Source organism: Hemitrygon akajei, unplaced genomic scaffold, assembly GCF_048418815.1.
Source record: "Hemitrygon akajei unplaced genomic scaffold, sHemAka1.3 Scf000213, whole genome shotgun sequence".
Classification (NCBI taxonomy): Eukaryota; Metazoa; Chordata; class Chondrichthyes; order Myliobatiformes; family Dasyatidae; genus Hemitrygon; species Hemitrygon akajei.
This window is the reverse complement of record NW_027332098.1, coordinates 575-72,663: the sequence shown is the minus strand read 5'-3', so window position 1 is coordinate 72,663 and position 72,089 is coordinate 575. Positions and strand designations below refer to the sequence as shown.

Genomic DNA, 72,089 nt, shown 5'->3' with positions numbered 1-72,089 from the left:
TGAGCCTGAGAGTGTGTGATGGGAAAGTGTGTTTGGAGATTCACTCTGTGTCTGACCCCGAGACTGTGTGATGGGACGGTGTGGAGTGAGCTTCAATTTGTGACTGAGCCCGAGAGAGTGTGATCGGACGGTGTGTTTGGACATTCACTCTATGTCTGACCCCGGCAGTGTGTGATGGGACGGTGTGTTTGGAGATTCACTCTGTGTCTGTCCCCGGAAGTGTGTGATGGGATGCTGTGTTTGGAGATTTACTCTGTGTCTGACCCCGAGAGAGTGTGATGGGACTGTGTTGAGGGAGATTCACTCTGTGACTGACCCCTTGTGTGTGTCATGGGACGGGGTGGAGGCATATTCACTCTGTGTCTGACCCCGAGACTGTGTGATGGGACGGTGTGTTTGGAGATTCACTCTGTGTCTGACCCCGGGAGTGTGTGATGGGATGGTGTGGACTGATCTTCAATTTGTGACTGAGCCCGTGAGAGTGTGATGGGACGGTGTGTTTGGAGATTCACTCTGTGTCTTACCCCGGGAGTGTGTAATGGGACGGTGTGTTTGGAGATTCACTTTGTGTCTGACCCCGGGAGTGTGTGATGGTACGGTGTGTTTGGAGATTCACGCTGTGTCTGACACCGGGAGTGTGTGATGTGATGGTGTGGAGGGAGTTTCAATTTGTGACTGAGCCGAGAGAGTGTGATGGGACGGTGTGTTTGGAGATTCACTCTGTGTCTGACCCCGGGAGTGTGTAATGGGACGGTGTGTATGGAGATTCACTCTGTGTCTGACCCCGGGAGTGTGTGATGGGACGGTGTGTTTGGAGATTCACTCTGTGTCTGACCCCGGGAATGTGTGATTGGACGGTGTGTTTGGAGATTCACTCTGTGTCTGACTCCGGTAGTGTGTGATGGGACGGTGTGTTTGGAGATTCACTCTGTGTCTGTCTCCGGTAGTGTGTGATGGGACTTTGTGGAGGGAGATTCAGACTGTGTCTGACCCCGAGACTGTGTGATGGGACGGTGTGTTCGGAGATTCACTCTGTGTCTGACCCCGGGAGTGTGTGATGGGATGGTGTGGAGTGAGCTTGAATTTGTGACTGAGCCCGAGAGAGTGTGATGGGACGGTGTGTTTGGAGATTCACTCTGTGTCTGGCCCCGGGAGTGTGTGATGGGACGGTGTGTTGGGAGTTTCACTCTGTGTCTGACCCCGAGAGAGTGTGATGGGACTGTGTGGAGGGAGAATAACACTGTTTCTGACCCCGGGAGTGTCTGATGGGACGGTGTGGAGGGAGATTCACTTTGTGTCTGACCCCGGGAGTGTGTGATTGGACGGTGTGTTTGGAGATTCACTCTGTGTCTGATCCCGGGAGTGTGTGATGGGACGGTGTGGAGGGAGATTCACTCTGTGTCTGACCCCGGGAGTGTGTGATGGGATGGTGTGGAGGGAGATTCAATCCGTGACTGAGCCAGAGAGTGTGTGATGGGACGGTGTATTTGGAGATTCACTCTTTGTCTGACCCCGGGAGTGTGTGATGGGTCGGTGTGGAGGGAGATTCACTCTGTGTCTGACCCCGGGAGTGTGTGAAGGGATGGTATGGTGGGAGATTTAATCCGTGACTAAGCCTGAGAGTGTGTGATGGGAAAGTGTGTTTGGAGATTCACTCTGAGCCTGACCCCGAGAGAGTGTGATGGGACTGTGTGGAGGGAGATTCACTCTGTGTCTGACCCCGGGAGTGTGTGATGGGACGGTGTGGAGTGAGATTCACTCTGTGTCTGACCCCGGGAGTGTGTGATGGGATGTTGTGGCGTGAGCTTCAATTTGTGACTGAGCCCGAGAGAGTGTGATCGGACGGTGTGTTTGGACATTCACTCTATGTCTGACCCCGGCAGTGTGTGATGGGACGGTGTGTTCGGAGATTCAGACTGTGTCTGACCCCGGGAGTGTGTGATGGGATGGTGTGGAGTGAGCTTGGATTTGTGACTGAGCCCGAGAGAGTGTGATGGGACGGTGTGTTTGGAGTTTCACTCTGTGTCTGACCCCGAGAGAGTGTGATGGGACTGTGTGGAGGGAGAATAACACTGTTTCTGACCCCGGGAGTGTGTGATGGGATGGTGTGGAGTGAGCTTCAATTTGTGACTGAGCCCGAGAGAGTGTGATCGGACGGTGTGTTTGGACATTCACTCTATGTCTGACCCCGGCAGTGTGTGATGGGACGGTGTGTTCGGAGATTCAGACTGTGTCTGACCCCGGGAGTGTGTGATGGGATGGTGTGGAGTGAGCTTGAATTTGTGACTGAGCCCGAGAGAGTGTGATGGGACGGTGTGTTTGGAGTTTCACTCTGTGTCTGACCCCGAGAGAGTGTGATGGGACTGTGTTGAGGGAGATTCACTCTGTGTCTGACCCCTTGTGTGTGTCATGGGACGGGGTGGAGGCATATTCACTCTGTGTCTGACGCCGAGACTGTGTGATGGGACGGTGTGTTTGGAGATTCACTCTGTGTCTGACCCCGGGAGTGTGTGATGGGATGGTGTGGACTGATCTTCAATTTGTGACTGAGCCCGTGAGAGTGTGATGGGACGGTGTGTTTGGAGATTCACTCTGTGTCTGACCCCGGGAGTGTGTGATGGGACGGTGTGTTTGGAGATTCACTCTGTGTCTGACCCCGGGAGTGTGTGATGGGATAGTGTGGACTGATCTTCAATTTGTGACTGAGCCCGTGAGAGTGTGATGGGACGGTGTGTTTGGAGATTCACTCTGTGTCTGACCCCGGGAGTGTGTAATGGGACGGTGTGTTTGGAGATTCACTCTGTGTCTGACCCCGGGAGTGTGTGATGGGACGGTGTGTTTGGAGATTCACTCTGTGTCTGACCCCGGGAATGTGTGATTGGACGGTGTGTTTGGAGATTCACTCTGTGTCTGACTCCGGTAGTGTGTGATGGGACGGTGTGTTTGGAGATTCACTCTGTGTCTGTCTCCGGTAGTGTGTGATGGGACTTTGTGGAGGGAGATTCAGACTGTGTCTGACCCCGAGACTGTGTGATGGGACGGTGTGTTCGGAGATTCACTCTGTGTCTGACCCCGGGAGTGTGTGATGGGATGGTGTGGAGTGAGCTTGAATTTGTGACTGAGCCCGAGAGAGTGTGATGGGACGGTGTGTTTGGAGATTCACTCTGTGTCTGGCCCCGGGAGTGTGTGATGGGATGGTGTGGAGGGAGATTCACTCTGTGCATGACCCCGAGAGTGTGTGATTGGATTGTGTGAACTGATCTTCAATTTGTGTCTGACCCCGGGAGTGTGTGATGGGACGGTGTGTTTGGAGATTCACGCTGTGTCTGACACCGGGAGTGTGTGATGTGTTGGTGTGGAGGGAGTTTCAATTTGTGACTGAGCTTAGAGAGTGTGATGGGACGGTGTGTTTGGAGATTCACTCTGTGTCTGACCCCGGGAGTGTGTAATGGGACGGTGTGTTTGGAGATTCACTCTGTGTCTGACCCCTGGAGTGTGTGATGGGACGGTGTGTTTGGAGATTCACTCTGTGTCTGACCCCGGGAATATGTGATTGGACGGTGTGGAGGGAGATTTACACTGTGTCTGACCCCGGGAGTGTGTGATGGGACGGTGTGTTTGGAGATTCACTCTGTGTCTGACCCCGGTAGTGTGTGATGGGACTTTGTGGAGGGAGATTCAGACTGTGTCTGACCCCGAGACTGTGTGATGGGACGGTGTGTTCGGAGATTCAGACTGTGTCTGACCCCGGGAGTGTGTGATGGGATGGTGTGGAGTGAGCTTGAATTTGTGTCTGAGCCCGAGAGAGTGTGATGGGACGGTGTGTTTGGAGTTTCACTCTGCGTCTGACCCCGGGAGTGTGTGATGGGATGGTGTGGAGGGAGGTTCACTCTGTGCCTGACCCCGAGAGAGTGTGATGGGACTGTGTGGAGGGAGATTAACACTGTGTCTGACCCCGGGAGTGTAGGATGGGACGGTGTGGAGGGAGATTCACTCTGTGTCTGACCCCGGTAGTGTGTGATGGGATGGTGTTTAGGGAGATTCAATCCGTGACTGAGCCAGAGAGTGTGTGATGGGACGGTGTATTTGGAGATTCACTCTTTGTCTGACCCCGGGAGTGTGTGATGGGTCGGTGTGGAGGGAGATTCACTCTGTGTCTGACCCCGGGAGTGTGTGAAGGGATGGTATGGTGGGAGATTTAATCCGTGACTGAGCCTGAGAGTGTGTGATGGGAAAGTGTGTTTGGAGATTCACTCTGTGTCTGACCCCGAGACTGTGTGATGGGACGGTGTGGAGTGAGCATCAATTTGTGACTGAGCCCGAGAGAGTGTGATCGGACGGTGTGTTTGGACATTCACTTTATGTCTGACCCCGGCAGTGTGTGATGGGACGGTGTGTTTGGAGATTCACTCTGTGTCTGACCCCGGAAGTGTGTGATGGGATGCTGTGTTTGGAGATTCACTCTGTGTCTGACCCCGAGAGAGTGTGATGGGACTGTGTTGAGGGAGATTCACTCTGTGTCTGACCCCTTGTGTGTGTCATGGGACGGGGTGGAGGCATATTCACTCTGTGTCTGACCCCGAGACTGTGTGATGGGACGGTGTGTTTGGAGATTCACTCTGTGTCTGACCCCGGGAGTGTGTGATGGGATGGTGTGGACTGATCTTCAATTTGTGACTGAGCCCGTGAGAGTGTGATGGGACGGTGTGTTTGGAGATTCACTCTGTGTCTGACCCCGGGAGTGTGTAATGGGACGGTGTGTTTGGAGATTCACTTTGTGTCTGACCCCGGGAGTGTGTGATGGTACGGTGTGTTTGGAGATTCACGCTGTGTCTGACACCGGGAGTGTGTGATGTGATGGTGTGGAGGGAGTTTCAATTTGTGACTGAGCCGAGAGAGTGTGATGGTACGGTGTGTTTGGAGATTCACGCTGTGTCTGACCCCGGGAGTGTGTGATGGGATGGTGTGGAGTGAGTTTGAATTTGTGACTGAGCCCGAGAGAGTGTGATGGGACGGTGTGTTTGGAGTTTCACTCTGTGTCTGACCCCGAGAGAGTGTGATGGGACTGTGTGGAGGGAGAATAACACTGTTTCTGACCCCGGGAGTGTCTGATGGGACGGTGTGGAGGGAGATTCACTTTGTGTCTGACCCCGGGAGTGTGTGATTGGACGGTGTGTTTGGAGATTCACTCTGTGTCTGATCCCGGGAGTGTGTGATGGGACGGTGTGGAGGGAGATTCACTCTGTGTCTGACCCCGGGAGTGTGTGATGGGATGGTGTGGAGGGAGATTCAATCCGTGACTGAGCCAGAGAGTGTGTGATGGGACGGTGTATTTGGAGATTCACTCTTTGTCTGACCCCGGGAGTGTGTGATGGGTCGGTGTGGAGGGAGATTCACTCTGTGTCTGACCCCGGGAGTGTGTGAAGGGATGGTATGGTGGGAGATTTAATCCGTGACTAAGCCTGAGAGTGTGTGATGGGAAAGTGTGTTTGGAGATTCACTCTGAGCCTGACCCCGAGAGAGTGTGATGGGACTGTGTGGAGGGAGATTCACTCTGTGTCTGACCCCGGGAGTGTGTGATGGGACGGTGTGGAGTGAGATTCACTCTGTGTCTGACCCCGGGAGTGTGTGATGGGATGTTGTGGCGTGAGCTTCAATTTGTGACTGAGCCCGAGAGAGTGTGATCGGACGGTGTGTTTGGACATTCACTCTATGTCTGACCCCGGCAGTGTGTGATGGGACGGTGTGTTCGGAGATTCAGACTGTGTCTGACCCCGGGAGTGTGTGATGGGATGGTGTGGAGTGAGCTTGGATTTGTGACTGAGCCCGAGAGAGTGTGATGGGACGGTGTGTTTGGAGTTTCACTCTGTGTCTGACCCCGAGAGAGTGTGATGGGACTGTGTGGAGGGAGAATAACACTGTTTCTGACCCCGGGAGTGTGTGATGGGATGGTGTGGAGTGAGCTTCAATTTGTGACTGAGCCCGAGAGAGTGTGATCGGACGGTGTGTTTGGACATTCACTCTATGTCTGACCCCGGCAGTGTGTGATGGGACGGTGTGTTCGGAGATTCAGACTGTGTCTGACCCCGGGAGTGTGTGATGGGATGGTGTGGAGTGAGCTTGAATTTGTGACTGAGCCCGAGAGAGTGTGATGGGACGGTGTGTTTGGAGTTTCACTCTGTGTCTGACCCCGAGAGAGTGTGATGGGACTGTGTTGAGGGAGATTCACTCTGTGTCTGACCCCTTGTGTGTGTCATGGGACGGGGTGGAGGCATATTCACTCTGTGTCTGACGCCGAGACTGTGTGATGGGACGGTGTGTTTGGAGATTCACTCTGTGTCTGACCCCGGGAGTGTGTGATGGGATGGTGTGGACTGATCTTCAATTTGTGACTGAGCCCGTGAGAGTGTGATGGGACGGTGTGTTTGGAGATTCACTCTGTGTCTGACCCCGGGAGTGTGTGATGGGACGGTGTGTTTGGAGATTCACTCTGTGTCTGACCCCGGGAGTGTGTGATGGGATAGTGTGGACTGATCTTCAATTTGTGACTGAGCCCGTGAGAGTGTGATGGGACGGTGTGTTTGGAGATTCACTCTGTGTCTGACCCCGGGAGTGTGTAATGGGACGGTGTGTTTGGAGATTCACTTTGTGTCTGACCCCGGGAGTGTGTGATGGTACGGTGTGTTTGGAGATTCACGCTGTGTCTGACACCGGGTGTGTGTGATGTGATGGTGTGGAGGGAGTTTCAATTTGTGACTGAGCCGAGAGAGTGTGATGGGACGGTGTGTTTGGAGATTCACTCTGTGTCTGACCCCGGGAATGTGTAATGGGACGGTGTGTTTGGAGATTCACTCTGTGTCTGACCCCGGGAGTGTGTGATGGGACGGTGTCTTTGGAGATTCACTCTGTGTCTGACCCCGGGAATGTGTGATTGGACGGTGTGTTTGGAGATTCACTCTGTGTCTGACTCCGGTAGTGTGTGATGGGACGGTGTGTTTGGAGATTCACTCTGTGTCTGACTCCGGTAGTGTGTGATGGGACTTTGTGGAGGGAGATTCAGACTGTGTCTGACCCCGAGACTGTGTGATGGGACGGTGTGTTCGGAGATTCACTCTGTGTCTGACCCCGGGAGTGTGTGATGGGATGGTGTGGAGTGAGCTTGAATTTGTGACTGTGCCCGAGAGAGTGTGATGGGACGGTGTGTTTGGAGATTCACTCTGTGCCTGACCCCGGGAGTGTGTGATCGGATGGTGTGGAGGGAGATTCACTCTGTGCCTGACCCCGAGAGAGTGTGATGGGACTGTGTGGAGGGAGATTCACTCTGTGTCTGACCCCGGGAGTGTGTGATGGGATGGTGTGAACTGATCTTCAATTTGTGTCTGACCCCGGGAGTGTGTGATGGGACGGTGTGTTTGGAGATTCACGCTGTGTCTGACACCGGGAGTGTGTGATGTGTTGGTGTGGAGGGAGTTTCAATTTGTGACTGAGCCGAGAGAGTGTGATGGGACGGTGTGTTTGGAGATTCACTCTGTGTCTGACCCCGGGAGTGTGTAATGGGACGGTGTGTTTGGAGATTCACTCTGTGTCTGACCCCGGTAGTGTGTGATGGGACTTTGTGGAGGGAGATTCAGACTGTGTCTGACCCCGAGACTGTGTGATGGGACGGTGTGTTCGGAGATTCAGACTGTGTCTGAGCCCGAGAGAGTGTGATGGGACGGTGTGTTTGGAGTTTCACTCTGCGTCTGACCCCGGGAGTGTGTGATGGGATGGTGTGGAGGGAGGTTCACTCTGTGCCTGACCCCGAGAGAGTGTGATGGGACTGTGTGGAGGGAGATTAACACTGTGTCTGACCCCGGGAGTGTAGGATGGGACGGTGTGGAGGGAGATTCACTCTGTGTCTGACCCCGGGAGTGTGTGATGGGATGGTGTTTAGGGAGATTCAATCCGTGACTGAGCCAGAGAGTGTGTGATGGGACGGTGTATTTGGAGATTCACTCTTTGTCTGATCCCGGGAGTGTGTGATGGGTCGGTGTGGAGGGAGATTCACTCTGTGTCTGACCCCGGGAGTGTGTGAAGGGATGGTATGGTGGGAGATTTAATCCGTGACTGAGCCTGAGAGTGTGTGATGGGAAAGTGTGTTTGGAGATTCACTCTGTGTCTGACCCCGAGACTGTGTGATGGGACGGTGTGGAGTGAGCTTCAATTTGTGACTGAGCCCGAGAGAGTGTGATCGGACGGTGTGTTTGGACATTCACTTTATGTCTGACCCCGGCAGTGTGTGATGGGACGGTGTGTTTGGAGATTCACTCTGTGTCTGACCCCGGAAGTGTGTGATGGGATGCTGTGTTTGGAGATTCACTCTGTGTCTGACCCCGAGAGAGTGTGATGGGACTGTGTTGAGGGAGATTCACTCTGTGTCTGACCCCTTGTGTGTGTCATGGGACGGGGTGGAGGCATATTCACTCTGTGTCTGACCCCGAGACTGTGTGATGGGACGGTGTGTTTGGAGATTCACTCTGTGTCTGACCCCGGGAGTGTGTGATGGGATGGTGTGGACTGATCTTCAATTTGTGACTGAGCCCGTGAGAGTGTGATGGGACGGTGTGTTTGGAGATTCACTCTGTGTCTGACCCCGGGAGTGTGTAATGGGACGGTGTGTTTGGAGATTCACTTTGTGTCTGACCCCGGGAGTGTGTGATGGTACGGTGTGTTTGGAGATTCACGCTGTGTCTGACACCGGGAGTGTGTGATGTGATGGTGTGGAGGGAGTTTCAATTTGTGACTGAGCCGAGAGAGTGTGATGGTACGGTGTGTTTGGAGATTCACGCTGTGTCTGACCCCGGGAGTGTGTGATGGGATGGTGTGAACTGATCTTCAATTTGTGTCTGACCCCGGGAGTGTGTGATGGGACGGTGTGTTTGGAGATTCACGCTGTGTCTGACACCGGGAGTGTGTGATGTGTTGGTGTGGAGGGAGTTTCAATTTGTGACTGAGCCGAGAGAGTGTGATGGGACGGTGTGTTTGGAGATTCACTCTGTGTCTGACCCCGGGAGTGTGTAATGGGACGGTGTGTTTGGAGATTCACTCTGTGTCTGACCCCGGTAGTGTGTGATGGGACTTTGTGGAGGGAGATTCAGACTGTGTCTGACCCCGAGACTGTGTGATGGGACGGTGTGTTCGGAGATTCAGACTGTGTCTGAGCCCGAGAGAGTGTGATGGGACGGTGTGTTTGGAGTTTCACTCTGCGTCTGACCCCGGGAGTGTGTGATGGGATGGTGTGGAGGGAGGTTCACTCTGTGCCTGACCCCGAGAGAGTGTGATGGGACTGTGTGGAGGGAGATTCACTCTGTGTCTGACCCCGGGAGTGTGTGATGGGATGGTGTGAACTGATCTTCAATTTGTGTCTGACCCCGGGAGTGTGTGATGGGACGGTGTGTTTGGAGATTCACGCTGTGTCTGACACCGGGAGTGTGTGATGTGTTGGTGTGGAGGGAGTTTCAATTTGTGACTGAGCCGAGAGAGTGTGATGGGACGGTGTGTTTGGAGATTCACTCTGTGTCTGACCCCGGGAGTGTGTAATGGGACGGTGTGTTTGGAGATTCACTCTGTGTCTGACCCCGGTAGTGTGTGATGGGACTTTGTGGAGGGAGATTCAGACTGTGTCTGACCCCGAGACTGTGTGATGGGACGGTGTGTTCGGAGATTCAGACTGTGTCTGAGCCCGAGAGAGTGTGATGGGACGGTGTGTTTGGAGTTTCACTCTGCGTCTGACCCCGGGAGTGTGTGATGGGATGGTGTGGAGGGAGGTTCACTCTGTGCCTGACCCCGAGAGAGTGTGATGGGACTGTGTGGAGGGAGATTAACACTGTGTCTGACCCCGGGAGTGTAGGATGGGACGGTGTGGAGGGAGATTCACTCTGTGTCTGACCCCGGGAGTGTGTGATGGGATGGTGTTTAGGGAGATTCAATCCGTGACTGAGCCAGAGAGTGTGTGATGGGACGGTGTATTTGGAGATTCACTCTTTGTCTGATCCCGGGAGTGTGTGATGGGTCGGTGTGGAGGGAGATTCACTCTGTGTCTGACCCCGGGAGTGTGTGAAGGGATGGTATGGTGGGAGATTTAATCCGTGACTGAGCCTGAGAGTGTGTGATGGGAAAGTGTGTTTGGAGATTCACTCTGTGTCTGACCCCGAGACTGTGTGATGGGACGGTGTGGAGTGAGCTTCAATTTGTGACTGAGCCCGAGAGAGTGTGATCGGACGGTGTGTTTGGACATTCACTTTATGTCTGACCCCGGCAGTGTGTGATGGGACGGTGTGTTTGGAGATTCACTCTGTGTCTGACCCCGGAAGTGTGTGATGGGATGCTGTGTTTGGAGATTCACTCTGTGTCTGACCCCGAGAGAGTGTGATGGGACTGTGTTGAGGGAGATTCACTCTGTGTCTGACCCCTTGTGTGTGTCATGGGACGGGGTGGAGGCATATTCACTCTGTGTCTGACCCCGAGACTGTGTGATGGGACGGTGTGTTTGGAGATTCACTCTGTGTCTGACCCCGGGAGTGTGTGATGGGATGGTGTGGACTGATCTTCAATTTGTGACTGAGCCCGTGAGAGTGTGATGGGACGGTGTGTTTGGAGATTCACTCTGTGTCTGACCCCGGGAGTGTGTAATGGGACGGTGTGTTTGGAGATTCACTTTGTGTCTGACCCCGGGAGTGTGTGATGGTACGGTGTGTTTGGAGATTCACGCTGTGTCTGACACCGGGAGTGTGTGATGTGATGGTGTGGAGGGAGTTTCAATTTGTGACTGAGCCGAGAGAGTGTGATGGTACGGTGTGTTTGGAGATTCACGCTGTGTCTGACCCCGGGAGTGTGTGATGGGATGGTGTGGAGTGAGTTTGAATTTGTGACTGAGCCCGAGAGAGTGTGATGGGACGGTGTGTTTGGAGTTTCACTCTGTGTCTGACCCCGAGAGAGTGTGATGGGACTGTGTGGAGGGAGAATAACACTGTTTCTGACCCCGGGAGTGTCTGATGGGACGGTGTGGAGGGAGATTCACTTTGTGTCTGACCCCGGGAGTGTGTGATTGGACGGTGTGTTTGGAGATTCACTCTGTGTCTGATCCCGGGAGTGTGTGATGGGACGGTGTGGAGGGAGATTCACTCTGTGTCTGACCCCGGGAGTGTGTGATGGGATGGTGTGGAGGGAGATTCAATCCGTGACTGAGCCAGAGAGTGTGTGATGGGACGGTGTATTTGGAGATTCACTCTTTGTCTGACCCCGGGAGTGTGTGATGGGTCGGTGTGGAGGGAGATTCACTCTGTGTCTGACCCCGGGAGTGTGTGAAGGGATGGTATGGTGGGAGATTTAATCCGTGACTAAGCCTGAGAGTGTGTGATGGGAAAGTGTGTTTGGAGATTCACTCTGAGCCTGACCCCGAGAGAGTGTGATGGGACTGTGTGGAGGGAGATTCACTCTGTGTCTGACCCCGGGAGTGTGTGATGGGACGGTGTGGAGTGAGATTCACTCTGTGTCTGACCCCGGGAGTGTGTGATGGGATGTTGTGGCGTGAGCTTCAATTTGTGACTGAGCCCGAGAGAGTGTGATCGGACGGTGTGTTTGGACATTCACTCTATGTCTGACCCCGGCAGTGTGTGATGGGACGGTGTGTTCGGAGATTCAGACTGTGTCTGACCCCGGGAGTGTGTGATGGGATGGTGTGGAGTGAGCTTGGATTTGTGACTGAGCCCGAGAGAGTGTGATGGGACGGTGTGTTTGGAGTTTCACTCTGTGTCTGACCCCGAGAGAGTGTGATGGGACTGTGTGGAGGGAGAATAACACTGTTTCTGACCCCGGGAGTGTGTGATGGGATGGTGTGGAGTGAGCTTCAATTTGTGACTGAGCCCGAGAGAGTGTGATCGGACGGTGTGTTTGGACATTCACTCTATGTCTGACCCCGGCAGTGTGTGATGGGACGGTGTGTTCGGAGATTCAGACTGTGTCTGACCCCGGGAGTGTGTGATGGGATGGTGTGGAGTGAGCTTGAATTTGTGACTGAGCCCGAGAGAGTGTGATGGGACGGTGTGTTTGGAGTTTCACTCTGTGTCTGACCCCGAGAGAGTGTGATGGGACTGTGTTGAGGGAGATTCACTCTGTGTCTGACCCCTTGTGTGTGTCATGGGACGGGGTGGAGGCATATTCACTCTGTGTCTGACGCCGAGACTGTGTGATGGGACGGTGTGTTTGGAGATTCACTCTGTGTCTGACCCCGGGAGTGTGTGATGGGATGGTGTGGACTGATCTTCAATTTGTGACTGAGCCCGTGAGAGTGTGATGGGACGGTGTGTTTGGAGATTCACTCTGTGTCTGACCCCGGGAGTGTGTGATGGGACGGTGTGTTTGGAGATTCACTCTGTGTCTGACCCCGGGAGTGTGTGATGGGATAGTGTGGACTGATCTTCAATTTGTGACTGAGCCCGTGAGAGTGTGATGGGACGGTGTGTTTGGAGATTCACTCTGTGTCTGACCCCGGGAGTGTGTAATGGGACGGTGTGTTTGGAGATTCACTTTGTGTCTGACCCCGGGAGTGTGTGATGGTACGGTGTGTTTGGAGATTCACGCTGTGTCTGACACCGGGTGTGTGTGATGTGATGGTGTGGAGGGAGTTTCAATTTGTGACTGAGCCGAGAGAGTGTGATGGGACGGTGTGTTTGGAGATTCACTCTGTGTCTGACCCCGGGAATGTGTAATGGGACGGTGTGTTTGGAGATTCACTCTGTGTCTGACCCCGGGAGTGTGTGATGGGACGGTGTCTTTGGAGATTCACTCTGTGTCTGACCCCGGGAATGTGTGATTGGACGGTGTGTTTGGAGATTCACTCTGTGTCTGACTCCGGTAGTGTGTGATGGGACGGTGTGTTTGGAGATTCACTCTGTGTCTGACTCCGGTAGTGTGTGATGGGACTTTGTGGAGGGAGATTCAGACTGTGTCTGACCCCGAGACTGTGTGATGGGACGGTGTGTTCGGAGATTCACTCTGTGTCTGACCCCGGGAGTGTGTGATGGGATGGTGTGGAGTGAGCTTGAATTTGTGACTGTGCCCGAGAGAGTGTGATGGGACGGTGTGTTTGGAGATTCACTCTGTGCCTGACCCCGGGAGTGTGTGATCGGATGGTGTGGAGGGAGATTCACTCTGTGCCTGACCCCGAGAGAGTGTGATGGGACTGTGTGGAGGGAGATTCACTCTGTGTCTGACCCCGGGAGTGTGTGATGGGATGGTGTGAACTGATCTTCAATTTGTGTCTGACCCCGGGAGTGTGTGATGGGACGGTGTGTTTGGAGATTCACGCTGTGTCTGACACCGGGAGTGTGTGATGTGTTGGTGTGGAGGGAGTTTCAATTTGTGACTGAGCCGAGAGAGTGTGATGGGACGGTGTGTTTGGAGATTCACTCTGTGTCTGACCCCGGGAGTGTGTAATGGGACGGTGTGTTTGGAGATTCACTCTGTGTCTGACCCCTGGAGTGTGTGATGGGACGGTGTGTTTGGAGATTCTCTCTGTGTCTGACCCCGGGAATGTGTGATTGGACGGTGTGGAGGGAGATTTACACTGTGTCTGACCCCGGGAGTGTGTGATGGGACGGTGTGTTTGGAGATTCACTCTGTGTCTGACTCCGGTAGTGTGTGATGGGACTTTGTGGAGGGAGATTCAGACTGTGTCTGACCCCGAGACTGTGTGATGGGACGGTGTGTTCGGAGATTCAGACTGTGTCTGACCCCGGGAGTGTGTGATGGGATGGTGTGGAGTGAGCTTGAATTTGTGTCTGAGCCCGAGAGAGTGTGATGGGACGGTGTGTTTGGAGTTTCACTCTGTGTCTGACCCCGGGAGTGTGTGATTGGATGGTGTGGAGGGAGGTTCACTCTGTGCCTGACCCAGATAGTGTGATTGGACTGTGTGGAGGGAGATTCACACTGTGTCTGACCCCGGGAGTGTCTGATTGGACGGTGTGGAGGGAGATTCACTTTGTGTCTGACCCCGGGAGTGTGTGATTGGACGGTGTGTTTGGAGATTCACTCTGTGCCTGACCCCGAGAGAGTGTGATGGGACTGTGTGGAGGGAGATTCACTCTGTGTCTGACCCCGGGAGTGTGTGATGGGACGGTGTGGAGGGAGATTCACTCTGTGTCTGACCCCGGGAGTGTGTGATGGGATGGTGTGGAGGGAGATTCAATCCGTGACTGAGCCAGATAGTGTGTGATGGGACGGTGTATTTGGAGATTCACTCTTTGTCTGACCCCGGGAGTGTGTGATGGGTCGGTGTGGAGGGAGATTCACTCTGTGTCTGACCCCGGGAGTGTGTGAAGGGATGGTATGGTGGGAGATTTAATCCGTGACTGAGCCTGAGAGTGTGTGATGGGAAGGTGTGTTTGGAGATTCACTCTGTGTCTGACCCAGGGAGTGTGTGATGGGACGGTGTGGAGGGAGATTCAGACTGTGTCTGACCCCGAGACTGTGTGATGGGACGGTGTGTTTGGAGATTCACTCTGTGTCTGACCCCGGGAGTGTGTGATGGGACGGTGTGTTTGGAGATTCACTCTGTGTCTGACCCCGGTAGTGTGTGATGGGACTTTGTGGAGGGAGATTCAGACTGTGTCTGACCCCGAGACTGTGTGATGGGACGGTGTGTTCGGAGATTCACTCTGTGTCTGACCCCGGGAGTGTGTGATGGGATGGTGTGGAGTGAGCTTGAATTTGTGACTGAGACCGAGAGAGTGTGATGGGACGGTGTGTCTGGAGATTCACTCTGTGTCTGACCCCGGGAGTGGGTGATGGGATGGTGTGGAGGGAGATTCACTCTGTGCCTGACCCCGGAAGTGTGTGATGGGATGCTGTGTTTGGAGATTCACTCTGTGTCTGACCCCGAGAGAGTGTGATGGGACTGTGTTGAGGGAGATTCACTCTGTGTCTGACCACTTGTGTGTGTCATGGGACGGGGTGGAGGGAGATTCACTCTGTGTCTGACCCCGAGACTGTGTGATGGGACGGTGTGTTTGGAGATTCACTCTGTGTCTGACCCCGGGAGTGTGTAATGGGACGGTGTGTTTGGAGATTCACTTTGTGTCTGACCCCCGGAGTGTGTGATGGTACGGTGTGTTTGGAGATTAACGCTGTGTCTGACACCGGGAGTGTGTGATGTGATGGTGTGGAGGGAGATTTACACTGTGTCTGACCCCGGGAGTGTGTGATGGGACGGGTGGTTTGGAGATTCACTCTGTGTCTGACCCGGGAGTGTGTAATGGGACGGTGTGTTTGGAGATTCACTCTGTGTCTGACCCCGGGAGTGTGTGATGGGTCGGTGTGTTTGGAGATTCACTCTGTTCCTGACCCCGGGAATGTGTGATTGACGGTGGTGGAGGGGAGATTTACACTGTGTCTGACCCCGGGAGTGTGTGATGGGACGGTGTGTTTGGAGATTCACTCTGTGTCTGACCCCGGGAGTGTGTGATGGGATGGTGTGGAGGGAGATTCACTCTGTGCCTGACCCCGAGAGAGTGTGATGGGTCTGTGTGGAGGGAGATTAACACTGTGTCTGACCCCGGGAGTGTCTGATGGGACGGTGTGGAGGGAGATTCAATCCGTGACTGAGCCCGAGAAAATGTGGCAGGACGGTGTGGTCGTAGCTTCTCCATGTGTCTGACCCCCGATATACGGGATGGGATGGAGTTGGAGGGTGCTGCACTCAGGTGTGGATATGTCACACATCACCCTTGCTCTTTTGAATTTATTTCAAGAAGCTTTGAAACAGAGTTAGAACAATGTTGCTTCGCCCCCATCCTTTCACACCGCCCAACACACATCATGGCGCTATTGTAAAGAGAAGATCCCTCCGAACCGACTGATATCACAGACTTGGCGGGGTAGAGACAGAGTAAAGTTCCTTATGCGCTCTCCCATCAAATAGTCCTGTTGTCCGACATACAGAGAAGATCCCAACACACTCTTCCAAAACACATTTCCGGGATCAGACACGGAGTCAAGATTTCAAAACGTAGTCCCAGCGCATACTTATCTGGCTAGTCTCTCTCTCTCTCTCTCTCTCTCTCTCTCTCTCTCTCTCTCTCTCTCTCTCTCTCTCTCTCTCTCTCTCTCTCTCTCTCTCTCTCTCTCTCTCTCTCTCTCTCTCTCTCTCTCTCTCTCATCCAGACACAGACACAGCCGCGACAGTACATCTCCTCCCGCACCACCTTCCCTTTATCCACTACCCTCACCCCCATTACCCTCACCCACATTACCCTCACCCCCATTTCGTTTCACCTCCCCCCTTATTTACTGTGGAGGATCTAATTAATCCCCACTGTCCAGTGAGCGGAGCCTTTCACTGAAACGGTACAGACGGCGCGGTCACATTTCAGTCCGGTGAACTTTCACTGTGAGCAGGAGAGAATGGGAAGAGACAAGCTGGGGTAAAGAGGGTGGGGAGACAGAAAGAGAAGGCTTAGTGGGGAGGGCAGTGAGATAGAAAGGTAGAAGAAAGAGAGGGAGTCGAGGAAAAAGGAGAGAGCATGAGAGAGTAGCGAAATCGAAGCAGGTTAGAGGCACTCATGGGAGAGTAATCGGGGGATAGTGAGGGGAGAGTGAGGAACGCAGGGAGATAAAATGATAGACAGAAGGTGATGGAGAGTTTTTGAGAGAGCTTTTGAACTCGGTCTGCTGGGCCGACGCCACTGCTATTTTTATTTTTATTTTTTCCTGTCTGTATGCCGGCCCAGTCAGTGTAACCGCAAGCTTTCAATACTTCTCTGAATTACTGACAACCCCCAGCTTATGATCCAATGGGTGAAACGAGTCAAATGTCAGGCACTTCGCAGCGTGTGTTAGTTTCCTGTAAACTTCAATATCTAATTATATGCATTCTTTGATAAGTTCTACACGGTCTGAAAAGGGCAATCTGTTGCTAGTCTCGGTGGCTCGGTTACTTCGGTGGGTGTTTCTGGTTTGTTCCGGGACCGTGGTTTCTAGAGCACAGAGGGCCTGAATAAACAGGATGTTGCGGTAGGGGATGGGGTGTGGGTTGTAAACCACTCGGACAGTAAATGCAGCATATCCGCCCGAGAGAAGGAATAGAAGAAAAAAAGAGAGAGCTCGAGAGAGAAGCCAAATTGATTTCATCCAACAATCCACCCTTTCTATTTCTACCACTCTCTCTACATTCTCTTGCAGTTGTCGCTCTCACTTTCTTTCAGTGATACCCCTTTCTGACCACTGTCACTCACGATTCTCTCTCCGCAAACCCGAACCTTGTCCTCACTCCCCCTCCCTCTGTTTCTCCGCACTCTCACTACTCCCCCCACCCCGCCACTCCCACCGCTCCAGACAACCCTCCTCTCACACCCTCAATCTCCCTCTCCTCCAGCAGTTCCTCTCCCTGCTCTCGGGTCCTCTCTTTATCAGCAGCCCATCTGGTGTTTGTATGAGTCGGTCTGATCCGCTTGTCAACACGGGCTTCCTCTGACAATGGTTACTTCCCCTCTCTGAGCTCAGAGATGCAGAGGATCCGCGACAGGATGGATGACAGCGACACATACACGAATATGCAGCTCGTAAAACCCACCTCAACTTCTCCATCGAGAGGTAAGTGGGGCAGAGACAGAGGGAGAGAGTTTCAATCTCTTTCTAACCTGGGGAGTGTGTGATGCGGGGTTGTGGAGGGAGATTCAGACTGTGTCTGACCCCGGGAGTGTGTGACGGGACGGTTTGCAGGGAGAATCACTCTGTGTGTGACCCCGGGAGTGTGTGATGGGACAGTGTGGAGGGAGATTCACTCTGTGTGTGACCCCGGAGTGTGTGATGGGACGGTGTGGAGGGAGATTCACTCTGTATTTGACCCCTGGAGTGTGTGATGGGACAGTGTGGAGGGAGATTCACACTGTGTCTGACCCCGGGAGTGTGTGATTGGATGGTGTGGAGGGAGATTCACTCTGTGTCTGACCCCTGGAGTGTGTGATGGGACAGTGTGGAGGTAGATTCACTCTGTGTGTGACCCCCGAAGTGTGTGTTGGGACGGTGTGGAGGGAGCCTCACCCTGTTTCTGACTCTCACTGTTCTATCCCTAGCTCCACCTGATGTATCGTATGTGCAACTTCATTTCAAGACCCTCTCTGTTCCCCAGGTCCGGACGAATGGAGGTCAGTTTCACTTTGATGGTTTGACTCTGCTCAGCTGATATGTCTATTCCTGTCGATAAATTTCGTGGCAAGCGCACTGTTAATCCTAATTGATCCCTGTGAGACAATAGGTCAGAGCAATGCTTGAGAGACTGGATGAGAGACGGGCTCTCTGGGGTGGTCGGTGAGGAATGAGCGCTCTGGGAAGGGTCGGGGTGGAGGCAGAGCAACAGGCGGGGTTGTACAGAGGGAGGGCTGTGGAAAGGAATGAGAGACGGGCTCTATGGGAGGGTCGGTGAGGAAGGAGCGCTCTGGGAAGGGTCGGGGTGGAGGCAGAGCAACAGGCGGGGTTGTACAGAGGGAGGGCTGTGGAAAGGAATGAGAGACGGGCTCTATGCGAGGGTCGGTGAGGAAGGAGCGCTCTGGAAAGGTTCCGAGTGGAGGCAGAGCAACAGGCGGGGTTGTACAGAGGGAGGGCTGTGGAAAGGACTGAGAGACGGGCTCAATGGGAGGGTCGGTGAGGAGGGTGCGCTCTGGGAAGGGTCGGAGTGGAGGCAGAACAACAGGCGGGGTTGTACAGAGGAAGGGCTGAGGAACGGGATGAGGAGTTTCTCTGGGTGGCGTCGGTGCAGAGAACGTCATGAGATTTTCTGTGTGGTGGGAGTATCGTGATAGGGGGTAAAACTGGGGGTGCTGAGCAGGGAGAGCTGTGTGGTGAGGGCGGGGGGCGGGGTGCGAGGGCAGTGAGTGCTGTGGCATGGCCGGGGAGCAGGAAAAGGCCTTGGGAGGAGTGGCGAGGCGGGAGGAGAGTGGCAAGGTCAGTGAGGAACGTGAACTTTGTAAAATGTGTACTAAACTCTGCCCGTTCTAACCCTACTCTCTCAACCTACTCTCCTTTCTCTCCACGGCCTTTCTTTTCTCCGCCATCTCTCACACGCGTATCCTCTCTCATCCTCTTTTCTTCCTCTCTGGCCCACTTTTTTCCTATCTCTCACCCTCCCTCTCGCGCTATCTCCCCTTCCCCAACAATTCTCTCTGTCTTTTCCACATCTCTCCCCTTCTGCGGTTCCTGCTCTCACTGTTGCCATTTCCCCTCTATCTACTCTTTCCCCACTCTCCCATTTCCCACACTCCCTGTTCTCTCTCTTTCACACTCCTCCTCTCTAACGCTCTCTACCGCTCTCGCTGTACTCTTTCCCTCACCGTTCACTTCTCCCCTCCACTTTTGCTCTTTCCTATTTCAGTCTGTCTCTCCGTTCACCCCCTCTCGCCCTCCCCAAATATCCCGATCAACTCCCCCTCCACACCCTTCCAACTCTGTATTCACCCCGTCTCTCTCTTCTTCACGCTCTCCTCTCTCTCTTCACCCTCTTTTTAATCCCTCTCCCTTTCTTTCTCGCTCCCTTTGTTTCGAACTCTACTGCCTCCCAAATTTCTCCTCCCAATCCCGACACACACCTCCTCTTTCGCTATCCCACTCTCCAGTCTCACTCCTCTTCAGGCATAACCTCGCTCCCTTTACTCCTTCCCTCTCTCTGCCCTTCCCCTCTCGCTGCCAATCGCTCCCATTTTCTCGCCCATTGCTCCAATCGCTCAATTCTCGCTCCACTTATCATTTTCATCCTCACTCTCCTGCTCTGTCTCCACGGCTCTTTCCCCTCTTCCACCTCTCTCTCACTTCAAATCCCTACCTGTCAGCCCTCTCATTCCCACTCTATCTTCTTCTCTCTCTGTCCACACACCGCTCCCACATTACATACGGGTCTCTCCTCCTTCCATTTCTCTCTCTCTCTCTCATTCTCTCACTTTCTTCCCCAGTCCGTCTGACCTCCACCTACTCAGAGCTGAACTTTGGGAAAGACAAACACTTCATCGATGAGGATGAGGATCCTCCCATTGCCTCGGGACCGGGCGAGCTGCGAGTCACTGCACAAACAGGTCAGAGTTCACAGTACCGACGCCATTCTGAAGGGGTCACGTGTCATACTTCCAAGTGTCCAAGTTTCTAATGCATCTTCCTCGACCACTTCCTCTGGCAGTTTGTGCCATGGACTGACCACAATCCGGGTAACAAAAGGTTGATAATCGGCGCCACAATTCCATATTTCTTTGTTTTCCCTCTCAACATAGGCCTGTGAGCTCTGGTCTTCGATTCTCCAAGACGATAGAAAATGACCGTGCGTATTCACACTGTCTCTCCACCTCGTGGCTTTAAGTACCTTTGAAAGGTCACTCCTGCACTCCAAGGAATATAGTCCCAACAATCCTGACCTCTCCCTGTCTCTTCCGCCATCGAGTCCCAACAGTATTTTTGTAACCTCCGTCTGCACTCTTTCCAGTTCAATGTTTTCCAAGAGTCTCTCCTTGCAATAATGATCAGAGATGTATTTACAGACGAGTACCTTCATTGTCTAATTTACCACGTACGTGAATTCATACACTAAACACCTTGTGTCCACACCGGCTAACTCACCCTGACCTTCCATGCACGGTCAGAGAACAGAAAAGATATCACCTGTTGAAAGGGAGCTTCTGCTGCTGGTCACGTGTTTCCTTGTGAAGGGAAGGTCGTGCCTCACGAGTCTAATTGAGATTTTTGAAGAGATAACAAAAACAAATTGATGAGGGTAGGGCGGTAGATGTCGTCTACATAGACTTAGTAAGGGATTTGACAAGGTCCCCACGAGAGACTCATCCAGACAGACATAATGCATGGGATCAGTGGAACCTTGGCTGTTTGGATAAATACATTGGCATAAAGGAAGACAGCAGAGGATAGTTGTGGAAGGAAAGTTTTCTGCCTTGAGGTCGATGGCCAGTGGAGTGCTGGAAGGATCTGTCCTAGGGCCTCTGCTCTTTGTGATTTTTCTAAATTACCTTGATGAAGAGGCGGAAGGATGGCTGGGTAAGTTTGTGGATGCCACGAAGTTTGGAGGAGTTGTGGATGGAGCTGCAGTTTGTCGAAGGTTACATGACAGGATGCAGAGTTGGGCAGAATAGTGGCAGATGGGGTTCAATCCGGATAAGTGTGAGGTGATGCATTCTGGAAGGACAAACCAGAATGCTGAGTACGGGGTTAATGGTCGGTTACATAAGAGTGTCGATGAACAGTGGGATCTTAGGGTTCAAATCCATACATCCTTCAAGGTCTCTGCACAGGTTGATAGGGTGGTTAAGAAGGCTTATCGGATGCTTGACTGCATTAATAGGGAGATAGAGTTCAAGAGTAGTGAGGTCATGTTGCAACTCTACAAATCTCTGGTTGGACCACACTGAGAGCATTGTCTTCGGTTCTGTTCACCTCATTACAGGAAGGATGTGGAAGCTACGGAGAGGGGATTTACCAGGATGTTGGCTGATTGGAAAACAAGTTTTTAGAGGCAAGGTTAGCAGTGCTGGGAATTTTCTCTTTGGGGCGTAGAAGAATTACAGGGGCTGATAGAAATTGACAAGATTATGACAGGCTATATAGAGTGGATGGTCAGTACCTGTTTCCCAGGGCACAAATAGCAAAAACCAGTGGACATAAATAAAAAGTTAAGGCAGTGAAATTTAGGGGCGATCAGTGGTAAGTTTCTTTTTACATAGAGGGGTCTGGATGCCTGGAATGTCTTGCCAGGGATGGTGGTGGAGGATAAAAACATTAGGGGTATTTAAGAGCCTCTTGGACAGACAAATAAAAATAGAGGGTTACGTGGTAGTGTCGGTTCAGTTCGTTTTTGGAGGAATATATGGGTCGGCACAATATCGAGGGCTGAAGGGCCTGTACCGTGCTGTAGTGTTCTAGTCTCCAGTGTCTAGTATCCCAGTACACAATGCCGGGGTCAGACACAGAGCTAAGCTCCCTCGCAGTCTCCGCTGTGCTGTAGTGTTCTAGTTTCTACGGTCTAGTATCCCAGTACACAATGCCGGGGTCAGACACAGAGCTAAGCTCCCTCCCAGTCTCCGCTGTGCTGTAGTGTTCTAGTTTCTACGGTCTAGTATCCCAGTACACAATGCCGGGGTCAGACACAGAGCTAAGCTCCATTCCACTCTCCGCTGTGCTGTAGTGTTCTAGTTTCTAGGGTCTAGTATCCCAGTACACAATGCCGGGGTCAGACACTGAGCTAATCTCCCTCCCACTCTCCGCTGTGCTGTAGTGTTCTAGTTTCTAGGGTCTAGTATCCCAGTACACAATGCCGGGGTCAGACACTGAGCTAAGCTCCCTTCCACTCTCCGCTGTGCTGTAGTGTTCTAGTTTCTAGGGTCTAGTATCCCAGTACACAATGCCGGGGTCAGACACTGAGCTAAGCTCCCTTCCACTCTCCGCTGTGCTGTATTGTTCTAGGTTCTAGGGTCTAGTATCCCAGTACACAATGCCGGGATCAGACACTGAGCTATGCTCCCTTCCACTCTCCGCTGTGCTGTAGTGTTCTAGTTTCTAGGGTCTAGTATCCCAGTACACAATGCCGGGGTCAGACACTGAGCTAATCTCCCTCCCACTCTCCGCTGTGCTGTAGTGTTCTAGTTTCTAGGGTCTAGTATCCCAGTAAACAATGCCGGGGTCAGACACAGAGCTAAGCTCCCTTCCACTCTCCGCTGTGCTGTATTGTTCTAGGTTCTAGGGTCTAGTATCCCAGTACACAATGTTCATGTTCCTGTGTGTCAGGAAAGGGGTCGGATGGACCCAAATGCAGGACGCAGACACTGAGGTACCAGGGGGAGGACAGGATGTGGATGCCATGTCATTTAAGGGTTAAAGCAGGCAGGCAGGCAGGCAGATACCACAGTTCGGAGCAGGCAGGCAGGCAGGCAGGCAGATCCCACAGTTCGGGGCAGGCAGGCAGGCAGGTAGATCCCACAGTTCGGGGCAGGCAGGCAGGCAGATCCCACAGTTCGGGGCAGGCAGGCAGGCAGATACCACAGTTCGGGGCAGGCAGGCAGGCAGGTAGATCCGACAGTTCGGGGCAGGCGGATCCCAAATTTCTGGGCAGGCAGGCAGGTAGTTCCCACAGTTCGGGGCAGGCAGGCAGGCAGATCCCAAAGTTCGGGGCAGGCCGGGAGGCAGGCAGATCCCACAGTTCGGGGCAGGCAGGCAGGCAGATCCCACAGTTCGGGGCAGGCAGGCAGGCAGGCAGATCCCACAGTTCGGAGCAGGCAGGCAGGCAGATCCCACAGTTCGGGGCAGGCAGGCAGGCAGATACCACAGTTCGGGGCAGGCAGGCAGGCAGGTAGATCCGACAGTTCGGGGCAGGCAGGCAGGCAGATCCCAAAGTTCTGGGCAGGCAGGCAGGTAGTTCCCACAGTTCGGGGCAGGCAGGCAGGCAGATCCCAAAGTTCGGGGCAGGCAGGGAGGCAGGCAGATCCCACAGTTCGGGGCAGGCAGGCAGGCAGATACCACAGTTCGGGGCAGGCAGGCAGGCAGATCCCAGAGTTCGGGGCAGGCAGGGAGGCAGATCCCAAAGTTCGGGGCAGGCAGGCAGGCAGATCCCAAAGTTCGGGGCAGGCAGGCAGGTAGTTCCCACAGTTCGGGGCAGGCAAGCAGGCAGATCCCAGAGTTCGGGGCAGGCAGGGAGGCAGGCAGATCCCAGAGTTCGGGACAGGCAAACAGGCAGGCAGATCCCACAGTTCGGGGCAGGCAGGCAGGCAGGTAGATCCCACAGTTCGGGGCAGGCAGGCAGGTAGATCCCACAGTTCGGGGCAGGCAGGCAGATCCCACAGTTCGGGGCAGGCAGACAGGCAGGTAGATCCCACAGTTCGGGGCAGGCAGGCAGGCAGATTCCTCATGGCGCGCCGCAAGGATCCCGTGCAGTGCCGCCTCCCAGGCAGAAAACACAGAGGCCTGGGCCTGTCGCGGACAGCTGGGCAGGTGCGGGGCACAACCCTTCGGGAGTAATAGGTGGAAAAGTTTGAACCCCCGCCGGGCAGCGGCAGTCCGGCCGGAACCGCCCGACGGAAGCAACGGGTAGGAGGGGGCAGAACCCCCGCCGGGCAGCGGCAGTCCGGCCGGAACCGCCCGACGGAGGCAACGAGTTGGAGGGGGCAGAACCATTCGCCGGGCAGCGGCAATCCGGCCGGATCGCCCAGCGGAGGCAACGAGTAGGAAGCTGGGTCCAGGGTAAGCGGCAAAACTACAGTGATCCACCGGGTACATTGGTAAATTGGGAAAGGCAACCGACAGCGAGGCAGCGCAAGCAAGGAGAATAAGGCGGAACAGCGGGACCAGCGCACAGGAGAGAAGTCGGGGAACAAGACCAACCGGATTGAGCATATACAGAACATCCCAGCAACCAGGGCAGAGCAGGATTCCGAGCAGGGCGGCAACCAGGGCAGAACAGGATACAGAACAAAACGACCAACCGCCCGGTCTCCGTCCCACGGCCCCTTATAAACACCGGCTGCCGAATTGGCCACACGCGTCCTTGATCCAGGGTGATCTTAACAGGCTTAAAGGGGCCGGGAAGGTCAGCTGAAAGACCCGGAGTCCGAATTCTCGGATCGGATCGAGAGCCGGAACAGCGATTCCGGACCGGACCGGACCCTGACACTGTGGAACTCCGCCCATCTTTGCCGATGCACCACCGAAAGCATCCAATCACGATACAACTCGGCTTGGGAAGGAAGCTACTCCCTCCGTGACCGGAGGAAACTGCAGAGAGTCGTGGACACAGCTCAGCAAATCAGACCTCACCTCCACGGACTCTCTCTGCACTTCCCGCGGCGTCGCTGAAGCAGACAGCCAGCCTGGATAACTCTCTTACACCCCCATCATCTCCTATCGGTGCAAGATACGAAAGCACGTTTAACCAGGCTCAAAGACAGTTTCTACCCCGCTGTTATCAGACTATTGAGCAGTCCACTATTCCGATAAGATGTACTCTTGGCCTCATAGTTTACTTCGCCGTCGCCCTTGCGCCTTATGGTCTGCCTGACCCGCACTTTATCTGTAACTGTAGCACTTTACACTGCATTCTGTTACTGTTTCACCCTGCTCTACTCCAGTGATGTCATCTGTATCTATGGCATTCCACTGGCGCTCTCCTGTCTGTGATGTATATGCCGGGGTGCAGAGGAGGGAGGACAGTGGGAGAGACGGCGAGGAGGGGGCATAGTATAAAACTTAAACCACACTCTCACTCTTCCTTTCCCTTGTTTCCCCTCCCTCCCCTTCTCTCACCCCGTCTCCTCTCTCTATCCTCTCTCCCTTCCTCTATCACCCTGTACCTCTATCAAACTCTTTCCCCATTGTCTCCCACTGCCTGATGATATTTGCCCTTTCCTCTCACTGTCATCCCCTGCCGAACCCCACCCGCTCTCGCCACCTCTCTCTGTCTCTGTTTACAGCTCATCTCACCTTCATGCCTTCAGTTCCTCCCTATCCATCTATATGTCCCTCTCCCCGCAACTCTTCCCCTCAATCTTTCCCCTCTCTCAAATTATCTTATCTCTCTTCCCCATCCCTCTCCCACTGTTCTCCGCACACGCTCCCTTCTCAATCACCCTCTCTTTCGCTCTCTCTCTCACCTTTCACTCCCTTCTCACTTTACCCGTCTTTCTGCACTTCCCCCCGCACAGTCTCCTCTCCCCCTCTGTCTCTCACTCTGTCTCCCCTTTCTCACCTCGTTCTCTTTCCCCATTGCTCTCGCGTTTTCCCACCCATTGCGCCATCGCAATCTCCCGGTTCCTGCCCATCGCTTTCACCGTTTCTTCTCTTCTCTCTCCTTTCACTTCCCCAAACCATTTGTCTCGCAGTCTCTCAACCCCTCTCTCCCATTCGCTTACCAATCTCTCTCTCTTCTGCTGTCTCTTCTCTCTCTCCGCGAGTCTCTCCCCCATTCTCTCCCGCTGTCTAATTCTCTCCCTTATCTGCCTGTCCGACTGTCTCTCCCAGATGATCTGATCTCCACCTACTTAGAGCTGAACTTTCGGAAAGACGAACCCCTCATCGATGAGGACGAGCATCCTCCCATTGCCTCGAGAACTAGAAAGATGCCAACCATTGCACAAACAGGTCAGAGTTCACAGTAGTGACGCCATTCTGGAAGCGTCAGATTCGCCCAAAACTTTCAACTTCCAAATTCATCTGCCTCGACCACTTCTCTGGCAGCTCGTTTCACCGCCTGTCCGAAATGTATATAAACGATCTAAATTAAATTGTAGATTCGTTCATTGTTGATTTGCCAAAGATGCAATGATCGGTGGAGGAGCGGGTTTGGGTTGCGGGAAGAGAAAGAGAGACTTAGATAGTTTAGAGGAATGAGCAAAGGACTGGCAAATGATATACAATGATGGAAAGTGTATGGTCATGCACCTTCGTGGAAGAAATAAACAAGCAGACTGTTATTTAGATGGTGAGCGAATTCAAAATCAGAGATGCAAAGGGACTTGGGAGTACTTGTGCAAGATATCCTAAAGGTTAGCCTCTAGTTTCGGGCGGTGGTGAAGAAGGCGAATGAAATGTTGACATTCATTTCTGGAGGTATGGAATATAAGAGCAGGGATGTGATGTTGAGGCACCAAAAGACACTCGTGAGACCACAGTGAGAGTATTGTGTGCAGTTTGGGTGTCCGTCTATATACTGACATTAGAGAGGGCTCAGAGAAGATCCACGAGAATGATTCCAGGGATGGGAGGGTTGCCGTAGGAAGAAAATCTGGCAGCTTTTGCGCTGTGCTCCCTGGAGTTCAGGAAAATAAGGCGGGATCACATGGAAACCTTCCGAATGTTGAAAGCTCTGAACAGTCTAGATATGGAAATGTTATTTTTCATGATAAGGGATTCTAGGACAAGAGCGCACAACCTCAGTATTGAATGACGTCCTGTTAGAACTGAGATGCGGAGTAATTACTTTTTTCAGAGGGTGGTAAATCTGTGGAATTTGATGCCACCAGCAGCTGTGGAAGCCAAGTCACTGGGTACATTTATGGCAGACAGAGAGATAGGTTGTTGGTTAGCCAGCGTTTCAAAGGCTATGGGGAGAAGGCAGGGGAGGGAGGATGACTGGAAGAATTTGATCAGCTCATGATTGAGTGGTGAGCAGACTCGACAGACCGAATGGCCTACTTCTGCTACTATATCTTATGGTTTTATGGCCGTGTGGTCTCTCCACAGCTGGGCAAGAACAACAGTCGAAAGTGAAGATCGGAAATAGACCGTACCGTCTGATCTGCCTACTCTGCCTAGTTACATCCGCTCTCATAATCATTGTGACCGGATTCTCGATCCATGGTGAGTAGAACAGGCTCCGGGTGGAGTCAGACTACGAATAAAGAGAGTGGAATAAATTGTGATTGCAAAACAACAGAGCGACGCCGACAAGCCCCTTAAAGTAACACCGATTAAAACCCATCACCATAACTGGGACACACCCCTAACCGTGATAAAAATACGGCCTTAACCGTAACACAATCAAGACTCGTCATGACACCGACACGCCATTCACCATAACATCAACAATGCTGTCACCGTAGCACGGTCACGACCTTCAACGAGACACAGATACACTCCAGACCGCGACACTGACACGACCATCGCCGTGACACACACATGGCAGTCACACTGACCTCAACGCGCCCCTCACTGTAACATCGACATGACCCTGACCGTGTCACTGATAAACTCCTCACGGCGACACCGACACACACCTCACAATGACTCCGACACGATCTTCACCGTGACACTGAGGTACCGTACACCGTGACACCTTCACGCTCTTCGACTTGAACCGCTCCGCACCGCATCGTGACAAAGACTCACACGTCAATGTACTCTCAGTGACACAGCTCAGCGTGACCCTCTCACACACACCGTGGCCATGACGTGTCCCTCACCGTGACACAGGTATACCCCTCTCCGTCAGAACAGCACACCATGACACAGGTACTCCACCCACGGTGACACCACTAGGCCCCTCACTCTGACATTTTCCTCGTCTTGACATCGAGATACACTTCATTGTGTCCCGGTACACCTGTCGCCGGGGCACAGAAACTCCTATCACAGTGACACCGACACGTCCCTCACAGCAATCGGACATGCCCCGCAAGGTACTGACGCAGACCCACCATGGTAACAACAACAAAACCTTCATCGGGACATTGATAACCCCTCAGTGTGACTCAGCCACGCCCCTCAAGATAACGCTAACTCCTCTCACTGTGCCACCAGCACATCCTTCACAGTGACACCCTTCATCGAGACACTGACACAACACTCTCTGTGACCCGTTCGGTAGCGTGACGCTGACTCACGTGTAAACATCCTTTGCCATGTCTCTCAGTATCACAGATTCGTCAGTCTAAGATCACCACCGACCGAAACTACCCTGAGTTAAATTCATCCCTTCAGTCCAAGCTTTCTGCGCTCAACTCTAATCTGATCGATCTTAAACGAATGAACAACGATCTCCGTCACCAGTTCACTGAGATGGAAACGAAGTTCAGATCTGTCAACGAAACCAAGGCTCAAATCTGTGAATTGTTGACCAGCAGAAGAGGTGAGGCATCATCCCCCTCTTTCACCCGCTCCTCATTACAGGGCAGGCATGGAGAGAGGGAGCGTCACTCTGTGCTTGACATTGGGAGTGTGTGAAGCGATGGTATGGAGGATGATTCACTCTGTGTTTGACCCCGTGAGTGTGTGATGGGGCAGCGTGGAGGAAGTTTCACTCTGTCACTGAATCCAGGACAGTGTGGTGGGACGTTGTGGAGGTGGATTCACTCTCACAACGACACTAAAACAGCATTCACGATAACTCCGATATACTCCTCTCCGAGACACCCACACTCCCTCTCACGGTAAAACAGACACTACCAACACCGTGACTACGAAACAGCAAACACCCTGACACCAACAGGACTCTCAATGTTGCTCGTCCTTCACCATGACACCCTCATAGTAACGCTCCCACTGCCATCACAGTGAGAATGTCACGTTCCGCATCCTCACACCGTCCAGCCCACACGTGAAAACGACACAACCCTCACTGTGACACCGACACAGCCGACACCGTGACACTGACATTCCCTTCACCGTGACACCGACACACCACGCAGCGGCGCCTGACGACGACAATCTCAGTGTTACAGATTCGTCAGTCTCTTATCATCTCCGACCTAACCTACCGGAGACTTTGGGAAAAGCATCAGGAGATGAATAGGACGCAGCGCCAATATCGACTAGAAGTCCATGAGTTGAACTCAACGCTTGAATCCAGGACATCACAGTATCCCCGCATCTGCATCCACGAAAAGACCTTCTCTGTCCTCAATTCCGACCATTTAATTCTGAATCGACCGCACACCAATCTCCGTCATCAATTCTACCGCTTCGTAATGAAGTACAGAACTATCACCGAAACTAAAGGGCAAACTTGCCAATACCTCACCAGCAGAAGAGGTGACCAAACATCCCCCTCTTCCCCGCTGTTCATCACAGAGGATGGAGTGAGTGAGAGGGAGAGTTGGAAAGCTTCATTCCGTGTCTGTCCCCGGGAGTGCGTGATGGGACGGTATGGTGGGAACTTAACTCTGCGTCTGATCCCTGGTGTGTCTGATGGGACGATCTCGGAGGGAACGACACCTAGTGTCTGAACACGAATGTGCATGATGCGACATGACGGAGATAACTTGACCATACGTCTGAGTGATTAGATGGGGCATCACGAGGTTCACTCTGCGTTAGATATCGGGTGTTGTGACAGCACGGACGAAGCGAGCTTAGTTCTCTGATTGACTACTAGTATGAGTAATTTCAGAGTGTAAAGTGAACATCTCACTGTTCTAGACCCACTGGGTCTGTGATTAAATGGTGCAGAGGGATTCACTCTGTGTCTGACCGTGGGAGTGTGTGATGAAACGGTCCACTGGTAGATTTACTTCTTTTTCTTTCTGATTTCCAGAGCAATCGTGTTCCAAGGACTGGATCAGAACTGAAGACCGGTGTTATTTCATATCCACGTTGGAAATATCTTACGATGGAGCGAAGAACAGTTGTTCAAATTTTGATGCAAGGCTGCTGGAAATTAATTCAAAAAAAGAGCAGGTATGTGTCACACCGAAAGGAGAGATATCCACAACAATCACAAACTCCCGGAATCAAGCACAGAGTAAATCTCTCTACGCGCCGTCCTATCACACAGTCTCGGGATCAGACAGATAGTGAAGGTCACGCCAATCACACACTCCCGGTGCCAGACACAGAGTGAATCTCTCTCCAGACCGTCCCATCACACACTATCGGGGTCAGTCACAGAGTGAAACTCTCTCCACACCGTCCTATCACATATTCCTGGGTTCAGACACAAATTGAAGCTTCCTCCACAACGTCCCATCACACAATCCCGGAGTGAGACACAAGAGTGTATCTCCCTGCCGAATGTTTCCTTGCACATTTCTGGTGTCTGACACTGCGTGAAACTCCCATCATACAGTTCCGTCACACAGTCACGGGGTGATACACAGAGTGAAGCTCCTTCCACACCGTTGGATCACACAATCCCGCGTTCCTGCAGAGTGAATCTCCCTCTGCAACTTCGCATTACAAACTCCCGAGGTCAGACAGAGAGTGACCGTCATATCTCGCACTCCCGGGTTCAGGCATTAAAATGATGATGATGATGATGATGATGATGATGATGATGATGATGATGATGATGATGATGATGATGAAATAAAATAGCAACAACAATGAAGAAGGATCCTTCTAAACATTAACTGAGGAAGTTTAATTTCGCAGGATGTTGTTTCCAACGCTACCGTACATCATCACAGAACATACTGGATTGGAAAATGCGAAGACGGGTGTGTTTCGGATTTTTACCTGATTGGGACAGTGGCAGTGAGATTAGTTTGGAGACACACCGGGGCTGTGCGAAGTGATGGCGTCACCATCGTAGATTACATTCTGACACAGTGTATTGGGGATAAAGTGGGTCAGGGGGATTATTTTGTAGACGCACAGGGGATGTGGGTAGTGAGCGATAGTGGATTGGATTCTGTTACAGAGCTGTGTGGCAATGGCTTTACATTGGGGAATGATACTATAAGGAGGAAGGGGGTCAGGGTGATGGGTTTGGGGACTGACACGGGGATGTGTGGTTAGTGGGATGCAGTGGGAGTAGCTTGGTGACTGTCACGGGTGTCCATCTGGAGCTGATCTGACTCTGTTGAAATTGCTTAACATTCTTTCATAGGAAAGCGGCTTCTGGTCTTATGTTCAAGGATTACACTGGAACGTCCGTCTGCGGTAGCTGCGACTTGTCCGCATGGAGGAACCGTTGCAATCATCAAAACCATTTCATCTGCGAGAAGTGTGCACACTTGTGCACGGACATTCCTGCAAAGATCCAGGATCTCTGTCAACAGTCCCTAGGGCCAACTTGAATCACGTTACAAACCGTTTTCCTACCCCGTCTCTCTTCCCCACTCTCATCTACCTTATCCTCACTTTCCCGCTTCACTCACTCTGTCCATCCTCCAACCATTATCCTCCACAATTCGCATCCTATTCCTCTTTCCCCATCAATCTCCGACTTTCTCGACAACTCACCAATCTTCTCACAACGCCCTGCACCGTTCTCCACCCCTCATAAATCAGTTATGTCTCTCCTTCCTCCCCACCCATTCTCACCTTATTCTTGTGCACTCTGGTTAACAGGTTCCCCATCCTGGGGTAAAAGACCGTGCGCATTCACTCTATCAATGCCCTCGGGGTTTTATACACCTTTATAATGTCATCCGTGATCCCCAAAGAATAAACTCCTCACGCCAGCCCGGTCTCCACAACTCAGCAACTCGAATCCCGGCAACATCCTCGTAAATCTCCCTCTTCACTCTTTCCAGCTCATCTTTCCTACAGCAGGACGACCAGAACCGAACACGGTACTCCAAGTGTGGCCTCACCGATGTCTTGTAGAACTAGGATGTGACCTTACAGTCAGAAACCGGTCAATTGATCATAGGGAACAAAGACATGGCAGACCAATTGAATAACTACTTTGGTTCTGTCTTCACTAAGGAGAACATAAATACTGTTCCGGAAATAGTAAGGGACCGAGGGTCTAGTGAGATGGAGGAACTGAGGGAAATCCATGTTAGTAGGGAAGTGGTGTTAGGTAAATTGAAGGGATTAAAGGCAGATAAATCCCCAAGACCAGATGGTCTGCATCCCAGAGTGCTTAAGGAGGTAGCCCAAGAAATAGTGGATGCATTAGTGATAATTTTTCAATAATCCTTCAATTCTGGATTAGTTCCTGAGGATTGGAGGGTGGCTAATGTAACCCCACTTTTTAAAAAAGGAGGGAGAGAAAAATCTGGGAATTATAGACCGGTGAGTATGACATCGGTGGTGGGGAAAATGCTAGAGTCGGTTATCAAAGATGTGATAACAGCACATTTGGAAAGAGCTGAAATCATCGGAAAAAGTCAACATGGATTTGTGAAAGGAAAACCATGTCTAACGAAGCTTATAGAATTTTTTGAAGATATAACTAGTAGAGTGGATAGGGGAGAGCCAGTGGATGTGGTATATTTAGATTTTCAAAAGGCTTTTGACAAGGTCCCACACTGGAGATTAGTGCGCAAACATAAAGCACATGGTATTGGGAGTATGGTATTGATGTGGATAGATAATTGGTTGGCAGACAGGAAGCAAGGAGTGGGAGTAAACGGGACCTTTTCAGAATGGCAGGCAGTGACTAGTGGGGTGCCGCAAGGCTCAGTTCTGGGACCCCAGCTGCTTACAATATATATTAATGATTTAGACGAAGGAATTAAATGCAGCATCTCCACGTTTGCGGATGACACGAGGCTGGGAGGCGGTGTTAGCTGTGAGAGGATGCTAAGAGGATGCAGGGTGATTTGGATAGGTTAGGTGAGTGTGCAAATTCATGGCAGATGTAATTTAGTGTGAATAAATATGAGCTTATCCACTTTGGTTGCAAGAACAGGAAAACAGATTAATATCTGAATGGTGGCCGATTAGGAAAAGGGGAGGTGAAACGAGACCTGGGTGTCATTGTACACCAGTCATTGAAGGTGTGCATGCAGGTACAGCAGGCGGTGAAAAAGGCAAATGGTATGTAGGCATTCATAGCAAAGGGATTTGAGTACAGGAGCAGGGAAGTGCTACTGCAGTTGCACAAGGCCTTGGTGAGACCGCACCTAGAGTATTGTGTGCAGTTTTGGTCCCCTAATCTGAAGAAAGACATTCTTGCCATAGAGGGAGTACAAATAAGGTTCACCAGATTGATTCCTGGGATGGCAGGACTTGCATATGAAGAAAGACTGGATCGACTAGGCTTATACTCACTAGAATTTAGAAGATTGAGTGGGGATCTTATTGAAACATATACAATTCTAAAAGGATTGGACAGGCTAGATGCAGGAAGATTGTTTCAGATGTTGGGGAAGTCCAGAACGAGTGGTCACAGTTTAAGGATAAAGGGGAAGCCTTTTCTGACCGAGATGAGGAAAAACTTCTTCACACAGAGAGTTCTGAATCTGTGGAATTTTCTGCCACAGGAAACAGTTGAGGCCGGTTCATTGGCTATATTTAAGAGGGTTAGATATGGCCCTTGTAGCTAAACGGATCGGGGGTATGGAGAGAAAGCAGGTACAGAGTTCTCAGTTGGATGATCAGCCATGATCATACTGAAAGGCGATGTTTCCATGTTTCTATGACCTCCCGAACCCTGTACTCAGTGAAGACCAGCGTGCCACATGTCCTGTCTATCTGTATCGCGTGTTTGCCACCAGAATCACCATCTGATTTATTGTCTGTGACTTAGACCACCTGAGAGTTGATAATTTGCACAATCGGTACCTCACCAAAATGTAAATTTAATGTAAATTCCAAAAATTAATAAATACAGAAAATAGGGGAATATCGAGGGTGTTCATAGATTCAGGAAACGTTTAGTAATCTGATAGTGGAAGGAAAGTAACTTGTTTGATATCGTTGAGTGCGGGTCGTCACACTACTCTACCTCCTCCCGGATGGTACGAATAATGACCGTGCATTTCCCGGGTGGTGAGAGTCCTCAATAATGGATGCGGTACCTCTTGAAGATCTCCTCGTCGAAGGGGAGGGTTTTGCCCGCGATGGAGTTGGCTGAGTCTAGAGCACTCTGCAGCCTCTGGCGACCCTGTGCGTTGCAGCATCCACACCAGGCGGCGATGCGACAAACCAGAATAATCTCCGCCGCACATCCGGAGAAACTCGCGAGTTTTCAATGACAGACCACATCTCCTCAAACTCCTGACGTTGTAATCCCTTCTGTAAAGAGAGAGATATGGACGGTGGTGAAGGTCAGTGCAGAGTCAGGTCTAGAATACACTCAGACTCAGATTAGAAATAACCAAGACTAGAGTAATTAAATCCAAAGAGGAAATGAAACTCCTACGGTTGTGCACAGAGTGCTCAACACGAGTCTTTTAACTACAGACACTCCACGAAAGAATGTGTAGGCAATATTGGCAGTCTGAGTCTCACATGGAAAGTAACAGCTCTCCATACTCCGGGGAATGGGAGCGCCGAACTTGGATGCGCGTTCCCTTGTTGGTTAAACAGCACGCTGTTCCGGAACGCCATCACCGCTGCAGTCTCTGAAACCCTCCTCAAGACTGCCTCGAACAAATTGATTGTGCAAGATAAAGTTCCCCATGATAACTGCTGTTCCAGTCTTACATGCCTCAGATATTCCTCTGTTTCCTGCCTGTGACACTGTAATGATATTATTCGCTGTTCCATTGACAACTCAAACCAGTGATTTTTTCCCCCTATACTATTCGTTATCTCTACCCAGATAAATTCAACATTCTGTTCCTTAGGACTTATATGTTCTCTCACATTCGCCCTGATCTCATCCTTAATGACGAGCACTACCGGAACACCTTGACCTTCCTGCCTGTCCTTCTGTATTAACTGATATACTTGTATATTTAATTGCCAATCCTCTCCACCATGCAGCCCATTTCTCCACTGGCCACTATCACTTCCCCTTTGTACTAATTTGTGCCACAAGTTCACTGACCTTATTTGGAAAATGACGGCAATTCAGATAAAGTGTTTTTACACTCATTTTGCTTTTAAAATCATGTCATCTTTCTCTCTTTGCACTTGAAGTTTCTTCGCTTCACTTCACTCCACTCTTATTTTTGTTTTTTTTTAATCTTTTGATTTTACTTCATCTTTATCCACACTTGTCTCTTTTACTTTATTCAGACTCCGCCACTCTGTTGAACCAACCACATACTATTTTGTTTAATTCCACGGCCCTCGTTATGCGACTCGCTGGGATCCAGGTCCCATCACGGTTCAGGTGTAGCCCGTCCCATTGGAACAGCTCCCCCCTTCTGCAATACTGGAGCCAATTTCTCATGACTTCAAACCCACTTCTCACAAACCAATTCTTGAGCCATCGATTTTCTTCTCGAATCTTCTTTACCCTCTGCCAATTTGCACGTAGATCGGGAAGTAATCCTTTTTTGGTTCTGCTTTTCACGTTAGGCCCCAGATTCTGAAATTCCCTCAACATAACCTCTTTCCTCGGACGATCTTTGTCATAAATATACCGTAAATATTTGCAGTGCTGCTGCGAATTCCAGAATTCGATTCTTCTCTGGCTAAAGAAATTCCTCCTAATCTCCGGTCTAAACTGGAATGCTTCTATTCTGAATGTCTCAGTCTCCCTCAACAGAGGAAAACTTCTCTCCCAGTCCCCCCACCGAGTTCCTTTAGCATTCGATAGGTTTCAATGAGGTCAATTACTTAAATATTGTTGTAAGTAATGTCTAACTTGAAGATATTGTAAAATGTGTGAGTATGAAGGAATATATATCAACTAATTTTTCAAAAGACTAGTCTATCTTCTTTAAATAGATCTAAAAATGAAGAATTAATACCTTTATTTTTTCAAAATAAAAAAATGGATCCCTCAAGAAGGCTTAAAATATTTTCGGTAAATTAAACTACAAATTTTATTTTCCTTTAAGATTAAAACATTACAGAACTGGAGCAAAATTTTAAAGAATACTTAATCACAGGGTATAAGTTTAAATTAGCAACTTTACCTAATTGGATAGGTAGAACAGCTCCCAATAACGAGGTTAAAGAAAACTGTTTCACAGCTTTCAATTCCAAATCTACTCAAATTGGCCGCTCCTTCTTATCAACCCAGTGTAACCGAAAGGACATATATCGCACATTAACATCCCAGTAATACATTCTTAAATTAGGAACAGCCAGACCTCCATCCTTTTTCCATTTTTGGTAAGTGACATTTACTAATTATTGGTCATTTATCAAAACTATTTAAGTAAATTTCCTTGCATATTTGATGCCGATACTATTATGAGCATGAACCCTTTGATGAAGGGTTCCATTGGAAAATTTATAATTTATTATTAGAATGGGAGAAGCGACCTTTATGTAAGATTGAACAAGATTGGGAAAAGGAACTTAATTTGACTTTTATGACTGAGGACTGGATGCGGATTCTGAAGTTGCTGAACACTTCTTCGATTTGTGTTAGTCATTCGCTGATCCAATTTGAAATTTTACATTGTTACTATTTCAGTCTTTTTTTTTGTCTATGAATTGTTAAGAAGAGCTGTGGTTCTTATTTTATATAAGCACAATATTATACTCTACATGATTTGACAGTGTATACTCTTGTCATTTTTGGACTATTATTGAAATATGTATTTGAGATTATTTCTCCTCTGACTTGTATCTATCCTTATTTTTTAAATAAATAAAAAGATGGAAAATGAAAATGTTTCCTGATGTTGATAGCTATTGTGATAGATGTAAAACTGAGACAGCTACACTGACACACATCTTTTGGCCCTGTTCTATACTGGAACAGATTTCGAAGTTAGTTTTTCTGTACAATTTCTGAAGCACTTAAAATTAATTTACAACCTAACAACTTAGCTGTACTCTTTGAAATAAATCCTCAAAATATACGCGGTATATCTTTGTCTGACCAACATGTTGTTGCGTTTGTTACGTTGATAGCTGGAAGGGCCATTCTGTTGAAGTGGAAGGACGCGTCGGCTCCCACTCTGTCACAATGGCTCTCTCAAGTGATGTTATGTCTTAGTTTGGAGAAAATTAGAAACTCGAACCTTCGAAACTATGTTTGATATTGAGAAAAGATGGGGTTCATTTGCTCGTCACTGCCATTTGAGTAAATTGACAGATTTCCTCCACGATCTAATTGAAATTTTTTTTAATGGCGGTTTGATATTTATCTTTAGAAGATTTTTGTATGGCGCATGTCTCCGGGGTTGAACACCTGATGGCTTCCTCTTTTTTTCCCTCACTTTTCTTTGCTTTACCAGAATTTATTTTTCTTTTCTTTTTTGTGTTACCATAATTTTCAAACTTAAAAACTTTCTTTATTTTTCATTTCAGACATTGTAAGTGTTACCTATTTCCATATGATTTTGGATGATGAAGATGATAATGATGATGGTGATGATGATGATGATGATAATGATGATGATGATGATGATGATGATAATAATAATAATAATAATAATAATAATAATAATAATAATAATAATAATAATAATAATAATAATAATAATAATAATAATAATAATAATAATAATAATAATCTGGAAAGAGAGGTTACCATGAAGTCAACACAAAGTTGTCTGAATCCCAGTGAGCACAGGCACAGATCCATGCCTTTCCCAACACTGTATTCCATCAGCCACTTTTTTGCCCATTTTCCTCTCTGTCCAACTGCTTGTTTCCTCAACACATCAGTTGATCAAAAATGTAATGACCGATCTACACGGACTGTGGTTTCCCGATTAGGAAGTCTAACATTCCGTTGCAGGGGGAGATACAATGGCCCAGGATTTGGATCCCGTTGATTATAACTGAAATGATCGCGTTGAACGCTGAGCTGTTGTCTATAAACCGTAGGCTGACGTAAGTATTGCTGTTGTCCAGAGGGTCCAAGGCCCGGTGGTGAGCAGGTGAGTTTGCACCCGCCGTAGACCTGTTGAGGAGGAACATGATGCAGCCGGTCAACGTGTTGGGCTCAGTATAGATGCTCTGCGATGCGAACATCCAGGAAATTTCAAGTAATTCACGAGGCTTACAAGATGATAGATGGGACATATATAGAGACGTATAAACATAGAAGCAGAGAAAACCTGCTGCACAATACACGCCCTTCATCCCACAAAGTTATGCTGAACCCAATAAATTACTAGGCTTACATATAGCCCTCCATTTTTCTAAGTTCCATGTACCTATCCAAAAGTCTCTTAAAAGACCCTATCGTATCCGCCTCGACCAGATTAAAGATTTGGAAAGATAGGTTTCAATGAGTACAACACTAAGCTGTCTGAATTCCAGTGAGTACAGGAACAGGTCCATGTCTTTCCCGACACTGTAATCGATCAAAAATGTTATGACCGATCTACACAGATGGTGGTTTCCCGAAGACGAAGTCTAATATTCTGTTGCAGGGGGAGATACAATGGCCCAGGGTTTGGGTTCTGTTGATTATAACTGAGGATATGACTGTGCTGAACGCTGAGCTGTTGTCAATTGACGGCAGCCTGACGTAGGTATTTCTGTTGTCCACATGGCCCAAGGCCCAGTGGCGAGCAAGTGAGTTTCCACCCGCAGAAGACCTATCCTGGAGAGAGGGAAGATGCAGCGGGTCAACTCAATGTAGCGGTTGGACTCAATGTAGATCCTCTGCGATGCAAACATCCAGGAAATTTCAAATAATTCGAGAGGCTTATAAGATGATAGATTGGACATATACAGACATGGAAGCATAGGAACATAGAAAGCCTACTGCACAATACAAGCCCTTCGGCCCACAAAGTCATGCCGAACATGTCCCTACCTAAGACATTACTAGGCTTACCTATAGCCCTCTATTTTTCTGAGCTCCATGTACCGATCCAAAAATTCTCTTAAAAGACCCTATAGTATCCGCCTCGACCTCCGCCGTCGGCAGTCCATTCCACGCACTCACCACTCTCTGAGCAAAAAAAAACTTACCCCTGACCTCTCCTCTGTACCTGCTCCCCAGCAATTTAAACCTGTGTCCTCTTCTGTCAACCATTTTAGCCCTGGGGAAAAGCCTTTGACTATCCACACGATCAATGACTCTCCTCATCTTGTACACTTCCATCAGGTCACCTCTCATCCTCCGTCACTACAAGGAGAAAAGGCCGAGTTCACTCAAACAATCCTCAAAAGATATGCTGCACAATCCAGGCAACGTCCATGTAAATCTCCTTTGCACCTTTTTTTATGGCTTCCACATCGTTCCTGTAGTGAGGCGACCAAAACTGAGTTCAGTACTCCAAGTGGGGTCTGACCAGGGCCCTTTTGAGCTGCAACATTACCTCTTGGCGCCAAAATTCAATTCCACGATTGATGAAGGTCAAATCACCGTACGCCTCCTTAACCATTGAGTCAACCTGCGCATCTGCTTTTCGCGTCTGATGGAATCGGACCCCAAGATCCCTCTGATCCTCCACACTGCCAAGAGTCTCACCATTAATACAATATTCTGCCGTCATATTTGACCTACCAAAATGAACCACCTCACACTTATCTGTGTTGAACTCCATCTGCCTCTTCTCAGCCCAATTTGGCATCCTATCAATGTCCCGAATAACTTCTGACAGCCCTCCCTACCAACCACAGCATCTCCAACATTAGTGTAATCAGCAAACTTGCTAACCTATCCCTCCACCTCCGCATCCAGGTCATTTATAAAAATGACGAAGATTGAGGGTCCCAGAACAGATCGGCGGGACATCCACTGGTGACCGACCTCCAGGCAGAATATGACCCGTCTACATCCATGCTTTGCCCTCTGTGGGCAAGGCAGTTCTGGATCCACAAAGCAATATCCCCTTGGATCCCATGCCCACTTATTTTCTCAATTAGCCTTGCATGGGGTACCTAATGAAATGCTTTGGCAAAATCCATAAACACTACATCCACTGCTCTCCCTGCTTCAATAACTTTACTCACATCCTCAGAAAAGTCAATCGGGCTCGTAAGGCACGACATGCGCTTGACAAAGCAATGCTGACTATTCCTAAGCACATTATACTCTCCAAATGTTCATAAATCCTGCCACTCAGGATCTTCCCCATCAACTTACCAAACACTGAGTTAAGACTCACTGGTCTATAATTTCCTGGTCTATCTGTCCTCCTTTTCTTGAATAAAGGAAAACATTCGCAACCGTCCAATCCTCTAGAACCTCTCCAGTCTCCCTATTGATGATGCAAACATCATCGCCAGCTGCTCAGCAATCTCCTCCCTCGCCTTCCACAGTAGCCTGGGGTAAATCTCATCAGGGCCCGGCGATTGGTGGTTACACTCAAGGTATAGGACCGAGGAAACTGGGAGACAGCCAGGAAGTGGTAAGCTGTTAAGGAACTAGTACATAATACTGCTGTGGCTATCCCCTTGAACAACAGAAATATCACTTTTGGATACTGGCAGGGTGTGGGGAGGACCACCTAAAAGAAGAAAGTTACGATAGTCAGGTCCCTGGTAGTGAGTCAGGATTGTTAAGTGTGAGGGTCAACAGCTAGAAGTCTCTTAACTGAAAACGCAGGATTGGACTCACACTTCACTCTGAGATGCAGAAGCATAAGTCACAGGTATCAGTATCACAATGGAATGAAGGGTATTACAGAGGCGTGAGAGAGGAGCTTGCCCAGGTGGTTTGGAGGAGGTTACTGGAGGCGATCACGGCAGAGCAGAGACGGCTGGATTTCCTGGGAACAGTTCACAAGGAGCAGGATAGATATGCCCCTCAGAAGGAGAAGTTCTCATATGGCAGGGGTAGGTTACCGTGGCTGATGAGGGAAATTAAGGACTGCATTAAAGCCAAAGAAAGGGCATGTAAGGTAGCAAAAGGGGTGGGAAGTTGGATGACGGAAACGTTTTCAAAATCGTCCTTACCTCATTAGCTGCGAAAATATCAGTGTCTATTATTAAGGATAAGGATTATGGTCCTTTGAAAGGTGTGGTTAAATAGGTCAGAGTCAGCACAGAGTCACTGAATGAAAATCTTGCCTGACGAGCATGTTAGAGGTCTTAGATGAAGTAACAAACAGAGAGCGCGGAGGAGACACAGGGAATATCATGTTCTCGGATTTTCAGATGACGTTTGAGAAGGGGCCACGCATTAGGAAGCTTAAACAGAGAAAGTCCAGTGGCACTACAGGAAGGATTCTGGAATGGAGCGCGGAATGGCGGGCAGGCAGGAAGCAGTAAGCGAGAATAAATGGGTGTCTTTTCTGGTTGGCTGCCAGTGAATAATCGTGTTCCTCAGTGGACAGAATTGGGACCGCTAATTTTAACCTTGATAGTCATTGATTTGCATCGAAGAATTGATGGTTTTGTGACAAAGATACAAAGGTAGATGGAGGGGTATTTCGTGCCGAGGAAGCAATACGAGTGCAGCAAGAAACAGACACAGTGGGACTAATGGGCAAACAGTGGCGGATGGAGCCAGTCTTGCGAAACGTATGCGAATACATTTTGGTAAAACGAACAACAGGGCGGACTATTATCTAAATGGGGAGATGTCTCAAGCATCAGAGGTGCCGAGGAACTTAGGAGCCCAACTGTAAGAGTCCCAGAAAGTTACTTTACAGTTTCGGTCTGTGGTACAGAAGGCAAACACAATGTAATCTCATTGAAGGGGAGTGGAACAGAAAAACAAGGAGATAACGGCGAGTCTCTTTAAAGCTCCAGTCAGGCAGCACCTTGTGTATTTGTAACAGGTTTGCGTCCCATATCGCAGATGGGACGTGCTCCCGTTGGAAAGAGTCCAGAGGAGGCTCACAAGGATAACTTCGGGAATGAAGGGGTAACGTTTAAGGACCATTTGGCCGCATGGGGCCTGTACTCACTGGAATTTGGAAGAATGCGGAGGGGGCGGGGGAGAGATCTCATTGAAACCTACGGAATGCTGAAAGAATTAGATCGGGTGCAAAGGAAGAATGCTCCCTTTGCTGGGTTTATCCGAAACCAACGTACACAGCCACACAATTGAGAGGCCCCCTTTGAGTTAGGGAGGGATTATTTTTCTAGCCAGGCAGTAGTGACACTGTTGGAATGTTCTGCCACAGACTTCGGAGGAGGCCACGTCCGATGGTATCTTTCAGTCAGAAGTTGATCGTTGATTAGGAGAATATTCCTAATGCTGACATTCTATTTGCCTTCCTCACCAACTACTCCGCCTGGAACTTAATTTTGAGGGAATCCTGCAGAAGGATCCCAAAATCCCTTTGTGCCGTAGATTGTTGAATTGTCTCTCAATTTGGAAAACAGTCGACACTTTTATTTCTTGTAACTAATGGCATGACTATGTACCTCCAGAAACGGTATTCCGTCAGCCACTAATTTACCAATTTTCCTAAACTGTAAAAAACCCTCTGTAGCCTGTCTGCTACAACATTGTTTGCTGATCGGAAATGTTATGGCCGATCCACACTGAGTGTGGTTTCCCGATGAGGAAGTAAAACATTCTGTTGCAGAGGGAGATGCACCGTCCGGGATGTGGAGCTTGTTGATAAGCCCGCTGACACATCCACATGATCACCACGTTATCATTTCAAACTGTTCAGACTATGGCCGCCTTTTCTTTTTTATTAAGTGTGATCGTGAGCACACGATCAGAAATACTGATCAAGTCAACTATTTCCCGAAGAGGACTCTGCAAGGCCCAAATCAGTGTGTACCCAAACTCACCGCGCACATGTCAAAATCTCTGAGAACCCCCAAATCCGAGTCCGCCCCTACATGTACAATTGTTTATCCTTGAGCGAGTAACATTTCAAACATTTCACAAGATAGCTTAATCCACTTTAAAAATAGGAAGAACAAGGCTCAACGTTAAAGTGCATTATTTATCCGAGTATCTGTAAAAGAAACAATTTGAATTTTGGCATTATACCCAATTCCTCCGGCAACCAAAATCCATGTGCACTCCCAAATCCGTATGCACACCCAAAAGGTGTCAACACCTCCCACTTACAGAGTAGATTATCCGAGAGGAGAAATAATTTCAAATAGTTCAGAAAGTAGCAACTTCCAACTTAAAAATCACAGCAAGAGCAGAGTAGAAAACCGGAAGTGTATCTATTAATAAAGTACCTATCAATGAAACAACCGTGAGATTTGTCAGGACCCCAAATCCACAGACACCCCCAAATCCGGGAGCATCTAAGATCGCGTACATCACCAAACCTGTTGATACTCACGTATGCACATTAGAGTGACAGCGTTCACCTTAAAGAAATCGCGAGGACCAAATCCATACTGACGTCCTGTGCACCCATATTGGTTGATGCAATCCGAATCTAGTGCAACCTCCCAATCAGAAAGCACCATCAGATGTGCACAAGTACTCGCCGAAACTCTCCTAAAAAGACCAAATCTCAATGTACCCCAAATCCTCTGATTTCACTAAATCTGTTCGCATCGCAAATCGGCGGAAGCAGCCCAAAACCAAAGACAACCCAAATCCGGGAGCATCTAAGACCGTGGACATCACCAACTCACGTATACACATTTGATTTTCCCAAAGGAAGGGTCACTTTGGAGTGACAGCATTCACCTTAAATAAATCGCGAGGACATAGTGCAGCTATTATTAAAGAGACTATAACTTTGAGATTCACCACAACCCCAAATCGACCGACACAAACAAATTCATGAGCACCCATACCCGCCGACACTCACCTAAACCTGTCCTCATCCCCAATCGTCAGGCACCCGTGTGCACCCCAAATCCATACTGACGTCCTGTGCACCCATATTGTTTGATACATTCCTAATCTTATGCGACCTCCCAATCAGAAACCGTATGTGGTTCCAAATCCACCCATCACTGTGCACACGTACTCGCCGAAACTCTCCTAAAGAGACCAAAGCTGCGTGTACCCCCAAATCCGCTGATTTCACCAAATCTGTTCGCATCGCAAATCGGTTGCCTCCCATATATGCCGAAGCAGCCCTAAATCTGCACAAAACCAAAATCGGTGCGCACCCCAAACCCTCTGACACCCGAGATGCATAATGGATTATCCCAGACAAGCAACATTTCAATCAATTCAGAGAATGACTATCTCGAGGGTAGCAAGCCATATGTGCGCCAAAATCCTTTTGCAGATCGGCGAAACACCCAAATCTGCGTGTCAACCCAAATCCGTGTGCAGCCCCATATTCAAGACTACACCCCTAACTGATCACTAAAATCCGTCCGCACCCCCACATCTGCGCACATCCTCAAATAGGAGAGCACCCAACAGGCATATTAGATGACCCAGACGGATAATCATTGCAAACACAAAATGGCTGTCTGGTAAAAACCACCACGTATCCCAAAGTCCCTAGGCACGTCACCAAATCGATATGCACTCAGAAAAACGTGAAGACTACGACCCTAAATTTGCTATCCCTATAAAGGTGCGCACCCTTATATCGGAGCACTCCCCTAAATCAGTTTGCAACCCTTTATTAGAGAACGCTCCTAAATCCATGCACAACCCTAGATCCATATGAACCAGAAGACCGTATGCAACCCACATTCGACGACAAAAAATAAAATAGCGCAATCGCAAGTTCAGTGCGCACCCTAAACCCGCGGACTCCGCCACTTGTACATCAGATTTTCCCGGAGCAACAATCAATAAAAAACAATTGAGAAAATGGCAGCCTCGACATTAAAAAGCCGCACGCAAATTTTGATCCGTCAACTCACCAAATCTATGTGTGTCCTATGATTGAAAATGCAACCCGAATCAGCGAACATCACCATGTGCATCGTCAAACTGGTGCGCATCACCAAATCCATGCGCAGCCCAAACACGCTGAAACCTCCACATTCATTGGTGGGGCTCGTTGTACACAGATTTTGTCATCTTGTGAATGTCTGATTTTTTTTTGAGATAATCTAATTAGCGGGTGTGTGTCCACGGTTTTGAAGTTGTGTGGATGCATTTGCATTTGGAGATGCACACGGATTTCTCACGTATTTGGGGCGTCTGCGGTTTGGAGGTGTACCGAATCTCAAAGTTGTTTCATTTCGATCACGTGAATAATGAATTTAATTTGAAATTTGACATGAAGTATTTTGAATGATAATTCCTCTTGGATGTGCAAGTGGGTTTCTCCGCGGGTGTGATATTCGCATGAATTTTAGGGTGCGCTCCTAGTTGATGTGATGCCCATATTTGAGGTGTACATGGATTTGGGATTGTGTACATGTAAACACGGATTTGGGGTGAGATAAAGATTTGGGCGCATTGGCGGATCTGAGGTTGCACATGAATGTTGGGCTGTGTGTGGATTGTAATGTCGAGGCATCCATTTTATGAGTTCTTGAAAGGATTCTAACCTGCATGTCAGGATGTTAGCGGTTTTGGGGTGCGCACTGAATTGGGTCGTTCAGATATCGGGCAGTGTCGGAGAATAAGGGGTGCACACTGCTATGGTGTGAACTTGGATTTGGGAGTGCGCACCAATTTAAAATTGAGTACTCAAATATATGGGGTGAGCAAAATCAAATATGATTTTGGGTGTGCGTAGATTTAGGGTTTGGCGGCAAATATGCACAAGGATTTGGGGATACGCGCCAGTTTAGGGGTCTGTAGTCAATTACGGGGACGTAATTAGATGTTGCGATGTTCGTATATTCCTGGGGCTGTTTGTTTACCAATCAACAGTTGCAATCATATTTTCGGGTGGTGCGAATTTTAAATGTTGAAACAGCCATTTTCTGAACTGTTGGGCATGAATTCTGCTTTGGAATTATCTATTATATATGTGGTGTGTCAGTGTGTTTGGAGTGCACACTGATTTGGCGATATGTACATGTTTTGTGGATTCTCGGCGGGCAGTTTTGATTTATCGATGCAAAGCCTCTGCTAAAGTAAATTCCGATAATCCGGAGCGCTGGGCAACTTTACAGACTATTGGTCTAATTCTTAATCAATACTGTAACATATTTTAAATTTACATTTAAAGGTACTGCGCTGCGCTTTTAGAAATTGCCGCAATTTAAGAGAAGGCGAAAAAAGAGCTGTCGGTGAGATTTAAGGAAGAAACTTAGACATCACTCGAAATTTAGTCTCAAACATGGCCGTGCACACGTATTTGCGGATACACATAGATTTGGGTGTGTTGGCGGATCAAGATTTGCACACGTATGTGTTGAGTGCGGATTGTTAACGTCGAAGCTGCCATTTTCTCAACTGTTTCGAAAGTATCTTGCTCGGAAAACATCTCTTGGGCATGTGGGTCTGTCAGCGGGTTTAGGGTACGAGCTGCACTGGGTATTGGGTATTGCGTGTCAGCGAAAATGGGTTGCACAGGGTCTCGGGGTGCACGTGGATGCACACGGATTTTGGGGTTTGTTCTTGTTATGGGGATGCGCTCGTATTTGGGGATAGCATATTTGGGGTTTGTCGGCGAATATGGAGTCGCCACGTTTCTGTGGGTGTATCTGGGAGCTCATAAGGAATTGGGTTGATCGGCAGATTTGGTGATGTGCTCACGACCTTTGGGATGCGTGGGGCTTTGAATGTCAAGGCAGCCATTTTGTGTTTGAAATGATTCTTCGTCTGGGTCGCCGAATGTGCGTCCTTACTTGGGGAAGTGCGCAGATTTTGTGACTCACGCGCATTTTCGAGATACGTGCATACTGCTGCTGAGTATGAGGGTGCACATGAAATTGACCACCGTTGACCATGATGATAATGTTGTTGTCTCTGGAGCCTTAACACTGACCGGTGTGATAATGTAACAGCGTGTCCCGGTCATTCACAGGAATGTATTCCTAAGACACCCATATTTTAACTTCCTCCCCTGTGCATAGAATTCAACTGGAGATTTACCCAACTCCTTGAGTCGGCTGAATGCGATTAGCTGGATCAAAGGTATATACAGTCGTGTATGTTGTACATTACTGCCCCATATAACTGAAAACCTAACAAAACGGGGGAGTGGGGAGGTTGATTAATCCAAATGCTGGAGAAACTTCTCAGGCCAGGCAGCATCTATGGTAAAGTACACAATCGACGTTTCGGCCGAAGCCCTTCAGCAGGACTGGAGGGGAAAAAAAGCAGAGGAGTAGATTTGAAAGGTGATGTGAGGGGAAAGAGAAACGCCAGACGACAGGTGAAACTTGGAGGTGGCTGGATGAAGCAAAGTGCTAGGAAGTTGATTGCTGACAGAGACAGAAGGCTATGGAGTAGAGAAAATGGGGCGAGGGGAGCTGGACCATAGGGAGGCTATGGCGGGCAAGGAGATATTAAGTGAGAGGGACAAAGGGGTGGAAAATGGTGAAGGAGAGGTTTGAGAAAGCAATGTTCATGCCATCAGGTAAGAAGCTAACCAAAAGGATTATGAGCTGTTGCTCCTCGCACCTAAGTGTGGCCTTATCGCGACAGTGGAGGATCTCAGGAATGTACATATCGGAATGGGAATGGGAAGTGGAATCAAAATGGGTGACCACTTGGAGATACCGCCTGTTCGGCGGATGGAGTGTAGATGCGCAGACCCCCAATCGGTTTGCAACCATTTATCGGAGAAGAAACCCTTCAGTCTGCGAAAATTCCAATTAAGTTCGCATCTCTTTTAGCTTTTCTAATTTCTTGAAACCATGGTTCTCTCAAACGTTTATCCTTTCTTTTCAACCTAACAGGAACATAAAGATACTGTACCCTAAAATGTCACCTTTAAATGACCTCCATTTCTCTATTGTATCCTTTCCAGAAAACAAATTGTTCCAATCCACTGCTTCTAAATCCTTTCGCATCTCCTCAAAGTTAGACTTTCTCCAATCAAAAATCCCTATCCTGGGTTCAGACCTGTCCTTCTGCATAATTATATTGAAACCAAAAATCCATGCAACAGCCTTGTAAATCTCCTCTGCACCCTTTCTGTGGTTTCCATGTCTTTCCTGTAGTGAAGGCGACCAGAATTGAGCACAGTACTCCATGTGGGATTTGACCAGCGTCCTATATAGTTGCAACATTACCTCTCGGCTCTTAAATGTTTATAAATGTTCTGGATGTTCTGGAAGAATTCAGATGGATGTAGATCAGTTACAGATATGGTCTGGAGATCGGGCAGATGGAGTTTAACACGGGCAAACATAAAATGTTGCACCGTGATAGGCAACTTCATAGGTCAAATGAAAGAAATGACACATTAGCAAAGCCAAGACCCTGAACGGTGTTGAGACAAAGACACGTGGAAATCCTGCAGCACAATACAGGCCCTTCGAAGCACAATGCTCTGCCGAACTTGTCTTTACTTTGAATGGCCAGAGGATCTTGGAGTCCATGTTCACAGCTGGCTGAACGTGGTTGCACAGTTTGATGGGATGGTTATGTCATTCGTGCCTTTATGATTCGGGGCATTGAGTACAAACGTCAGGGATTATGTTGCAACTTTATAAAAATTACTAGTTCGGCTGAATCAGGCGCATTGTATACAGTTCTGGTCACCCCATTATCGGAAGGATGTCGGGGCGTTGGGGAGCCTCCGGAGAGGTTTAACAGGACTCTGCCGGGATTCCATGCCATGTATTACAACGAGAGGTCGGACACCTGGGTTGCTTCCTCTGGAGCGGAGGAGCTCAGGTGAGATCTGACTGATCTCTGGAATCCGTCAGACACCTGTCAGCCTTTCCTAAGTCCAGGAATTTGGTCTCTCGGCGATGACGGCTGAAAGTAGATGAGATTGAGATAGGGATGGGGTGATCGTGGTGGAGGGAGAGAGCAAGGATGTTGGGTGGGAGGGAGTCTCAGTGAGGGTCACAGCTGAATTCACGCACACGCTGAATGGTCTTTCTACAGGTCCGCAGACAGAGCAGCCGAAAGATAAAATCAGAAATAAACCGTACCGGGAAGACCTGCATACTCTGCCTAGTTACGTCCGTCCTCATCGCGATCGCGGCCGGGCTCTCGATCTATGGTGAGTGATCGGGCTCCGAGTGCAGTTAGACTGTAAACCAACAGAGTGCAATGAAACGTGAGCTTAAAACATCACAATGACACGCACTCGCCGCTCAGCGAGGCACTGACAGACTATGCACCGTGACACCAAAACGCACCTCGCCGTGACACCGACACGCCCTCAAGGTGAAACTGACACTACCGTCACATTGACAGGGACACAACTCCCACCATGACTCCATTATGCCCACACCGTGATGCCGACTCGCACCTGTCCGTGACGCTGAATTTCACCTCACCGTGACGCCGTGATTCCATCACTGTGATAACAACATGGTGAAACGACATGCCCCAAATCGTAACACCGGAAGCCCCGTCACTGTGACACCGATACGCGCAAACACGGTGCACGGTCACGATCCGACCCGTGACACTGACACACACCTCACTGTGAAACCAACTCCCTGAAACTGACGGGCTCCGTATCGTGAAAACTGCATTCCATTCAACGTGACACCGACACCCGCCTCAATGAGACACTGACATTCCCCTCACCGTAACAAAAACACGACCCTCATAGTGGCACTGACACAGACTTCATTGTGACTCTTACACAACTCTCATCGTGACACGGACCGTCAGCTCACCTTGACGCCGACAAGCACCTCACCGTGACACCGCCGATCCTCTACCCATGACACCGACACAGCCCGCTCTGTGACACCACAATGGAATGAGGGAGGATTTGGGAAGTGTAGACTGGGAACACAGACAATATAGTGGGACTGTTGAGAAACAGGGGTAGACTTTCAAAGAGATTTTTCACAGTGCTCAACAAAAGAATATTCTAGTTAAGGGCGAGGACAATCAGTGAAGACAGGACAATCAACGTGACACGGTCTAGTCGATCACGGTGAAGTCGACAGCGCCTCAGTGTGACACCAACACACTACTCAACCTAACACTGACACGCCACTCACCTTGACAACTACACGTCACTTACTGTGACACCGACACACCATTAACCGTGACACCCACACGCCACTCACTGTAACACCGACACACGACTTACTATCACTCTCAGTATCACAGATTCGTCACTCTCTGATCACCTGCGACCGAGACCACCAGGAACTTTGGAAACAATATCAGGAGATGAACAGGACCCAGCGGCAATGTCGACTTCAGGAAAATGAGTTAAACTCAATCCCTGAATCCAGCATAGCCGAGAATTCCAGCCTGGCTGTCTCCCGGAACACCTGTCTCAAGAATATCTCCGCCCTCAACAAGACCCTCTCAAACCTGGAAAGCAAATTATTCGGCCTCGAAAATGAAAACTCCGATCTGAACACCCATCTCACCGATCTGAAGCAAACAAAAACCGAACTCCGTCAAAATATCACTGACCTCGAAATTAAGTACAGGACCCTGACAGAAGAGAAGGGTCAAATCTGTCAACTGCTGAACCAGCAGAAAAGGTGAGTTAAAGGTGAGTTAAAGGTGAGTCAAACTCACCATCTCCTGCTACTCATCATATTGCAGAGAGATAAGAAGCTATAATCTGTGCCTGATCCAGTGTGTCTGGAATATGACAGTGGGGAGGCAGATTCAATCTGTGTCTGACTCCGGGAGTGTGTGATGGGACGGTGCGGAGTGAGATTCAAACTGTGGCTGACTCAGGGAGTGTGTGATGGGACGGTGTGGAGGGAGATTCACCCAGTGTCTGACTCGGGGAGTGTGTGATGGGACGGCGTGGAGGGAGATTCACATTGTTTCTGACTCAGGGAGTGTGTGACGAGACGGTGTGGAGGGAGATTCACACTGTGTCTGACGTTCTGAGTGTGTGATGGGAGCCTATGAGGGGAGATTCACTCTGTGTCTGAACCCGGGAGTGTGATGGGACGGTGTGGAGGCAGATTCACTCCGTTTCTGACTCCGGGAGTGTGTGATGGGACGGTGTGGAGGGAGATTCACTCTGTGTCTGACCTCGGGAGTGTGTGATTGGACCGTATGAGGGGAGATTCACTCTGTGTCTGAACCCGGGAGTGTGATGGGACGGTGTGGAGGGAGATTCACTCTGTGTCTGACCCCGGGAGTGTGTGATGGGACGGTGTGGAGGGAGATTCACTCTGTGCCTGACCCTGGAGGTGTGTGATGGGACGGTGTGGAGGGAGATTCACTCCGGGTCTGACGCCGGGAGTGTGTGATGGGACGGTGTGGAAGGAGATTCACTCTGTGTCTTACTCCGAGAGACTGTGATGGGACGGTGTGGAGGGAGATTCACTCTGTGTCTGACCACTGGAGTGTGTGATGGGACGGTGTGGAGGGAGATTCACTCTTTGTCTGACCACGGGAGTGTGTGATGCGACGGTGTGGAGGGAGATTCACTCTGTGTCTGACCCATGGAGTGTGTGATGGGACGGTGTGAAGGGAGATTCACTCTTTGTCTGACCACAGGAGTGTGTGATGGGACGGTGTGGAGGGAGATTCACTCTGTGTCTGACCCCGGGAGTGTGTGATGGGACGGTGTGAAGGGAGATTCACTCTTTGTCTGACCACAGGAGTGTGTGATGGGACGGTGTGGAGGGAGATTCACTCTGTGTCTGACCCCGGGAGTGTGTGATGGGACGCTGTGAAGGGAGATTCACTCTGTGTCTGACTTCGAGAGTGTGTGATGGGACGGTGTGGAGGGAGATTCACTCTGTGTCTGACCACGGGAGTGTGTGATGGGACGGTGTGGAGGGAGATTCACTCTGTGTCTGACCCCGGGAGTGTGTGATGGGACGCTGTGAAGGGAGATTCACTCTGTGTCTGACCACGGGAGTGTGTGATGGGACGGTGTGGAGGGAGATTCACTCTGTGTCTGACTCCGATAGTGTGTGATGGGACGGTGCGGATTGATATCTCCTCTCCTAGTATCCTAGTGTTTCAACCCGGATGTGTGTGATGCGACGCGGTAGAGATAACAGTCTGAGACAAAAATAACACACTCCCGGGGTCAGACAGAAGGTGAATCTCCCTCCGCACCGTCCGATGACACACTCCCGGGGTCAGACAGAAGGTGAATCTCCTTCCGCACCGTCCCATCACACACTCCCGGGGTCAGACAGAAGGTGAATCTCCCTCCTCACCGTCCCATCACACACTCCCGGGATCAGACACAGAGTGAAGCTCCCTCCACACCGTCCCATCACACACTCCCGGTGTCACACATAGAGAGAATCTCCTCCACACCGTCCTATTACATACTCCCGGCGTCAGACTCATTTCGAAATTCCCTCCACACCGTCTCATCACACACTCCCGGGGTCAGACACAGAGTGAATCTCCCTCCACACCGTCTCATCACACACTCCCGGGTTCAGACACAGAGTGAATCTCCCTCCACACCGTCTCATCACACACTCCCGGGTTCAGACACAGAGTGAATCTCCCTCCACGCCGTCTCATCACACACTCCCGGGTTCAGGCATTGAGAGAGGCTCTTCTTGCCATTAATTAAACACGTTAAATTTCGCAGCATGTTGTTTCCAATGCTCTCGGCGATCAAACCAGTACATACCGGATTGGAAAATGCGCAGACCGGTGAGATTCGGTTTCTTACTGGATTGGGACTGGGTCATTACGATTAGGTTGGAGGCACACCGGGGCTGTGGGAAGTGAATGGTCACGATCGTAGATTAGATCCTGATACAGGCTGTGGGGTAGACTGTGGGGCAGCGGCATCAGTTTGGACACACACCGGGCTGTGGGAAGTGAGGGATAACGATCTTACATTAGATTCTGACACTGAGCTATTGGTGAGATTGTGGGGTAATGGCGTTAGTTTGGAGAACATTACGGGTCTGTGGTGAGAGAGTGGGTCAGCAGAAATTGTTTGGAGTCACACCTGGGCTGTGGGAAGTGAGGGGATCCCGATGGTTGATTAGATTCTGACAGAGGAATCTGGGGTAAGTGCGTTAATTTAGGGAGTGATACAGTCTGTGGGTATAATGTGCGTCAGGGGGATTAGTTTGGAAACCGACACGGTCGACACAATGTGCGGTTCGTGCGATGCTGTGGGATTAGATTGGTGACTGTCTCGGGTGACGCTTGGAGCTGATTTGACCCTGTTGACATTGTTTAACTATCTTTGATAGGGAAGAGGCGTCTAGTGTTATTATCAAGTACTCCAGTGGAACTTCCGCCTGCGTTAACTGCGACTCGTCCGGCTGGAGGGACTATTGAAAACGTCAACACCCTTTCATCTGCGAGAAGTCTACACATCCGTGCATGGATATTCCTGAAGAGATCCAGGATCTCTGTCAACAGTCCGTAGGGCAAACTTGAATGATATTACAATCCGTTTTCCTCCCCCGTCTCTCTCCTCCCCACTCTTATCCATCTCATCCTCACATTCCCCGCTTCAGCAACTCTGTCTCTCCCCAACCATTCTCCTCCACAGCTCGCATCCCATTCCCCCAACACTCTCCTACATTCCTCTTTCCCCACCAATCTCCTTCTTTCTCGCCATCTGTCCCACACTTCTCTTCCCCCGCACCATTCTCCACCCCTCTTTCTCTTTTACCTCTCTCATTCCTCTCCACCCACTCTCACCTCACTCCTGTGCACTCTGGTTCACAAATTACCCACCCTGCGGAAAAAGACTGTGCGCTTTCACTCTATCTATACCCCTTTGGGTTTTATACACCTCTATAATGTCACCCGTGATCTCCAAAGAATAACCTCCTCACGCCAGCCCGGTCTCCACAACTCGGCCACTCGAGTCCCGGCAACATCCTCGTAAATCTCCCTCTGCACTCTTTCCAGCTCTTCTTTCCCACAGCAGGGCGACCAGAACCGAACACAGTACTCCAAGTGTGGCCTCACCGATGTCTGGTACAACTGCAATGTGAATCCGCTTCCCGCTTACGCACATGTGAGACTTATTGACTGCCTTTAATCTCTCCCTTTTCCGATTTAAACTTTGAAATTTTAAATTTATGCAGTCGAATTTGTGTAACAATAGTTATAATTATGGCTACTTCGAAGAGCACCAGACGAAATCCCGACCCATCCAACCGAAAATCTGAAAAAGCTGACGAGTTTTCGGAAGAACCCCTTTGGGTCAGGAGATTGGAATCTCGAATCACCGGTTAATGTACCGAAATAACTCAACTAAAAGAGAAAGTTGAAGAAATAAATTGACCCTTTCAGCCTCGATCTTAAAGATGTGAGTCGAAATGCGGCTGACCTTTCTTCTCGTTTGGAAAAGGCTCAACAACGAATCGTGGATTAGGAAGCTGGATCGCGTCGGAATAATATTCGAATCGTTGGATTAAAAGAGAAATCAGAATCTGCCGACACACCGGATTATTTTGCTAAAATATTCCAGTCTTTGATTCCGGAGGTTTGTTCGCAACCCGCGGAGCTTGAATCAGCTCACAGAGCCGGTGCTTTCAAATCTGTGGATGAAGGTAAAAACAGGCATTTTGTTGTGCGTTTTCTCCGTCTTAGAGACAAGGACCACAATGTTTAGCTTGCAAGAAAACAGAGATTATTTCAATATCAAGGTTCAGAAGTTCGTTTTTTTTTCAACAATTTGCACGTGAAATTGTTCAGAAACGTGCAGCATTTGCTTCTTCTATGAAATTGCCTTTTCAAACAAAGCTCTTTCCAATATTACAATACCCAGCCAAATTAAGGCTTTTTGTTAAAAATTCTGGAGCTCGTATTTTTGATGATCTAGCGGAAGCATTGCGTTTTATTAACTTTTTGTCTGAAGAGTCCGACGGCGAATCTGAAGTCTGAAGTTTGAATGATTTATAATAATTGTTACGTGGTGTAAAGTGATGAAAATGGAAGATTTGATGGTATAGAAAGTTTTTACCTGAAACTGTATTCTTCGCTTTGAAAAAGACTGGTTTGGATGGTTTTAACCTTCGAAGATATAGCGGGAGTACTGTTGGAAGACTGTAGATAATTCTGAACCATCGAGTTTTTTTTCTGCAGCATTTAAAAGAACCAACTGTTTTTTTTTGTTCTATATGTTTGTTTTAAGTTTTTTTGTTGCTTGGATTTCTTTACCTTTGAAAGAAAGACTGGACAATTTAAAGATGGCAATTGTTTTTTCCGTTTGTGCCAATATTTCACTGTCGACGAGTCTGAAGTTTGAAGTTTGAATGACTTATAATGGCTTGAGTGCCTCATGGTGTAAAGAATGATAAGACTGGAAGATCTGGTGGTCAGAGAAAATTTTTGCCTTAAAATTCATTTTCATTTTTGAAAAAGACTGGTTTGGATGGTTTTAACTTCAGAAAATATAGTGGGAGAACCCTTGATAGGCTGTAGTTAAATTTGAACTGTCTAGAACTTTTATTACTTTCTACAGCATTTAAATGAATTGATTGGTTTTTTCAAAAAATTCTGTATGCTTTATTGAAGATCGTTTAATTAATTACTTGTTTTTTTGTGTTTTAAAGACAGATTGGATAATTTAACGTTGGCGATTGTTTTTATTTTGTGCAAATACTTCAAGAATCGTTTTGGATTTGTTTTTCTTCCCTTATCTAATATGACGACTGTAATGAGATTTATGTTCGGTAGAGGGAGACAGATTACTTTTTTATCATTCAAGTAGGCGGAGGTATATCACTATCTCTGCTTTTCTTGGGGCTTGCGTTGATAGATATCGACTTTTTTTCCGGGCTTTGTCGTCTGGGTGAGTTGTTTTTTTCTTTTTTTTTCACCCCCGTTATGGAATCCCAGAGCATACTCTAATTATTTTTATTGTTGTTCATCTCCGCCATTTTCGATCACCTGATCCTGACGTGCGTCTAAAAACTCTTTTTCGATACAAAGTTTCATGATGATATCTAAACAGCTAAATTTTTAAATCGGAATTTTTGCGATTTATGATGCGTAAGAAACCATTTAAAGTTATAAATCGATTCCAGCCTGATAGAGACGCATATCAGGTTATATGATAAAAGTTGATACTTTAAATTTTCGAGGGATCGTCAGTTTCATGCAAACCACCACAGTAAAACTAGAGGTATCTCAATTTTGATTGATTCCAATATTCCTTTTAATCAGGATGATATTATAGCTGATATTAATGGTTGATTTTTAATTATTAAAGGAATAGTTTGTAATAAGAAAATGGTTTTGGTTCATATTTATGGATCAAACGTTGACGATCCGTCATTTTTTACAGCCGTTTTTGCTATGTTACCTGATTTAAATGAATATATGTTACTGATGGGTGGTGATTATTTAAATCCTTTAATAGATAAGTCATCATCCAAACATCAACTCCCTAATCGTTCTGCATCACTTATTAATTCCTTTTTAACTGATTATGGTTTAATTGAAGTCTGGAGGCACATACATCCTTGTGATAGAGAATATTTTTTTTTTCTCACATGTTCATAATAAGTATTAGAGAATCGACCCTCGACTCTTGTATAATGTTCAGAAACGTGAGTATGATGCGATTGCTATCTCTGATCATGCCCCTTCAATTTTAACATTTGAATTGAAAGACCACTTTGGCGCTTTCCAGAACACTTATTACAAAGTTCAGAATTTGTTGAGTCTATTGAAGCTCAGATAAAACAGTTTTTTTTTTCCTCTTTAACAATATAGGTAAAGTCTCAAAGTTAGTAATTTGGGATACTTTAAGAGCTTATTTACGTGGACAAATTATATCGTATACAGCTAAATTTAAGAAACAAACAAGAATGGAATTAGATTTAAGTTTCTAAACAAATTAAAGAATTAGATAACATTAATGCAACCTCTCGAAATCTTGCTTCGTTTAAAAGAAGAGTAGAATTACAATCACATTATAACTTATTACTAACATATCCTATTGAAGGATATATGGTTAACTTGAAACGTAAATTTTAAATTTTTGTGGATAAAAATAATCAGCTCTTAGATTCCCCATTAAGAGCAGCTAGAGCTAAAAGACAACTTTTAAAGATTCGTAAAAATAATGGAGATATAGTAAATAACTATGAGGATATTAATAATACATTTCAAGAGTTTTATTCTGATCTTTATGTAACGGGGTTTTTTTTTCTTTTTCTTTGTTACTGTGTATGTAAACAAAATGGCGTCTTTGTTTTGTTAAAAGTAGGAATGCTGGCGCCTGTGTTAATAGTAGGAAAGCTAGTGTCTTTGTTATGATAAGTGCTGGAAGCTTGTTTGGGACTATAAACTGATTGTTGGTGGGGGTTTTGGGGAGTCGGCGCGATGGAGTGAGAGAGAGAGGACGGGGTGCTGGAAGCTGGGCGACGGTACGGACCCCGAGCGGGGGTCCCCGGCCCAAGGTTTTCGGTGATGAGAGGAGACAGAGACAGAGGAGTGTGGAGCGACTGGTCGACCACCGTGGGGGGTCCCAGGAGGCGGGTCGAGGAGTTCGGAGGGGATCGAATACCAGAAGACTTCAGTAATTGAGCTCCAACGATTGTGCACGAAGTGGTTTGGACTTTGATAAGTTTGGCGCCTTTTCTTTTTTTCTCTTATTCATATATACTGTATCGTTAGTAATCGCTTAGTTATAGTTATCTTTATAAATTGTACTCATTTAATCGCATAAGATGTACTGTCTGTTTTTTGGGCGAGGCGGGGACATCACACAGCATCCACACCAGCTGATTACCCAGTTTGGCGGGGCCGAAGGCTGCTCCCCCTAGACTAGAACGAGTTTGAGCGATGCCTGAGGTGACCCAGGGGTTACATTTATAGATATCAATTTCCTGCAGTTTCCTCCAAAATGTAGGCATTTTTTACATAAGATTAAATTTCCACAAATTTCTGATCAGGATCAACAGATGCTTGATGCTCCAGTTACCGAGCATGAAATTCAGAAAGCTGTTTTATCAGTGCAATCAGTTAGCTCCTGGACTTGATGGTTATTCTGTGGGATTTTTCAAAAAAAATTGCAAGATTACTTTCTCCGTATCTTTTGGATATATTCCATGAATCTTTTGAGAAGGGTAATTTACCTTCTTTTTATGAAGCACTTATTTCCTTAATTCTTAAAAAAGATTATGATCCTATTGAATGCTCATCATATAGATCTATTTCACTATTAAATGTGGATTATTATGTGGACTATTAAATGTAGAAATGTCTTTCTAAAATAATGGCTAATCGCTTGGGAGTTCTTTTAAATAAAATCATCTCTATGGATCAAACGGGTTTTATTAAAGACCGTTTTCTTTCTCTAATGTTCGGAGATTGATGAACGTTATTTATTCACCATTATCTAAGCAACCTCAATGTGTTATCTATCTGTATGCAGAAAAGGCATTTTATAGAGTCGAGTGGCCATATTTGTTTAAAGTGTTAGAACAAAAATGGGTTTGGTAATAACAAATGGATTCAAACTATTTAAAGAACCCTATTGCCACGGTCATTACTAATATTTATAAGTCCTTTTTTAAACTTTCTCGTGGTACTAGACAGGGATGTCCATTAAGCCCTTTATTATGTAATTCTGTATTGGAGCCTTTAGCCATGACCTTCCACGCACAAATCCATGCTGACTGTTCCTATTCAGACCCTGTCTATCCAGATAATCAGAGATGCCATCTCTACCAATACTTTCCATTAATTTACCCACCACTGACGTCAAACTTACAGGACGATAATTGATAGGTTTAATCTTAGAAACTTTTTTAAACAATGAAACAACATGAGCAATACGCCAATCCTCCGGCCCCATCCCCGTTTCTAATGATATTTGAAATATTTCTGTCAGAGCCCCTGCTATTTCTACACTGACTTCCCTCAAGGTCCTACGGAATATACTGTCAGGTCCCGGAGACTTATCAACTTTTATATTCTTTAAAAGCGCCAGTACTTCCTCTTCTTTAAACATCATAGTTTCCATAACTGCCCTATTTGTTTCCCTTACCTTACACAATTCAATATCCTTCTCCTTAGTGAATACCTTAGAAAAGAAATGGTTTAAAATCTGCCCCATGTCTTTTGGTTCCACTCATAACTGTCCACTCTGATTCTCTAAGGAACCAATTTTATCCCTCCACATCTTTTTGCTATTAATATAACTGTAGAAACCCTTTGGATTTATTGTCACCTTACTTGTCAAAGCAACCTCATATCTTCTTTTAGCTTCTCTAATTTCTTTCCATGGATTTTTTAAATATTGTTTATATTCTTCTAGCAGCTCGTTTATTCCATGCTGCCTATATTTATTGTAGATCTCTCTCTTTTTCCGAACCAAGTTTCCAGTATCCTTTGAAAACCATGGCTCTCTCAAACTTTAACCTTTCCTTTCAACTTGACAGGAACATAAAGCTTCTGTACGCTCAAAATTTCACCTTAAAATAGCCTGCATTTCTCTATTACGTCTTCCCCATAAAACAAATTGTCCGAATCGACTCCTTCCAAATCCTTTCGTATCTCCTCAAAGTTAGCCTTTCTTCAATCAAAAATCTCAACCTTGGGTCCAGTCCTATCCTTCTCCATAATTGTATTGAAACTAAAAGCATTGTGATCACTGGTACCGAAGTGCTCCCCAACAGATACCTCCGTCACATGACCTATCTCATTCCCTAACTGGAGATCCAACACTGCCCATTTTCTGCTTGCTAACTCTTTGTATTGCTGAAAAAAATATCCTGCACACATTTTACAAACACCCAACCATGCAGCCCTTTTACAGAATTGGCTTCCCAGTCTGTGTGTGGAAAATTAGAATCTCCCACAATCAACCTTATCCTCACTACAAATATCTGCTATCTCCTTACAAATTTGCTCCTCCAATTCCCGCTACCCATTAGGTTGTCTATAATACACCCCTACAAGTGTTACTACACTTTTCCCGTTCCACAGTTCCACCCAAATAGTCTCCCTGGACGAGCTGTCTAATCTATCCTGTCAATGAACCGCTGTAATATTCTCTCTGACAAGCAATGCAACATTTCCCCCTCTTGCCCTTCCGATTCTATCACACTTGAGCAATGAAATCCAGGAATATTTAGTTGCCAATGACACCCCTGCTGCAACCGCGTTTCACTAACAGCTACAACGTCATATTGTCAGGTATCAATACATACTCTAATCTTATTCACCTTTCTTACAATGCTCCTAGCATTAAAATAGATGCATTTAAGAAATTCTGAACTTCTTACTCTCTGTTTATCCCTAACAGTGCAAACAACTTTATTATATTTTTCTTACTTCTCCCCTACATCCTCGGTCTGAGCACTCTCCTTCTCTATCACCTGCCTATTCTTCCTCACAGGCTGTCTACTAGCTTCCTCTATTTGTGACTTAACCTCCTCTCTCCTAGTCACATCAGGTTGATTCCCACCCACAAACATTCTGGCCTTAGCATCTCTCCCTGCCAGGTTATTGGTCCCCTAGGATTCAAGTGCAATCCGTCCTTTTTGCACAGGTCACACATGCCTCAAAAGCGGTCCCAATGATCCTGAAACTTGAATCCCTGCCCCCTGCTCCAATCCCTCAGCTGCGCATCGATCCTCCACCTCATTCCATTCATATCCTCACTGTCGAGCGGCACAGGCAGTAACCCGAGATTACTACTTTGCGGTCCTTCTTCTCAATGCTCTTCCTAACTCCCTATATTTTCCTTTCAGGACCTCTTTGGACCACGACCTCGATTCCTCACCCTCCCACTTCAGAATATCTTGGAAGCGATCAGAAACATACCGGACCCTGGCACCAGGGAGGCAAACTACCATCCGGTTCTCCTGACTGCGTCCACAGAATCGCCTGTCTGACCCCCTAACTATCGAGTCCCCTATTACTACTGCCTTCCTCTTCCTTTCCCTACCCTTCTGAGCTACAGGGCCGGACTCTGTACTGGAGGCACGGCCACTGTTGCTTACAGCGGGTAGGATGTCCTAACACCTCCCCCCAACAACAGTTCACAAACAGGAGTACTTATTGTCAAGGGGCGCAGCCACTGGGGTACTTTCTAGTGCCTGACTCTTCCACTTCCCCCAACTAACCGTGACCCACTTGTCTGCCTCCCGTGGCCCCGGTGTGACCACCTGCCTGTAACTCCTCTCTATCAACTCATCACTCTCCCTGACCAGACGAAGGTAATCGAGAAGCAGCAGCCTTTCCCTAACACGGTCCCTTACGTGTCGGCATCACTGTGAGGTTTTATAATAATACTTCATTCCATTCTGTTTAATTACGGTCTGGCGGGACCCACTGAATTCTTGGCCAGTCGTCTCCGCTCTCCGCAGCACCACCTCTCGTCGTATCTTCTTTAAAGCTACTAACCCAGCCGTCTACAACTTCATCCCAATCATGTATATACATTTAAGAGCCGAGAGATAATGTTACAGCTGTACAGGACTCTGGTCAGACACCACGTGCAGTGTTGGGCTCAGTTCTGGTCGCCACACTATAGGAAGGACGTGGAACCCATAGAAAGAGTGCGGAAGGGATTGGGGAAAGTGCCTTCTGAGAATAGGTTGTGTGAACTCAGCCTTTTCTCCTTGGAGCGATGAAGGATAAGAAGTAAACTGATAGAGGTGTACAAGATAATGAGAGGCATTGATCGTGTGGACGGTCAGAGGATTTTTTTTCCCCAGGGCTGAAATGGCTAGCACGAGAAGACACGTTTTTGAGGTGCTTGTAAGTAGTTACAGAGGAGATATCAGGAGTATTTTTTTGTTTACGCAGAGAGTGGTGAGTGCGTGGAATGAGTTCCCGGCAGCGGTTGTGTGGGCAAAAACGATAGGTTATATTAAGAGGCTTAAGAGACTGCGGACAAGTGTGAGGTATTGCACTTCGGAAGGTGAAAACAAGGTAGAACATACGAGGAAAATGGTAGGGTTCTGAGGAGTGCAGTAGAACAGAAGAACCTGGGAGTACAGAGACATAATTCCCTAAAAGTGGCGTCATAGGGAGGTAGGGTAGTAAAGAGACTTTTGGTACTTTGGCCTTTATAAATCAAAGTAATGACTGTAAGAGTTGGAATGTTATGGTGAGGTTGTATAAGGCATTGGTGAGAACGAATTTGGAGTATTATGAGCAGATTTTAGTCACCTAATTACAGGAAGGATATTAATAAGGTAGAAACCGTGCAGAGAAGGTTTATAAGGATGATGCCGGGACCTGAGAAACTGAGTTACAGAGAAAGGTTGAATAGAATTGGGCCTTATTCCCTGGAGCGTAGGAGAATGAGGGGTGATTTGATAGAGGTGCATAAAATTATGATGGGGATAGTGTGAATGCAAGCAGGCTTTTTCCACTGAGGCGAGGGGCGAAAAAAACCCAGAGGTCATGGGTTAAGTGTGAAGGGGGAAAAGTTTAAAGGGGACATTACGGGGGTTTCTTCACGCAGAGCGTGGTGGGAGTGTGGAATGAGCTGTCAGATGAAGTGGTGAATGCGGGCTCACTTTTGACATTTAAAAAAGAACTTCAACAGGTATATGGATGAGAGGGGTTTGGAGGGATTTGGCCCATGTGCAGGTCAGTATGACTAGGCAGAAAAATGGTTTGGCACAACCAAGAAGGGCCAAAAGGCCTTTTTCTGTGCTGTAATTCTATGGATCTATTTTTCTGGATGGCTACATGGAGCTTAGGAGAATAGAGGGATACGGGTCAAGCCTAGGTAGCTCTAAGGTAGGGACATGTCGGGCACAGTTTTCTGGGCCGAAGGGCCGGTATTGTGCGGTATGGTTCTAACCCACCCGTCTACGATTTAATCCAGATCACTGATATACATCACAGGCAGTCAAAACTACGAGCGGTCAACGCGTACAGTTATTTTCCCCTAGACATGCAGAATCGAGGACCAGAGCGCACAGGTCTAAGGTGAGAGGAGAAAGGGATTTAATTGGGGAGCCAAGTGAGATCCTTTTGTTACCCGGATGGTGGTCGGTCTGTGGACCGAGCTATCAGTGGACGTGAAACTCGGACTCTTGAGACTATGAAGCGTGACCCCTCCAGAATGACGTCATATCTGTGAACTCTGACCTGTTTGTGCTGTGGTTGACAGCCCACCGTGGCCCGAGGAAATGGGAGGATCTTCATCCTCATCGATGCGCGGTTCCTCTTTCCCAAAGTTCAGCTCTGAGTAGGTGGAATTCAGACCGTCTGTGAGAGAGAGTCGGACAGGCGGATAAGGAAGAGAGTGAGAGCGGTAGGGAATGGGGGAGGGAGGCGGTGATAGACAGACGAGAGGGGGGTGAGGGAAGAGAGGGAAACGTGAGTGGGAGGGAAGGGGTGAGACAGCGAGATAGTGTGAGGGGGAAGAGGGGAGAGAGAGGACCGAGACGTGGGGTCAGAGAGAAGGAGAAAACTTTGGGCAGAGAGAGGAGGGAGCGATGTGGACATTGGACAGGAAAATGCGAGAGGAAGAATGGGGAGAGAGTGGGAGGGGGAGATGGGGAGAGTGAGTCGGGGAGAGAAGAGTGAGGTGTAAGAGAGGCGAATGAGAGGGGAGAGGGAGGGAGGGTAGAAGAGTGACAGAAAGATAAGGAACAGAGAACAAGGGAATTTCAGAGAGGGGAAGGAGCGAAGGGGGAGAGAGTCGGGAAGTGGGAGAGAGGGGTGGATAGAGAGGAGGGAAAGTAGCGAGGGGAGATGAGCGGCAAACTTAAGGACAGAAGTAGTTTAGTAGACCGGGAGGTGTGGACGGTTTGGAATGAGAGTGAGCAGAGAGAGAGGGAAGGAGCGCGAAGGAGAAAGCAGAAGTGATAGAGACGGTAAGTGTGATAGAGGAGAGACGGGGACAATGAGAGTGGGCGAATAGAAGGGGACAGTGCGAGTCAGAAGGGGAAATAGTGTGAGTGAGGGACAGTGCAGAGACGGCGAGAGGAGACGGGGTGAGTGAAGGGCAGGGAGGCGAGAGAATGGGAAAGAGGGCAAAGAGAGTGGGGTTAGAGAAGGGAGAGAGGGATTAAGGTTTTATACCGCGCTCGCAACTCCCAGTCTCTCCCACTGCCCTCACTTTTAACCACGCCGACACGGAGCTAATTCATCTCAGCCACCCCACAGCGCTCGCTCCTCATCGCCGATTCCTCCACACGACCCATCCCATGCCGTCTCTACTCGCCTATCTTTCCCACAGCTATCCCTCCCCATCCCATCCCACGGCGCTCCCTCTATTCCGCCCCTCCCAAGGCGCAACGTTCCGCACCGACCATCAAGGGTATTTCCCCGTCATCGCATCTCTCACGCGTTCCCTCCCTGTTATTCTCAAACAGGGAATCCTTAGGGTGACTATACGTTTGCACTGAGATCACTCGACAGGATCGGACACGTCACCTAAACAGGGACAAACCAACAAAAATGAAACTGACCTCGATCTGTCCGGTCCCGGGGCTCAGGAACGGTGTTGAAATTAATTTCCCCGTACCTTACATCAGTTTCAGCTGGGGATAGAACAGTGAGGGTCAGACACAGAGCGACGGTCCCTCCACACCGACTCATCACCCTCACTATCCCCCTGTTTCTCTACCATGAATTCCACTAACCCGCTTCAAATTCGCTCCTCTCACCAGCTAACTCCTTTTCCCTCCACTCCATCTCTCTCCTCTGCCTTTCTATCTCGTTGCACTCCACGTTAAAGCCTTCTCTTTCGGTTTCTCCTCCTCTCTACCCCACTTTCCCTCTTACCACTCTCACCCGCTCACAGTGAAAGTTACCAGACTGAAATGTGACCGGGCCGTCTGTCCCGTTCCCGGGAATTGCGCCGCCCACTGGACAGTGGGGATCAGTTACATCCTCCACAATAAGGAATGGGGTAGATGAAAGGTCATCGGGGCTTAGGGAATGGTGAGGGAGGATAGTGGCAATGAAGGTAGTGGAGCGGCAAAGCGATATACTGGAGCGGGTGTGTGTGTGTGTGCGTGTGTGCGTGTGTGTGTGTGTGTGTGTGTGTGTGTGTGTGTGTGTGTGTGTGTGTGTGTGTGTGTGTGTGTGTGTGTGTGTGTGTGTGTGTGTGTGTGTGTGTGAGAGAGAGAGAGAGAGAGAGAGAGAGAGAGAGAGAGAGAGAGCGACCGCCTCGGCGCCGTCTGAACCAACAATCTCGGGGTCATACATTAATGAAAATCCCTCCACACCGTCCCATCACACACTCCCGTGGTCAGACACAGAGTGAAGACACTGATCACCGTCCCGTCACACACTTCCGGGGACAGACTCAGAGTGAAGCTCCCGTCCCACTATCCACTCCCGGAGTGAGACATAAAGTACAGCTAACTCACCCACCGTCCCATCATACCCTCCTCGCGGTCGGACACAGAGTGAAGCTTCCTCCACACCGTCCCATTTACCACTCCCGGGGTCAGACACAGAGTGAATCGTCCTCCACACCGTCCCATCACACACTCCCGGTGTCAGACACAGAGTGAATCTCCCTCTACACTGTCCCATTAACCACTCCCGGGGTCACAAAGAGAGTGAAGCTCACTGGCACACAGTCCAGTCGCACAAATCCATGGTCAGACACATTACTGCCTCACCGTCCCATTACCTGCTCCGTGGGTCCATAGAAACATAGAACCATAGAACATTACAGCAGAGAAACAGACCTTATGGCCCTTCTCGGCTGTGCCGAACCATTTTCTGCCTAGTCCCACTGACCTGCCCCTGAGCCATATCCCTGCATGCCCCTCTCAACCATATACCTGTCAAAATTTTTCTTAAATGGGAAAAGTGAGCACGCATTCACCACTTCATCTGGCAGCTCATTCCGCACTCCCACCACTTCCTGCGTGAAAAACCCCACTCCCCAATGTTCCCTTTAAACTTTTCCCCCTTCACCCTTAAGCCATGACCTCTGGTTCTTTTTTTCTCCCCTAGCCTCAGTGGAAGAAGCCTGCTTGCATTCACTCTATCTATTCCCATCATAACTTCATACACATCTATCAAATCACCCCTCATCTTCTAAGCCCCAAGGAATAAAGTCCTGACATATACAACCTTTCTCTGTAACTCAGTTTCGCAAGTCCCGGCAACATCCTTGTAAACCTTCTCTGCCATCTTTCAGTCTTATTAATATCCTTCCTGTAATTCGGTGACCGAAACTGCACACAATACTCCAAATTCGGTCTCACCAATGTCTTATACAACCTCATCATTACATTCCAACTCTTATACTCAATACTTTGATTTATAAAGGCCAATGTACCAAAAGCTCTCTTTACAACCCTATCTACTTGTGATGACACTTTTATGGAATTATGTATCTGTACTCCCAGATCCCTCTGTTCTACTGCACTCCTCAGTGTCCGACCATTTACCTTGTTTGTTCCAGCTTGGTTTGACCGTCCGAAGAACAAAACCACACACTTGTCCGCATTGAACTCCATCTGCCATTTTACTGCCCATTCCTCCAACTGGTCCAATTCCTTCTGCAAGCTTTGAAAACCTTCCTCACTGTCCATTACACCACCGATCTTTGTATCATCAGCAAATTTGCTGATCCAATTTGCCACAGTATAATCCAGATCATTGATATAGATGACAAATAACAATGGACCCAGCACTGATCCCTGTAGCACACCACTTAGTTACAGGCCTCCACTTAGAGAAGCAATTCTCCACAATCACTTTCTGGCTTCTTCCATTGACCGAATGTCTTCCCCAATTTACTACCTCTCCATGTATACCTAGTGATTGAATCTTCCTAACCAACCTCCCATGCGGGACCATGTCAAAGGCCTTACTGAATGCCGGTTCTACAACATCCACTGACTTCCATTCATCCACTTTCCTGGTAAATTTCTCGACAAACTCTAATAGATTGTTTAAACATGACATATCACGCTCAAAGCGTCTAATAAATCCTTGTCTATCCAAATACTTGTGGATCCTATCTCTTAGTATTCCTTCCAATAATATAGCTACTACCGATGTCAAACATACCGGCCTATAATTTCCCGGCTTACTGTTTGAGCCTTTTTTAAACAACGGAACTACATGAGCTATCCTCCAATCCTCTGTCACCTGACGCGTGTATATCGACATTTTAAATATTTCTGCCAGGGCCCCTGCAATTTCAACACTAGTCTCCTTCAAGGTCCGAGGGAATATCCTGTCAGGACCTGTGGATTTATCTACTCTGATTTGTCTCAAGACAGTAGGCACCTCCTCCTCTTTAATCTGTATAAGTTCCTTGACCTCCCTACTTGTTTCCCTTGTTTCCATAGACACCATTCCAGTTTCCTTCGTAAATATAGATGCAAAAAACCCACTCAATATCTCTCCCATTTATTTTGGTTCCATACATAGCCGAACACTCTGATCTTCAAGAGGACCAATTTTATTCCTCACTATCCTTTTGCTCTTAACATACCTGTAGAACATCTTAGGATTATCCTTCTGCCTGACTACCATAGCAACCTCATGTCTTATTTTAGCCATCATGATTTCTTTCTTAAGTATTTTCTTACTCTTTATATACTCCTCAAGCATCTGATTTCCCCCACTGTTGCCTATACATCTTATATATCTCTCTCTTATTCTTTATCAGAGTTCCAATATCCCTCGAGAACTAAGGTTCCTTATTGTTATTCATTTTGCCTTTAACCCTGACAGGAACATAAAAACTCTGCACTCTCAAAATTTCTCCTATGAAGGCCCCCAACCTACCAATCATATCCATGCCAGAGAACAATCTGTCCCAATCTACGCTTTTTAGATCCATTCTCATTTCATCAAATTTGGCCTTTTTCTAGTTTAGTGCTTCAACCCGAGGACCAGATTTACCTTTATCCATGATCAAGTCGAACTAATGACGTTATGATCACTGGAACCAAAATTTCCCCTACACAGAACTCCGTCACTTCCACTAAATTATTTCCTAATAGGAGATTTAATATTCCATCTTCTCTATACGGATTATCTATATATTGATATAGAAAACATTCCTGAGCACATTTAACAAAATCTAACCCATCTAGATCTTTAACAGTATGGGTTTCAGGCACAGAGTGAAGCTCCCACCACACCGTCCCATCACACACTCCCGAGGTCAGACACAGAGTGAATCTCCTTCCACACCGTCCCATCACACACTCCCGGGGTCCGACTCAAAGTGCAGCCTCGTCCAAACCGTCCCATCACATAATCACGGGGTCAGACACAGAATCAAGATCCCTCCATACCGTCTCATCGCACACTCCCGAGGGTCAGACACAGTGAATCTCCCCCCACACCGACCCATCACACACTCCCGGGTTCAGACACAGAGTGAATCTCCCTCCACACCGACCCATCACACACTCCCGGGGTCAGACACAGAGTGAATCTCCCTCCACACCGACCCATCACACACTCCCGGGGTCAGACACAGAGTGAACCACCCTCCACACCGTCCCATCACACACTCCCGGGGTCAGACACAGAGTGAATCTCCCTCCACACCGACCCATCACACACTCCCGGGGTCAGACACAGAGTGAATCTCCCTCCACACCGTCCCATCACACACTCCCGGGGTCAGACACAGAGTGAATCTCCCTCCAGACCGACCAATCACACACTCCCGGGGTCAGACACAGAGTGAATCTCCCTCCATACCGTCTCATCGCACACTCCCGGGGTCAGACACAGTGAATCTCCCTCCACACCGACGCATCACACACTCCCGGGGTCAGACACAGAGTGAACCTCCCTCCACACCGTCCCATCACACACTCCCGGGGTCAGACACAGAGTGAATCTCCCTCCACACCGACCCATCACACACTCCCGGGGTCAGACACAGAGTGAATCTCCCACCACACCGTCCCATCACACACTCCCGGGGTCAGACACAGAGTGAATCTCCCTCCACACCGTCCCATCACACACTCCCGGGGTCAGACACAGAGTGAATCTCCCTCCATACCGTCTCATCGCACACTCCGTGGTCAGACAAAATGAATCTCCCCCCACACCGACCCATCACCCACACCCGGGGTCAGACACAGAGTGAATCTCCCTCCACACGGTCCCATCTCACACTCCGGGTCAGAAAGAAATTGAGAGCTCCCTCCCTAGTCCTCTGCCTCACTCACCTCTCGATGGGACGGTGAGTCCGATTTTACTAGTTGCACATTCATGTAAGTCTCGCTGTCGTCCATCCTGTCGAGGATCCTCTGCGTCTCTGAACTCAGCGAGACAAACAAACACCAGATGAGCAGCTGATAATGAGAGGAGCCGAGAGCAGCGGGAGGACGTGCTGGGAAGAGGGAGACTGAGTGTGTGAGAGGGGCTGGTCTGGATCGATGAGAGTGGCTGGGGGAAGAGTAGTGAGAGTGGGGAGAAACAGAGGGAGACCAGCTTGAGGGGGAGGAAAGGGCTTTACGGAAAGAGAGACGCGGTATACTGGGGTCAGAAAGGGGCGATGTGAGGAGAGAGGGGGGTCAACATAGAGATGCCTGATTCCTGCAGAGAAATTAAGGGGAGAAAGTGAGAATACAGAGGGCGAGCTAACTGGCGAAAGCAGGAGAACGAGAGAGACAGATAAATGGACAGGGTGGTGGGGCGAAGGAATAGAGGGAGGAGAGAAATCCCTACCGAGAGGGAGGAAAGTTGCAGGGAGGGGACGATTGAGGGGGAAGGAATATGGAAGTTTGAGGGACACCCCCACCTCCAGTTGACTCCTGGTTTGAGTGGAAGCGCTACCATTGCTCTGCTTATCGCCGGAGCTTCAGTCCCTCTGTGCTGTGGAAACCACGACCCCGGGACTACCCGGAACAGCCACCGATATAAACCAGCCCCCTCCCTCCGAGAAGACGGCAAACAGTAGATTGCCATTTTTAGACTGTGTAGTACTAATTAAGAAAGCGCACATTTAGATATTGAAGTTTACAGGAAACCAACACACGCTGAGCCGTATCTGAGAGTTGACTCTCTTCGCCCATGAGAACACACGCTGGGGTTTGTCAGTAATTCAGAGAAGTATTGAAGCGGGCGGCTACACTGACTGGGCCGTCATACAGACAGCAAAATAAAAATAGCAGCGACGTCCAGCCCAACAGAACGACCTTCAGCAGTTCTCTCAGACCTCCATCAACTTCAGTCTATCATTTTCTCTCTCTCCTTTTTCCTCCAATCCTTCGCACTCCTCTGCCTTTCAATCTCACAGCCCTCCTCACTAAGCCTTCTCTTTTTGTCTCCCCACCCACTTTACCCCACTTTTCCTTTTCCACTGTCTCCCGCTCACAGTGAACGTTGCTGACTGAAATGCGATCCCGGGAAAAGCGCCCTTTACTGGACAGTGGGGCTCAGTTACAAACTGCACAGTAAGTAATGGGAAAGGTGAACGGTAATGGGGGCTTTGGAAATGGAGGGGCAGGGGCGAGTGACTAAGGGGGTAGCGGTGCGGGATGCGGTGCGGCAAAGCGATGTGCTGGAGCGTGTGTGTGTGTGTTGTGTGTGTGTGTGTGTGTGTGTGTGTGTGTGTGTGTGTGTGTGTGTGTGTGTGTGTGTGTGTGTGTGTGTGTGTGTGTGTGTGTGTGTGTGTGTGTGTGTGTGTATGTGAGTGCGTTCGTGTTTGTGTGAGAGGGAGAGAGAGAGAGAGAGACCGACAGACAGACAGAGAGAGAGAGAGAGAGAGAGATAAAGAGAAGCCACATTCCCAGACTCAGACAAAAGTGAAGCTTCCTCCACTCCGTCCCATCACACACTCCAGGTGTCAGAAAGAGATTGAACTCCCTCCCTTCATTTCTTCCTCACTCACCTCTGGATGGAGACAGTGTATCCGGTTTTACGTTCTGCACATTCATGTAAGTCTCGCTGTCGTCCATCCTGTCGAGGATCCTCTGCGTCTCTGAGCTCAGCGAGACAAACAAACAGCAGATGAGCAGCTGGTAAAGACAGGAGCCGAGAGCAGGGGGGAGGAACTGCTAGGGTAAAGGGAGATTGAGGGTATGAAAGGGGTTGGTCTGGACCGATGAGAGTGGTTGGAGGACGATTAGGGAGTGTGGGGAGAAACAGAGGGAGGAGAGAGTGAGGAGAAGGATAGTGCTTGGCGGAAAGAGAGACGTGGGATACTGCGGAGAGAAAGGGGAAGTAGGGCGAGAGAGGGTGTATTAGGGGAGAAATTAGGGAGAGAGTGAGAGAAAAGAGCGAGATTATTGGTGAAAGCAGGAGACAGAGTGAGAGAGAGAGAGAGAGAGAGAGAGAGAGAGAGAGAGAGAGAGAGAGAGAGAGAGAGAGAGAGAGAGAGAGAGAGAGAGAGAGAGAGGGAGAGAGAGAGAGGAAGAGAGGGAGAGAGAGAGAGAGAGAGAGAGAGAGAGGAAGAGAGAGAAAGAGAGAGCCTCGGCACCGTCTGAACCAACATTCCAACATTCCCGGGCTCATGCATTAATGAATCTCCCTCCACATCGTCCAGCACACACTCCCGTGGTCAGACACAAAGTGAGTCTCCCTCCACACCGTCCCATCACACACTCCCGGGGTCAGACACAGAGTGAATCTCCCTCCACACCGTCCCATCACACAGTCCCGGGGTCAGACACAGAGTGAATCTCCCTCCACACCGTCCCATCACACACTCCCGTGGACAGACACAGAGTCAAGCTCCTGATCAGCGTCCCGTCACACACTTCCGTGAACAGACACAGAGTGAAGCACCCGTCCCACTATCCACTCCCGGAGAGAGATATAAAATACAGATCACTCAGCCACCTTCCTATCATACCCCTCTCGCGGTCGGACACAGAGTGAATCTCCCTCCACACCGTCCCATCACTCACTCCCGGGGTCAGACACAGAGTGAATCTCCCTCCACACCGTCCCATCACTCACTTCCGGGGTCAGACACAGAGAGAATCTTCCTCCACACCGTCCCATTAACCACTCCCGGGGTCACAAAGAGAGTGAAGCTCACTCTACACTGTCCCGTCGCACACATCCGTGGTCAGACACAGAATGACACTCACGCCTCACCGTCCCATTACCTACTCCCTGGGTCCATAGAACCATAGAACATACAGCAGAGAAACAGTTCTTTTGGCCCTTCTCGGCTGTG

General features: G+C 48.8%; 1 protein-coding gene across 1 annotated transcript; it reads left to right on the top strand.

Annotated features, from left to right (window-relative positions):
- The first annotated feature begins 28,528 nt into the window (after positions 1-28,528).
- LOC140724422 (C-type lectin domain family 7 member A-like) lies at positions 28,529-31,644 on the top strand. Its single transcript, XM_073038872.1, has 4 exons — positions 28,529-28,636; positions 30,041-30,183; positions 30,877-30,941; positions 31,334-31,644. Exons 1-4 carry the CDS (start codon positions 28,534-28,536, stop codon positions 31,521-31,523), a joined length of 501 nt encoding a protein of 166 aa, XP_072894973.1. The 5' UTR covers positions 28,529-28,533; the 3' UTR covers positions 31,524-31,644.
- Positions 31,645-72,089: the final 40,445 nt, after the last annotated feature.

Coding starts and splice junctions, on each gene's coding strand:
- LOC140724422 (XM_073038872.1), top strand. CDS start 28,534: ATGAACAACGATCTCCGTCACCAGTTCACTGAGATGGAAACGAAGTTC. Junction 28,637..30,040: donor ATTGTTGACCAGCAGAAGAG/GTGAGGCATCAT, acceptor TCTGATTTCCAG/AGCAATCGTGTTCCAAGGAC. Junction 30,942..31,333: donor ATTGGAAAATGCGAAGACGG/GTGTGTTTCGGA, acceptor ATTCTTTCATAG/GAAAGCGGCTTCTGGTCTTA.